The sequence below is a fragment of the Spea bombifrons genome, chromosome 2 (genome assembly GCF_027358695.1).
Source record: "Spea bombifrons isolate aSpeBom1 chromosome 2, aSpeBom1.2.pri, whole genome shotgun sequence".
NCBI classification, from domain to species: Eukaryota; Metazoa; Chordata; class Amphibia; order Anura; family Pelobatidae; genus Spea; species Spea bombifrons.
The window spans coordinates 90,818,454-90,890,542 of NC_071088.1; the positions used below are offsets into that span (position 1 = coordinate 90,818,454).

The 72,089-nt window shown below is 39.6% G+C and overlaps 1 protein-coding gene across 2 annotated transcripts; it reads left to right on the top strand.

Moving 5' to 3' along the window:
• Nucleotides 1-8,234: 8,234 nt before the first annotated feature.
• On the top strand, nucleotides 8,235-53,823 carry LONRF2 (LON peptidase N-terminal domain and ring finger 2). 2 transcript variants are annotated; one of them, XM_053455148.1, is made up of 13 exons: nucleotides 8,235-9,655; nucleotides 25,105-25,223; nucleotides 27,590-27,712; nucleotides 29,198-29,359; nucleotides 29,902-30,097; nucleotides 30,433-30,538; nucleotides 31,727-31,841; nucleotides 33,362-33,483; nucleotides 34,490-34,648; nucleotides 34,824-34,986; nucleotides 35,628-35,777; nucleotides 36,371-36,512; nucleotides 53,623-53,823. In XM_053455148.1, the coding sequence occupies exons 1-13, from the start codon at nucleotides 8,890-8,892 to the stop codon at nucleotides 53,697-53,699; spliced, it is 2,400 nt and encodes a 799-aa protein (XP_053311123.1). In that variant the 5' UTR covers nucleotides 8,235-8,889; the 3' UTR covers nucleotides 53,700-53,823. The 2 variants fall into 2 exon arrangements, with proteins under 2 accessions (XP_053311123.1, XP_053311124.1); XM_053455149.1 differs by having other exon boundaries at nucleotides 30,436-30,538.
• Nucleotides 53,824-72,089: the final 18,266 nt, after the last annotated feature.

The window sequence follows — 72,089 nt, forward strand, 5'->3', positions numbered from 1 at the left end:
TTTGGAACATCTGAAGGTGCAATTATTGTTGTGATAAGCCCTTTGGGAAAAAAATAACTATTTAAAAATCACAAAAAGTAATAAAATGTCTATAAATTGCCACGCACAATCTCTCTTTATATGTGTTATTATGGTCTTGTTAATATGGGTGCTCAAAAACACCTACAGGGAAATATAGCAAGCAAATACCTCATGTTCTAAATGTACAACTACATGACTGTCCTTTTAACTTAGATAATGTGAACTATTATATTTATTTTTAATTATTTTTTTCTGAAATAAAGTATCTGATTTTAATTATCATATTCATGTTCAATTGCTATTATTTTTTCATAGTATGGTTCTTAAAATGCTTACATTTTGTTTCTTTGGTGCTGTAAGCCATTATAGTCAGTATTATTTGTCTCATATTTTTTGTTATTGATGTAGAAGGCCCTGGGAAGTTCCCAGGTATGATGCACTTTCCAGAGGATGCACACAGAGAAACCGTCTACTATACAAATCATAAAAGCTGAAATAACCATTTTTCCCATATCAATATAAAAACATGATTTTAAAGATGTGATTTTTTGATGAACTTATATGAAGTTAATATTAAAGCATTTCTTTAAATGTAGATTTGGTACCCTCTTTTTCTGATGAAGGTCTGCTCAAAATTAAGTACATTTTATTTTTTCTATGTTTTCTAAGTCTCTCAACTTCCCCTATACTAAAGCACTATATTTCAAATAAAAAAGTAAGTTTTCCTTTTCCAGCTAAAAGGTTATTTTTTGTTTCACCCTACATATTTTTTTTTTTACCATAGCAAAGCTGATATGGCATACTGCATTATAAAATTGGCATATATGAATATCCAATTAAAAATAAATATTTTTACTGAGGCCTGCTTCTTTTGTATTGGGTCACAAAGTTAACTCAAATTGGGAAAACTAGGTGCTTAGTTATAAGTTAAGCATATATTTCACTTGCATTTATAGTATAAACATGTTTTACATATCACAGGGGATTTAACAACAAATGTCTCCCCATATTATAATTAATCCCCAGAGATAAGCTATAAACCTCGCTACGATGTAGCAACAGCAGAGTACATCATATTATTGTCAATCTTTTTGGAAACCTTAATGCCAGTTGCATAGTTGTATATTTTCTAAAGGACATACTGAAATTTTACATTAATAAAATCATTTTAGTTATTATTTGCATCAAGTGTATCTAACAACAGGGATTGTATTTTGTATTCAAATTCTAAAACGGCTTAGCGGATTTAATAAATGCCACAGGAGTATTGAAAAATGATTATAGACGTATGGGACAACAGAAACAATATAATTCTGTTTCAAAAATGAATACCAGTGGCCTCAAGACAGAAAATCTTGTTTTAATATATCTGATGCCAACCCACACATCCACGATACTGTCATTTTGGCATTTTTGCAGTAAGGGATAGGCATTTGGGTATTCCTGAAGTTTGAAATGGGTAGACTTTCTCAATGATGAATGCTGGAGGGTGAAAACTGTCAGAAACCTGGTCAAGTAACGGTAAGAGATACCGCAGTTATTTTCTGCTGCTGTGTTGTATGTGGGAGATCACACATGTACTCATATGAATAGCTTTACATCTATGAGACTGGAAATAATCACTGACTCTGAATCACACAATTTCTGGTATGGTTTAACTTTTCATATGATATATTCTTTAATGATTTAACCTCAGGTGCAAAGAGCTCCTCCTAATAACAAAACCTACAATATAAGATGAGTATGTCTTGTGAAATCACCAAATACAAAGTTTTTTTCCTCATACTTGACAAATAAACATTAAAATATAATTATTTATAAAGCGCCAATATATATATATAAGAAAAACATTATTTTGGTAAATAAAATGAATGTTGTGTTACTTCTGTACATTTCGAATGTAGGCAGTGTAATGATTCTGACAAGCTGATGCATTAGGGTTCCTGAAGGTGTCTTGAACCTTGGAAATTGGTTCAGTAATAGGTTCCCTCCCAAAAAGTTTTAAAGGAATAAAACCATGAAGGTTATATGTTTACATTCCCTATTTGTGTATGTCAATTATTCTTGCATTCAATGTGAGGCTCCAGGGACACTAGGCCTTAATGTAAATATGTTTTTTCTTATGGCAGATCCTATTGCCAGTCATTTGAAAATCATTTATAATTATTTAAAGCAAGAGGGATAATAAAATCCATGTAAAACAGGTAAGATACTAGACTATGCCTGGCAAATTTAGAGTGCAAGCAATGTCTATTTTTTGACAAATGTTATATGTCAGGTTTATGGCAATTAGGACTGCTTCAACAAACCACCTTAAACATAAACGGGGAATGCACAGGCAGACCACTAATACCAACAATCTTGCAGATGACCAAAGTACACCTGTGCAGTTATTAGAGAGATGGTAATCCCTTGGCAGGGAATGCGGTGGCAGATTGATTTTCAGTGTTCCTCGAATCTTTGGCAGAGGAACATCAAGTTTTCTCCGATCCTCCCCAAAACCATACAACGTGGAGAACTATGTCAATACTTTGAGTTATATAAATGAAAAAATGAAACAAACATGTAGTGGACATGGGCTATTAAGAAATGTAATGAATAGTAGAACTAGGCATTAAGAGACTATTCGGTGTCCTACAAGTTAACATTGATGCTGTTGCATGGATCACAAATAAACCCAGGTTTGATTAAAATTATGAAATAATCTGGTTAAGATTAACTATCATCTAAAATCCCTGTCATATTAGATCAACTGAACTATACTCCACATTGAAATTCCTGAGATACACATTATTACGGGTAGACATTGTAAACTAGGTTACAATGAATTTCCCCCTTCAATTACTGTATCTTTTCCAAACCATCCCCTTACATACATCAGCTATACTAAATGTATTTGGCATAAGGGGAATTGTTTTTTGTTTAAATGGGGCTGACTGTTCCTTTAAATATCAGTTAGCACAGCCATATGAAATAATAATTTGCACAGATTATATGCAAGCTGTATTAAAGGCCAACTTTAGAGTTTTTGAAATATATTGCAAGGGCTATGTAAGGTTTGTATGTTTGGCTTAGCCCTGTGTCTGCCTTTTTCTAGTCATTAGGAAAGATTTGACATATAACAATCTTCTGAATGACAGATTCGTTTCAGCTTTCATTTCTTTATCTGCCACCATCTCTTACAGTCTGGCTTCAAACAACAATTAAAGTCAGATGAGTCTCAGTGTGGCATTCTGTATAAAAGCAGTTATACTAAACTTTAATATAAGTCAACCATCTCAAAATAGCATAGCATATACACAATTACAGTAGCTCAGAAAGCAAACTGACAATATATGCATGTATGCATGTTTCTTAAGTGTCCTTGAATATGTTTTTGATAGTACAAAGGGTAACAAAAGACACATTATAGAAAGGTCAAACTTTCATAAAGACATAGCTAGAAACTTCCTAGAGTAGGCTTCCCAGAGATCTCTCTTCTGACTGAGTAGCTTTGGAAGCGGGCAGAGCTTACTATGCACAAGGATGGTGCTAGCTGCCAGAGGGGCACGGTTAGTCATGCAAACAGATACCAAAAACGGATACCATTTAGTCACATAAGCTTTTGGGACCTCAGCTGTCTCTTCCTAAGAAGAAAAGAAGTCTCTGAGGTCTCGAAAGCGTACCTTTTGATACAATGGTCCAGTAAAAGTTATCTGTGTTAAATCTCCTCTTGAGACAATGGCTGACAACATCTTCTGCCACATGGGTATTATGGCCATACAACCCCTCATTTAGCCTTCACTGTAACAATGAAAGGGCCAAGCAAATGCCCACAAAAATGGCCCTTTGCTCCTCAGTAGTCTGTAGTGATGTTCTTTTCTGACAATTGCCTCATTACTGTGTTAATTACAAGCTATGCTAAATTAATTTCATGGCTCCCAGTACTTAGACTTGTGATCAGGAGTATTTTAAACCCCATGATTGACAGTAACAGGGGTGCTACTATTTTCTACCTCTTTCTAGAACCAAATGTTCTCACTTCATTGGACAGTATTTATCTGACATGCTTTCAGGATAGCTGACCTCTGTCAATAAAGATTTGCTGGTATACTCTATTATAATCCATGTATATAATGCATGGAATTCTAATAACATGGATTACAGAAGCTCTCCTCATCCACACAATTGACCATAAATATCCTTCCACCCATAAATTACTCGTTAACAGTGGTTTGTGGAAAGCTACGAAGAAGGATGGATTACCATAAGGGAATAAAAATCAAATGTATAAATACTAATATCTCCAGCCATTTATAAAATATTAATGTTGCTGTTCAACTTCTTTTGTTTTTTGGGGTTGTTTTTCTTTATATAAAACACGGGGGGGGGGGGGGGGCAGAAATAACCATGTTTGTTTCTAATTAAGTCTTCCTGGCTCGTAAATTCTATAAATCTTTGCCAACTCCTGAATTAGATAACGCTTGATAACAGGCCAAATGGTTAGATAATCAATTGTATAAACAACAGTGGAAAGTTACCAGTGCTCAATACCAAAACCACAGATATATATATATATACAGTATCTCACAAAAGTGAGTACACCCCTCACATTTTTGTAAATATTTTATTATATCTTTTCATGTGACAACACTGAAGAAATGACACTCTGCATGTCTCCAAACCTAAACCATATTAAGCATCTGTGGGGCATCCTAAAACGGAAGGTGGGGGAGCGCAAGGTCTCTAAGATCCACCAGCTCAGTGATGTTGTCATGGAGGAGTGGAAGAGGACTCCAGTGGCAACCTGTGAAGCTCTGGTGAACTCCATGCCCAAGAGGGTTAAGGCAGTGCCTGAAAATAATGGTGGCCACACACAATATTGACAATTTGGGCTCAATTTGGACATTTCCACTTAGAGGTGTACTCAGTTTTGTTGCAAAGGTTTAGTTATTGAGTTGAGTTATTTTTAAGGGAACACCACATTTACACTGTTATACAGGCTGTACACTCACTACTTTACATTGTAGCAGAGTGTCATTTCTTCACTGTTGTCACATGAAAAGATATAATAGAATATTAAATAAAAATGTGAGGGTATACTCACTTTTGTGAGATACTGTATATATATATATATATATATATATATATATATATATATATACATTAAATCACTATTAGGCTTTAATCTGTAATCTATGGATCTGGAACATATGAACGAGTGCTGCTAGATGCTGCCCTGGAGACCTTTCCGTAGTTTACCACCGATAAAGCTAGCCTTGACTCTTCACAAAGTCATTCTCCAAGAAGAGTGGGAGCTACTGATAACCTACCATGGGAAGTTGCCAGGTATTCTTACCTGTAAGAGACAAGTAACCAGACACAGGCTCAGTCAACAGGAGCTACAAAGAGAAAGGACCAACAGGAAGTAGTGAACATCTACAGCAACCTGAAGAGAAACACAAGGATTAACACTGGAACTAGACAAACACAGGAAAAGAGAACCATTGTTTCCCAGCCCTCACCAGCTACTTCCTGAATCAGAGCCAGTTGTCAATGTCTATACTTACCATTGGTGAGCGATCTGGCACTTAGATGGTCACCTTTATACACGTATTATACACTTACTATATCACTATATTGTTGGTACTGGTACCCTTGTCACTTTCCTTTCACACTTAGATCCACCTGTGATTATTGCAAATGCTGGAGATCATTTATTTATGAGATTCTACGGACTGAAAAACTGTTTTACTTTATTTTCATAAGATATTTATATGTATAGAGCATTTTCACTTATGTTATAAGTCAAGTTTAATGTCTCAAAAAGGATTTCTCAGTCAACATATGCACTTTAATTAATTAAACTACAAATTTTCCCCGTGTAAATGCATAGAAGGATTCATCTATTCACTTGCATTGTCTTCTCAACCTCCTTGTATCTTAAGTTGCAGTCGAACTCCTGCTTACCAATATGCATATGCAGTATACTCATCACTTCCAGGCACTGAAAACAGGAAGAGTAAAGTTATGTGGTGCCAAATAAACAAACCCATAATGAAAATAAATTTGGATAGTAAACTTGTACCTTAAACCTAGGTTTGTTTTTGAACGTGCTCTGCCATTGCCACATTTATATAAAGTATGTAGTGTCTAAATTCAATCCTGAGGGCCAGAAACACAAAATGCTTTTAGGATAACACCCCATTGCTCTGTGATGCACAATGACAACTGGCTGATTTTTTTTTTTTTAAATAGGGATCCTAAAGTCTCTAACGGGATGGTGGGTACAGTAGTTGGAGTTGTCCATTAATAATATACATACCTTCCAATATTTTAAATAGCCAAGGAGGGACATCTTTGGCTTAGAGGGTGTGGTGAAAAATGTGGCTTAGGATGACACTTTATGAGTACTTTTCATGTAATATGGGGGTGCAGTTACAGGTGTGGTTAGGGCTTTACCAAGACTCTACTCACTAAAACGGCTTGACAGCTGTCTACTCACTAATTCAGCCCTTTTTGCTGGAGGAACCTGCTAGTGTTTTCTTTTATTAACGCCACAAAGTCAGTGGCTCAGCTGTGAAAAAAAGAAGAAAATTGAGAAAAAGTACCAAAACGTGACGAGAGCCAGGGTGGTCACCAGATCCTCTTCTTTGGGGGTCGCACTCCCTAAAGGGATATGCGGCCCCTTACTTTCCTCTCCAGCCAAAAGATCCACAGGAGGGACGGATCTCCTTGGTCCACTGAAATATATTTGGAGGGGGTGTCTGCCCTTAGGGGCTACCTAGCGCCCTCCTAACCAGAAAAAAACAAGGAAGGGACCCAGATCCACCATGGCATTCCAGTATATTACCACGTGCAATTTGCTTGTGTGTCACAGTATCTAGTGAAAAAAGTATTACAAATAAGAGCATAATGAAGTGAGAGTGAAAAGCCCTTTAGTGTATAAGCCTGTCTGTGTTGCAGTATAAGTAGTGTTAGCTATTTTCATTAAAAAATAATTTAAAACACAAGTTTTCTGGATTTACACATATTATTGCAACTGTTTTAGGGCTGTAGAGCACTCATACTCCGCACACATGCTGAGCTTCTGCAAAAGAAGCATTAGAGGAGGAAACACAAAGATTTGCGCCTCAGAGAAGGACGGTCCCTCGCAAACATGGATGCTCCTGGGGTAAGACTATGGTGTGAGCCTGCAGGCAGGTGACTGTGTGTTAAACCGCATGTGGAGGAGACATAGTCAGTCAGCATATGCTGGGAGAGCTCTGGGCGCATACAATTTTTGTCATTCAAAAGAAAGGGACGGTTATTTCAACGTGACACACGAGTTTAAAGTGCAGGTGACCACCGCGAAGAGCTTAGCATAGCCTATTACAATTCTGAGATAACGGGATGAACCGGAGCTCACGCGTTGCGTAACATCCCAGAGCCGGTTACATAAAATGCCCCTGCTTAGGCCGGGGGAATCCCTGCGCTGCATCACGTGACGTTCTCAAAGTCACCCGAGAGCCTAAGTAACAATATTACCACACGGGGGCGGCAGAGCGACAGCTGCGAGATTTCTCTATGAATGTACATGGGTATGTGTGAATAACGTGACTAAGTTTGCGTTCCCAAAGAGTTAACTGTACCCCCCCCACACACACACATACACACAACACAACACACATATACACACAACACACACTGCCCTATGAATTAGGAATGTTGTCCTTTTTTACATGTATAGGTGTATGACACACAGCTCAGTCAATCTATAATATGGTTACAGCCGGATGCTGAACCTACGCACAGACCTATTTATAAAATATGGTAACTTCGGATAGTTTCATGACTTCACTGAAGTCGAGTCATGTGTATGGGAAGTATATTTCATGGACATATGGCAGGCTAGATAATAATAGATGATACATGACTCTTAATACGTTAGAGCAATGCATTAGAAAGCATAGCATGCTCACGATCGTATGTACATGTCATGCTTACAATGTGCATATATGACATTTAATGGAGTTTGTATGATATCATACACGTTAATGGTTTGATGCTACTGTAAATGCCTTCGGTGTACTCTCCCCTCTTCGTGTCCCGTCACTCCCGTGTGCTTCTTCCCAGAGTGTGGGAGCCGGTGTGTGTTACTGTCTCTTTAAGAGGCCGGGCAGAGCCCAGGAAGTCCGCCTGCCTCCAGAGCTGAGCTCACGGCACTGTCTGCTGACCGGGATGGGAGGAGAAGACGCGCTTAGTGGAACCTGCGAGGACTGTCGCGCGTGGGGGCTGTAGCGCCCGTGTAATTTATCCACACGCAGCTCCCCGGTATTTCGGGCATCCCGCTACTTGCTGGCACTAGAGGAGCAACAGATACCCCGTTGTGAAGCCGGTGTGCGGGTTGCTTTGTTTACTCCAGCACATGTATGTTTGGGTGTAGCATCCATACATAGTGACGGGACACTCCGGGGAGGAAGCCACACCAGGGGAACTTCACTTCAAAAGCCACCACCTGTCGTGGGTGTCAGGGAAGGCTTGGCTGTTCTTCTGATAACCATGTGCCAACTTTGGTATAGAGAGTACCTGGTACGTGGGTGGCACGGGCAGCGGCTGGCACCGGATCTGGGGAGCGTGGCGTGGGCTGGCTCTCTGACACTTTAAGCATGCACTTCTCAGGGAACAAAGCAGCGTGCCGGTAGCACCTCTCACTAACAATAGACTAACCGACAGCAGCACCATTCTGTCACTGTAACACGAATGTAGCATGAAGCCTGTGTGACAGCGGTCATGGCTTCGTGTGATGTGTGGCTGTAAGACAGTTCTCCCCGAGCTCTTTGTTCTCCCATCAAGCTCCTGACTGTCTTGATATCATGTAGGGGAAAGGCCTGGACCCAGTCTCCCACAATGGAGGTGAGATCCATGCAGTGTTCAGACCCTTTGCCCCTTGACCTCCCAGGCCTGTGTTCTGAGATGCTAGGGGTGGCAGAGGAGGCTTTCAGAGCAGGAAATTTTGATCTGGCGGCAGAGATATATGGCTCTCAACTGGATGAACTCCCCCAGCCCGAGAGGTCTCTTTATCTTCGTAAAGGGGATGCCTTGGCTCTGGCTGGCCGAATTGCAGATGCCTTGGACTCTTACACAAAAGCGGCGATGTTGGGCCAGCTTCACCCAGGAGATCTTGAAGTGTTGGTAGGTAGCATTGCTCTAAATATCAGAGAGAAAGAGCTTAAATTACCAGGCTTTAAAGTGAAGGGGGACCATGATAACCCTAACGAACATTACCGGGAAGCACTATGCCCCTACAACTCCAATACCCAAGAAGTTCCATGTGGATTATCCCTAGGCACGGACTTATTCTCATGCCCTATGTGCAATTTGCTGCTCCTGGACCCTGTTACCTTAAACTGTGGACATACTTTCTGTAAGAGATGCTTGTGTGAAAAAGAGCCACTGGACTGCAGCTGCTGCCGTAGCAGATGTAACAATATGGTTCAGGGGCTTACAACATCGTGCGAAGGATTGAAGGTGAATGTGGTGTTGTGTAACCTGCTGGAGAAATGGCTTGGTGCTGGGACCAGGATAAGAAGGTTGTCTTTGGAAGGGGATAACTTGAGACAGGAGAAGAATTTTGTTGGGGCATTGGAGAAATTCAACACAGCCTTGGAATTGGGTATGTTCTGTCATGTTATACTAGCGCCTACAGGTGTTAATCTCCATTCATTCATTCATTCATTTGATGGTACTAGAAACAGTGCTTTGGAATCTTACCGTGTGTGTAGCGGCGAGTAGCTCAGGCTCATTGTATATGTGTGTTAAATAACATTGTTTTAAACAATGTATTCTATTTGTTTGGCAAGAGCATCTTTATATAGCACTGTTACAACAGAGTAAGTAAAATTAAAATGACAAACATTGGTACAAAAGGAGAAGAGGGCTCCGCTTTTGCAAGCTTACAATCTAATCGGGGATGGTGAAACAGCAGAAGACTGCTTGGATGGGGATGAGTTGGTTGAGTCAAGATCATCTGTAAAGGTTGTTGGTCATTCAGGTGGCTCGGTTAGGATGTTGGCTGAGAGTGTTAAGAAGAAAGGTTGTAAGCTTCTCAAAAATGTGAGTCTGAAAGGGCACTGAAGGGAGTTAATTCTAGAGAATGGGTGCAGCATGGGTGAAATCCTGAATGTGGGAATGAGAAGAGTTAACAACGGTAGACGAGAGACACAGGTCATGAGAGGAACAAAGAGGGTGGATAGGCATGTACTTGGAAAGGAGGGTAGAAATATAGGGGGGTGCATAGTTGTTAGGGGCTCTTTAGGTCAGGAGTTAGAATTTTGATTCTGAAGGGTATGCGGAGCCAATGGAGTGATTGGCACAGTGTTTCAGCAGATGAGAAACGGAGAAAATTAATTTAGCTGCAGTGTTGAGGACAGATTGAAGCAGTGAAAAGTGGGAGAAGGGGAGAACATTTAGTAAGGAGTTGCAATAATCCAGACGGGATATCACAAGGGAAGGTATTAATATGCTTGTTGTTGTTTCTTGTGTGAGTAATGGGGAATACAGGATTTTGTGAGGGATGAAGGAGAGGGCAGAGTTAAATGCGACACCAAGGCATTGAACATGGTCGGTTGGTTGGATGGTGGCTTTGTCAAAAGTGATGGAGATGCGACCCCATCCATGATGCAATTCTAGAAAGACAGGGAGTTGGCTTAGAAAAAGATGGTGAAAGATCGGGAGAGGAGAAATAGATTAGAGTGTCATCTGCATATAGGTGGTATTGGAAGCCAAAGAAGATATGAATTGTCCAAGGGATGCAGTATAGATGGAGAATAGTAGCGGTCCAAGAACTGATTGCTGAGGAACACCAACAGATAGCTGTAGGGGAGAGTTCTAGTGGGAACTCTATAGTCCAAGAGGTAGGATTTGAACCAGCAAAGAGCTGTGTCATGGGCATGGGCATGAAGGATTTGTAGAAGGAGCGGGTGATCAACTCTGTCAAAGGCTGCAGAGAGGTCCAAGAGAAGTGAGAAGTGGTGTTTGGTGTTAGCAGTTAGGAGGTTGTTAGTAATTTTAATGAGCGTGGTCTTTGTGGAATGCTGTGGATAGAAACCAGATTGGAGAGGGTCAAGCAGAGTGTGTAGAGAGAAACTTTGATTGTAAGTTTATAGTTCCAGCGATTTGGATGCCAAGAGGAGATGGGGAAACTGGACGGTAGTTTGACGGAGACATGGAATCAAGGGTTTTATTTATTTATTTATTTTTTTGTGTTTGCTTGCAACCATTTATAAGGCGCCTTGCAATACTTTGTTACATATTATGTATAATAAATTAGGTTTTGTGCCAAATAACTAACCAAATTCACATCCTAAACAGCAGTGTTACATCTACTACATCCATCCTAAGATGCTGCGTCACATAGATATGTGTAGATGCTGGTAGTTCTATACCATTATGTAGCAATTAAGTGGAATATGCTTAAAGGGACAATCCATCCATTATATGCACTTTACCCTTTGTTACTGCATGAAGGTATTAATCAGAATTCCCTCTGATTTCGTTGACAATTTTTTTACACCCCAGCTTTTTGGCTTCCAGGAAATGCATTAGGCCAAAGATATCTCCTGCTTGCATACTATACTACACACCAGCCAGCTAGCCCCAACACTGAATTGGTTGAGAGTTCCAAAGGATCTAACAAGATCCCTGCACACAATAGCTCTCATTGATTTCATCAAGGCCACATTCCTGCCAGTGATTGGCTGCCAAACAGGTGTGGAAATTCTTCAACAGAGTGGGCCTGGAGGTTTTTCCTTTCAGTATACAAATGCATATTAACCTATAAAGCATTCATAATTTATTTGCAGGTGTACACTGGAGGGCCCATTTTTATTTTTGTGCCTCAAAACAAAACTATATTCTTTAGTACCATCTAGAGTGGGTTGAGCCACAACTCTGGCTTGCTAAAATAGTCTCTCCCTTTGTACACATTATCCATAATCCAATACAAAAGTACTTCTGGTCGCAAAAGGAAGTGGAGGGAGATTCTTGCTGGCTTGGCCCCTCCCCTCTTAAGAAGTAGGGATGTACATTCATGCATGCATGCACATACTGTGTTCAGGGCTTGACAAATCCCAGTCGCCATGGCGACTGAGAATTTTGGCCTGGCGCCTAGGTCAGGGGCGTCCAACGTGCGGCCCGCCTAATAAAATTATAGTAGTCGGCATGCGCACACAGCGGTCTTCTCACCTCGCAGCCCCACCACGTGAATGTTGGTCTGACAGACCATGGACTGGCCCACCTGGTGGGCTGGCAGACCAACGTTCATGTATTGCGGCCACGAGGTGAGGTGGTAAGACCGCCGTGTGTGCACGTCGGCCACTTTAATTTTAAAATAAAAAATAGGGGTTTGAGGAAAGTGGACCTATATTTGGGGGGGGGAATTCCCTTGGAGCATCATTAAAACCTAAATAATACAAAAGGGGGATGGCCGGGTTTTGAAATTACAAAATCAATATAATCAGGGGTGTGTGTGTGGCTGGAGCTAATACACATGGCAGTGGGGGCATCAATAGACAAAAGGGTTGGGCATCACATAAATTAATACTAAAGGGAAGGCATCACATTAACCGCTATAAAAGGGGTGGGGTCATTGTTAGAAAAATGCTTATGTTATCATAAATATTAATGCTGACAAAGACAGTAGAAAATGTCTAGTCTATGATATATCACGAGTTGCGCCAACATATCTACTAAGAGGCGTAACCTGCTTAAAAAGTAACCAATCAGAATGATGCATGCTATTAGAAGCAGATAAGAAGTTATATAAACCATGTAATCCAAATACGTAATTAGACAACGCTTCGACTTTTGTGTGTTGTGTGCCTTGTCTCGATTATGCGCATAATCTATTAAAGGAAATAACTTTTTCTGAGGAGAATTCGACCATTAATTCAACCAACAGTCATCAATAAACAAAGGAGGGGATTGGCTGGGGCATCACATAAATCAATACACAAGGGTGTGGGGGCATAAATGCACAAAGGGGGGCAATACACAAGGTTGTGGGGCGGAACACATTAATCAATACTAAAAAATAAATCATGGCTCCTAACTTTTTTAGCTGGCTCCTAGATTCAAAACAAATTTGTATATATACATACAGTCATTCATGTAGAGTGGTCCATGCATATTTGAAATTGGTTGGGGCTGAGTTTAATTTGCTTGGCTGAGAGTTTTTAAGTATAAATCTGTGTCAGTTTGCCTCAGTGTATGTCAGTTGTTCAGTCCCCTATGGGAACCCCTTTTGTAAACCCAAAGGAAGCTGTTCTCCCATATAAAATGTGAGTTTCTGCCCCTGCAAAATATTTCTTTTAGAAAAAGCTTGATTAGTTTTCTGTGTTAGGTGTGTCTTGTTGAACAGTACTATTTAAACTGTCTGGCAGACTGCACGTATACAGGAAGAGAGACGCTTTGACCTACAAACCGATAATACACCCATGCCTCCTCCTCACTTTTACTCAATCATATGGCTCTTACTCACAATGCAGCACAAACAAAACCCTGAGTGTGTGTGCCTATACTCTGCTTATCTTAATTGTTAAGCACCATTACATAGGTTTATTTAGTGAACTGAACTGCAGATGTAAGGTTGGGGGGAAACAACAGATTATATCTCAGATTTGACATTACTCACCAGTTACAGTAGGAAACGGTAAGGGGATATCAGAAAGTTTAGTTTTTGTCTGCATCATGTTTTGTGTTATCTGTGTCCTTGTAGAAAAATAAGCAACAAGCTACCTCTGTTGTATAACTCAGCCAGTGTTTGTGGAGTAAGTGAACTACTGACTGCGTGGGTTGTTTGTATACTTTTAATTTGTAAGCACCATCACATACGTTTATTTCCTGAACTGCAAATGTACGGTTGGGGAAAATTACAGATTATATTTCAGATTTGACATTGACCACTAGTTACAGTAGCAGCAGTATTAATATTACTAAAGGTCTCCAAATTATGTCTTTTTGCCAGTGATAGTTTGCACCATGCAAGAAATGTTAACATTTTCTTGGCTGATGTAAATATAGTTTTATTTTTTATTCTTCTGAACAGTTTTCTTTCTTTTTTTGTTAGTATTCATCTCCAAACCAAACTATTTCCCTGTGGGTAGCTGGGCCATCATACCCCAAACAATTTGTGTTGGGCTTGGCGCCATGAGAACCATAATTCTACTTTCCAGCTACCCTTGTCGTACATCTTGTGCTGAGCTGTCCCACTCGCATCGCTAGCCAGTTTAGTACCCTTGACCATGTTTTGACATTGATGCTATTTTTCCATCCTGAAATAGATTTTACGTACACAATTAAATCTGTTAGATTTCAGCTTTATCTGCATCTTGTTTTTGTTTTGTCGCTGTCCTTGTAGGAATGAAAGTAATAAGTCACCTCTTAGCCAGTGTTTGTGGAGTTATGAGTTTCTGGAGCAATGACACTTTTTAACCTTTAGCCTAGTTTAAAGCAATATGTGGAGTTAATGTCAATAGTGTTATCAATTGTTTACTCTAATTGTTTATAGTCTGTGTTCTCTACATGGTAAGATTCTCAGTATCTATGTGTACAGCTGGGGCTGATAAAGTGCAAATATATCACAAACATGTTATTTATATACTTTTCAAAAATAAGTACAGACCCTGGAAACAAACTTTCTTCACCTCTGTAATCAGAGCTCATAATTAAAAGGACACTCCAGCTTCATATTCACTTTGCATATGATAGCTGAGCATCGCCTTATATCAATTATTTTCTGTGTCCAAATGCATGGGGTTCACAAGAATGCGCTTCTCGCTTGCGGTGTGCATCCGATACCAGGTGCTAGCCAGCTCTGGCTTAAGCAAAAGTGTTCCAGGGGGTCTGTTGCGACCCACCACATATGCCCAGAAAGCTCTGATTTCACGGGGAGAGCTTTCCTGACAGTGATTGGCTGCTTCAAGCAGGCAACACTGGAAAACAGGTGGGAGAGCTGCAGCATTAATGGCTTTTCATACTGGTAACAAATTCATATTGTTTGAATATCATTTCTTTGTTTATGGGGAATTAGATTATCCCTTTAATTTGAAGTAACCCCCCTTACCCCTTTTCACTTTCCATGGCAACAGACATTCACTAAATGTTCCAGGCAAAATCTTACACATTATAAGTTTTCTGTGCGTTGTACATCAATAATGCTACATTTAGTTACACAAGTGTCGGCGTATTAGGTGGAAAAGCACTGCCAGTATTTGTATAAGGGTGTGGGGGATGTTAAGCAACATACATGTTTAGGCATTTTGTCCATTTGTCATAATTGTGACAGACAAGCACCTGCTCTTCTACATTGTAACTAGTCTAATTCCCGGCCACAGCCAGCTTCATACAGCAGTGGAGAATAGAAGGCCAGGCCTGTATTTGGCACACTTTAGGCATACCTTTAAAGCGCTGCGTTATGAAACTCGTCCAGTAGGAGTAAACCAAATAAGTTCGAGCAGGTAATGGATTTGGGGAGCTTTGGCAGGTGTGACAGGCAGGTGTAAATCTGTATCCTCGCTAGATACTGGTCTCCAGTACACCAGCAGCTGCTTTTTGTTCTCACTGTGATGGTTAGAACTGGTTTTAAGGTATTAAGATCAGCGAAAACTGTTGCTTTCTGCATGCCTTGGAAGCCACATATTTCTGTTCTGGATTTACATGGAAAACACACTTAAATTGAGCATGTTCTTTTTTTTTTTTCTTTTTTTGGCCTATCTTTTGTGAATCCCAGCTCTGTGGAATGTACATCTAAAGTGTAGGGCTGCAACTAACGATTATTTTAATAATCGATTAGTTGGCCGATTATTTTTTCGATTAATCGATTAATCGGATAAAAAAAAAACAATATTTAATAATTTAATGAAATGCCCTGCACCCACCCACACTCTGCCCCATCAGTTTCCCACCCGGCAATCATATTCATTCTCTCTCTCTCTCTCTCTCTCTCTCTCTCTCTCTCTCTCTCTCTCTCTCTCTCTCTCTCTCTCTCTCTCTCTCTCTCCATACGTACCTCCGCTACCGAATCGTTCCACTTACAACGTTCAACCGCAAAACTTTATTCAAATCTTCATCGTTCACGCGCGTCACATCCGTCATTACGTAACTTCAAGCAGACGGACACTACAGAGCTCTGCAGCAGAAACGGGGGAACGCTGGCGGAGGTAAGTGAAAGGAGCCGAGCGCTCCAACGACGAATCGATCACTCGATTAATCGATAACGGAAATCGTCGACAACGATTCCCGTTATCGATTATTATCGATTTTATCGATTCGTTGTTTCAGGTCTACTAAAGTGATCCTATCGACAGATACTCCAATCTCTGCTGTGGAGCTTTGCAGCTCCTTCAGCGTTATCTTTGGTCTCTGTTACCTCTCAGATTAATGCCCTGTTTGCCTGGTCCATGAGTTTTGGTGGGTGGCCGTTTCTTGGAAGAAATGTATATTTTATAATTCAACCCTGATCTGTACTTCTCCACAACTTTGCCCCTGACCTGTTTGGAGAGCTCCTTGGTTGTAGAGCTTCGTGGTATCGTGGTGCCTCTTTCTCAGTGGTGGTAGTTGGTTGCACCGGATATTATTTAGGGGCTCCATAGCAAAGGAGGTGAATACATATCCACACACACACCTTTTCTGTTTGTTTTTTGTTATTTTTTTTCTAACTTTTAAAAATATTTTCTTCCGTTCACTTCACCAGTTTGGACTTGTGTATGTCTGTTACAGGAAATCCAAATAACAATCCATTTTAATTCCTGGTTGTAATGAATGCAACAAAATTGGAAAAAAGCTGGGGGGGGGTGAATACAAATTTGTGCAAATCCATATGCACAAGTCTGATATTAACAAAAAATTATTTTTAGTATGCCTGGACAAGAGGTGACAGTGAATCTTACATTTTTATTGGTTGGGTAGAATTATTATAGTGCAGGTCTCTTCTGGCATCTTTTTGCGAGTTGCCTTCTTTTAGACAGTATTATGGATGCAAACTATTACATTATTAATGTCATTAATGGAAAAAAATGAAACATTAAAGATTTATATCTAGCATTTAGACTTTTAATGAATAAAAGCATTAATTACAGGGGAGGGATTATAGGTTTCTAGAGAAAACACACTACAGTTGTCACTGTCTTGTTTTTTATTGCTGCTGAATGTAGCGTTCCTTGGTGTTTATATAAAGCAGACTGATAATGTGTTTTATAATTAAGTGTGAGTCATGCAGTTATAATTATAGCCATTTAGCATCCCGAGACTGAACCCGCTGAAAGGTGAGATGCATTACACAACACTGTACATGCTGTGATTTAGCAAAGATTACATTTTCTCAATGAGAATTTTTTTTTTTTTGTACTAAAGGTGTAATCTAGACTAATTCTGCCTAAAACACTTTATCTCCCAGTCTGTCCTGAGGCTTGTAAAAGGATCTGTCAGTGCTATTAGAAGAACTAAATTAGCTTATAAAAAACATAGCCGTAGCTTCTGCTTATTTGATTCATAGTTAAATTATATATCACGGCATGTGGTACATTAATAAAAAGTACCACTATAGAGTTCTGCTGCAAAGTTAATTCCGCAAGACCAGTCTGTGTTTCTAAGAAATATCGACTGGAAATCTTCCCTCAATTCAGCTGTCATTGACTAGGAATTCTAATGGGTGCACAAGACGCGTACAACAGTATGCTTCCTCCTTTCAGTAGAGACAGCCCGGGGGAGGAGTTGAACGCCAATAACTAAAGAATGTTTGCATGCAGTAAAACGAACTGGAGTTCATGCAACATAGACTCAATATTAAAGTGCTGGTGATGACTAAAACAACAAGCAGTTCCTTTAGAAATTCTTTTTTTCTGCATAAATATGTAATATTACATATATCCAGGGGGTATGACAATTGGCAAACGGATACACATTTATTTTTATATATTTAACACATGGGTCTTGGACAAGAAAAGGGATTGTTCATGAAATATGTGGATACGATAGTACAAGGGAATATCTTAAGATTCCAGGAACAAAGGACATATCAGTGTTCTACAGCACAAGGAGGCACACAAATATATTTATTGGGGATCTACAAGTCTATATCTTGGCAGGGCCATCTTTAAGCATTTAAGGAACCTGGTTGACTTCCCAAGCGCAATAGCACCTGAGTGAAGGTAGAGTTTTGTGCAGCTACGGGGACAAGCCAACGCCTTGGCATGCCGCCTGCTGCTTGCCACCTGAGGCCTGCAGGTCTCTAGGGAGGAAGCATTGGGACTATGGTGGTTTTTGAGTGGATCTAAGGGACAGCTTCTGTGGCACTAAGGTCAACTAGAATAAAAGCACTTCTGCTACATAATGTTGTAATGTTGTCTAGAAGCAAAACTTTTAATGTTATCTTTTTATAAAGAAATGTTACATCTGTTATGCCATGTCCATGGGCTATTCGCATCCAAATCATACATTCAGATTTGATACAAATGTTTTATTTATATTTGAACAAGTAGTGCAGTCTGATAGACTTATCAATAAATCCTACTTGCTGTAGTATTTCTCACTCATTGCTATTACACCCACCACAGTCCCTTTGTCTGCCCCAGATACAGCTCTTTTACAAACATCGGCTCTGTCTTTCTTTCCTGCCTTTTGTATACCGGTGAGAGCAGATGGAGGTTTTTATTTTTAAATCACGATTCCGTGTTTTAATCGCCCTTTGCTTCTATTAAAAAACATCGCTTTTCTGAGACAGATTTGTCCTACATACTTTGTTATTCCTGGTTTATTTATAATTTGTCTTTATTTCTGCCTGCATGTGGTTTAGTGACCTACTTCTGATTATTCCTGACAATACAATTACAATCAGCCCGTAATATGTTATTCAGTAAAGAAGAAATAATAGTGTTAACCCATTTACTGAAGTAAGCAGTAAATGGGTTAACAGTACAGTGATTAGTAGAGCTTTGCTGCTCTTTAGAAGGGGTTAATTCTACGTCTTACCATGTACGTTGTAACAGTAATCGCTAAATCAGAGAAATGTTTTGCAGAAAACATAAGCTGGCACAACGCTTGCAGTGAAATTTGGCAATCCTCCATGTAAGTTTCTGAAATGGCCTCCCGTGCCTCACTCCTCGCTGTACAAAGTACCGTTTCTAAAATAAGTGAGGGTGATTGATTTGTGATACTGTTGCCTAAAACTGTTTTGCGAGACAGGAACAGTCATGTCAAGTTCCGCTTCAATGTTACTTTTATACTGTATCTTTAAATTAACCCCAGCGGTGCTGCCTGGTTAAACTCCTTTTATACCTGAGAGCACGAACATGCCAAAGTCTGGATTTCTCTTGCATGATCATGGATCTACTAACTACAAATGCAATCTCAGAGCTCCTGAATATCACAGAGAAAGTCAAACTCATTTGGATGAGCTTGCCACCAGGGGCTGAATGTAGCCACCTTAAAGAAGGCCACAATAGTGTGGGGGGGGGGGCAGTGTTTGGACATTTAAGTAAAGACTTGCTGTATCCTTGAAAATTTCAAAAGACACACCAAGATTGTGGATGTTGGAGAAACAGTTGGAAAACCCTAACCATATTGTTTGTTTTTTTGCTTTTAGCTGATGTGTTAAGATATCATGCGTGTGCGTTTGTTAAGTATTCATATGGACCTGGCTGGCACAGCATGATTTTTCAGAACTTTTTTTAATCCTAAACTTGCATAATTTGAAAGTGCCCCTGTCAGATGACAAGGTATAACACAGCATAGGAGACTAGGGCAATAGGCATAAAGCTCTGGAGCTGCAGCTTCTGCCAACGGCTCTTTTTGTTGGTGGTGTTGCATAGGGCACTGTAGCATTATTAATAAACATAGCAGCACACACCATCTACCTTCAGGATTAAACGTGTGATTAGGCCACAGAACATTGATGGAGTATACACATAGTTGTTCTAGGTTGGTGGATTACTGGAATAGTCCTAATGACTGACACAAAGGAAATAATTCTGGAGTACAGCCTTAAAGCATGCTGCAAAACAGGCTTGTCAGAGAAGAAAGCAGGCACAATTTACAGAGAAAACCCATTATGGTTATCTGGGTCCTCTGCTTTATTTTCCAAATGTGCTTGGATGAGTTAACTGAATCTAAAATGTACTTTTTTGCCCTGCAAAAAATAACCCAAAAACAGATGATGTTCAAGGGGATCCTCCCTGCTGAACCGTTCAGGTCAACCGGTCACTCGGCATCTATGACTGTACCAAGTTAAATAGGTTGTTCACCATTCTTGCTCAGAATCAGAACAATGGGTCACTTGACATCTCTTATCGAGCAGAATGTGAGATGGACATTGTAAAACAATATTATCTATATAATGTTTTGTTCATGCTTTTAAAAAAAAAAAATTTTTAAATAAAAATCTAGATGATGTGCTCCATTAAAATGTATAATGCACCTGTTATAGTTGTTTGGATCCTAGATGTCTATATGTCACTATGAGATGAGAAGAAGGGGACATCTTGAAAGCACTGGCAGCACTGCAAAGAGCTTCTTCTAGAATCAAACTTATGATTGACCTAAGACATTGTTGACATTAAGCTGGAAGTAAATTGTCATTAAATATATTCTTTAACCCCTTGATGACAATTGCCGGTCCGGGCACGTCACCGAAAATCAAGTCGATAACGACAATTGACGTGCCAGGACCGGCACGTCTTTAAACGGGTGCAGAAAGTGAACTATTTTCGCTTTCTGCACCGAAACGGCGTTGCTGTAATGCCTCGACCTCGAGGCATTCAGCAACGCCATGATCGGCACAAAGGGGCCATCTCTGGCCCCTCCCCGGGGCGTCAACATCCGCCATACATTGTATGGCGGCGGACGCCCGTTTTAAAGGCGTTTAGGAGGCAATCAACGATCGCCTCCTAAACTTAAATGGTGTCGCTGCAATGCCTCGATCAGGAGGCATCCAGCGACACCAAACACTTACCTTTTAGATGGGCTGTGACCACTCCGGAGAGCGGTCACAGCCGCCGCTGCAGGTAATCTTCGCCATCAAGCAAGATAGCGGCGGCCCGGGGAAAAACAATAAAGACTAAAAAGTTCGCTAGACGGCCTCAGACCCTCTAGAGAACTCTGGCTCCACTAGCAGGTTGAATACAGGTACTGCATTCAACCATGCAAGTCAATGGAGCTCAGCTTTCTAATCACAGTGTGATTAGTAAAAATGAATTAAAAATAAAATAAAATTAATAATAATTAGAAAAAAATAGTAAAAAACCAGTAAAATGTAAAAATAATTTCCCACTGATGTCACTATCAGGGGAACCTTCAAGTTGAAAAAAAAATGTAAAAAAAAATGTAAAAAAAGGCAAAAAAAAATAAATATATATTTTTGTGAGCAAGTCCTAAAATTAGAATATTAGCTTAAAACAATTCTCGCATGGAAAGAGTTAAAATACTGGCATATTAAATGCCCATGGGGTGTCTACTTTTAAAAAATGTATGATTTGATGGGGTAAATTGAATTGGCCAGGTTCAACAAGGTCCCAATTAACACGGGGGGAAGGATGGCCACACACCTAATTTCCAATTAGAAAAATGCACACGTACCAAATGTGGCCTTTTAGTTCCCCCAAAAAATGACAAACCCATGCATGTGGGATATCACTGTACTCAGGAGATGTTGCTGAACACATATTGGGGTGTGACAGCGGCATATACCAGGAGCTGTAAATTCATACAAAAAGTAGGTGTGTGTGGGAAAAATACACACACAAAAATACTACTGCAAACTTTGAAACAATGCTGGTGGTAAAATGCGTGCATGCAAAGAGTTAAAATACCAGCATTTAAAATACCCTGTGGTGTGTAGTTTTCAAAAATATATGGTTTTGTTGGGCACACTGAAATGGCCCGGCTCAAAGATGTACCAAATAGGGCATGGGCAGTGGATCCCCAAATGCCAAAGTTCAACATTGAAAAATGTGCATGCCCCAAATGTGGCCCTTTTGCCCCCAAACAGCCAGGCAAAATCATTCATGTGAGGTATCACTGCGCTCAGGAGATGTTGCTGAACACATATTGAGGTGTTTTATGAAAGTGACATATACCAGAACCTGTTTATTCATACCTGAAGTAAAATGTGTGTGAAAAAACAAATGCAAAAAAATTACTACCATAAAGTTTGACAAAGGCTGATGGTAGAATTAGTGCTTGGAAAGGGTTAAAATACTAGCATTTGGAATACCCTGGGCTGTCTAGTTTTCAAAAATATATGACTTGATGGGGTAAATTGCATTGGCCGGCTTCAAAGATACCCAAAATGGCACATGGGGGGAAGAATTACCAGATTCGGAAAAAATGGCTTTGAAATAGCAAAACGCTACCTGTACTTATTGCCCCATAATGGGTAGAAAAAAGCAAAAAAACATAGATGAGTAAAAGATTTTTCAACTAAAAGTTAGAAACAGTCATTTTTTTCTACATTTTTCACCATATTTTATACTTTTTTTAATAGTAAATAATATGATACAATCAAAACAATGTCATCTAAAAAAAGCCCTTCTTGTCCTGAAAAAAACAATATCTAATGTGTGTGGGTTCAGTAAACGGGAAAGAAGAAAATTACAGCTAAACACGAGCAGCGCAGAAATGTTAAAAAGGCCATTGTCACGAAGGGTACAAAAAGTAAAAAAAAATGTTTAAAAAAAATCTAGATGATGTGCTCCATTAAAATGTATAATGCACCTGTTATAGTTGTTTGGATCCTAGATGTCTATATGTCACTATGAGATGAGAAGAAGGGGACATCTTGAAAGCACTGGCAGCACTGCAAAGAGCTTCTTCTAGAATCAAACTTATGATTGACCTAAGACATTGTTGACATTAAGCTGGAAGTAAATTGTCATTAAGTATATTCTTTAATAAACGTAGGCTCTCTGTTATGTTAAGCAAATGAACTGCTATTTTGTATACCTTGAATTTATCAAATTAAAATAAAACACAGAAAGGAAACCCTTTTTCAGTGCCTGCTTTTGCATCACATGACAATTAAGTATTTCCAGAAGAAAATATTACATTATCAAAATATAATTATTTCTGGAAAGGATTATAGCTTTGTATGTCATTCCATAAGAAATCACATGCAACATACCTATTCACCATATAGTAACAAAACCATAACTACTTAATTGTTCTGAATGTATAATTCAAAAAAGAGTATAACATCACTTTTTCATGAGACAAGTCCTTTAAGTGCATTAATTTACCAAGGAACATATAGATTTGTATGTAATATTTGTATGTAAAAGAGCCTGTTAAGCAATAGATTGTATTGATTTAGCAGGTTTAGCAGTTATTTCATGTTCTACTGCATAAAAGGTATGGAGGCTACTCTTTCCCTAATTGACATCTGAAAAGGGCATTTTATATAAAGAACATTTTTTTTCCTTTCCACTCCAGTACGGTTCTGCGTTCACGTTTTCCCTGGAAACGTGATTGTTATCCTGCCGTTCCATCTGCCACACGTGTCCTTAGAAAGAGTGAACGCCGGCACAGGCTGGAGGAGGTTACATGGAGACAGCCTTATGAAGAGGCATAGTGATTGGTAAAGGCTTTTCTGTAATCTGCTGCTTTGCTCCTGTGCTCGGAACCTCTCTCTTCAGGATTAAACAGACAGGCATTTCTGGCAGTTCTGTATCTTGCCTTTGTTCAACATAGCCTCCTCATGTTATACATACGGCACATTTTGGGGCATGATTTGCAATATTATTTTACAGAGTAGTGATATTACATGGATTCCATTAACCAATTTATAGTTTAATTGTTTAAAGTGTTCTACTGTAAGACTATTATAGGTCTATTCCCATTTAGCTAGTGTGTGTGTGTGTGTGTGTGTGTGTGTGTGTGTGTGTGTGTAACGGATCTCGGTACCCTGAATGGGTATATCTGCTAAAGTCGGCTTCCTCCGTTGCTCCGACTGCTAAACCTCTCAATTATTATTGGCCATGCTGCTGCTGCCTTCCCCTCAAGAAACATCAGCCCAGACTAGATCTTGGTGCAAATACTGCCCATAGAGGTCTCTGTCCTGTAGTTCCCGACCTGATGGAGAGTGACACACCACACATAAACCCCCTTCCAAAATGCTCTACTGGATGAATGGGCAAAAAGTCTCACAGAAACACTCCAAAATCTTGTAGAAAGCCTTCCCAGAAGAATGGAAGCTGTTACAGCTGCAAAGGGGGGGATCAACTACATATTAACATCCTATGTGTTTAGAATGTGATGTCATCAAAGTCCCTGCTGGTATAATGGTCAGGTGTCCAAATACTTTTGCCCATATAGTGTATATGTATATATGCGTGTGTGCCCCTGTTTCATTAAGGGCTTGGCTAGTCAAGGATAATGTATAGTAAATTAGTAAATTCTTTCTGAAAACCTCATCGCCCGTTGGCTTATGTATTTTGCAGGGCCAGTTCAGGTCTTCATGCTGCAGAAACATTCTAGTGTTGAATTACTTTTGATTTACTTTATCTATGGATCCCTTCCCTGTATTGCCATGAGTTTTATTTATTTTCATCTTGCACTGTGCCCCATTCATGCTAATATTGTTTAAGTATAAAGCCCGCCATAAGCAGAAATGGGCACACTGTGGTGTACAGTAACACTGCTCTGTGTACCCAGTATGCCGCAGGCTTTTCTAAATATAAGGCAGTCTGCTCTGTACAAAGTCTATTGATTGAAAGGATCAGCATGTTGTCTTTCCTTCATAATAGGGAAGTATGTGCCTATTTCTGGCCAGTCTGAAACTGTGAATTTGTGACTTTCTTTTCAGGCTCCCCAATCATTTTTTGTATATCTTCATTCTTGGTGATCCAAGGAACTTAAAAGGTCAAATCAGTTTTCTGTAACACTTTCAAAACGTGCCATTGGTTGATAGTTGGCATTTAAAGTAGACCAGTCATCCTCTGAAAACATTATAAATCTCATCGCCATCATGATCCACAAAGTGGTTTGCAATCTAGAGATGCCCTATGGGTCTTCTTAGGCTTGCCTTTGTATTGATCATCAAAGTTTAATGTTAACATTCGTTTTTTTTCCCATCAGCACCTTGTGACTCCCTACTTATCGTACAACGAGCAGAACTTCACTCCGCTATGAAAAACTTCAAACAAGCCTTGTATGATGCAGACACTGTGTGCAAAAAACATCCACTCTGGCCTAAGGTAAGTCAAAGTTTTAGGAAAATTCAGGTGGTGCAATGCTTAATGCATTTGCTTACAGATTCAGCATTTCTTTTGAATGGTCAAATATTATCTTTTATTAAAAAATCTATTAAGATGCAATGTGCCGTTGCATCTTTTTAGTGAGCAGATAAGATCTTTTTGATTGTTACTTATTTGTGATATAATTTTATACATGGCATTATACATTTGGTTTAGTAACTTTTACATCTATTTATTATGATGCCTTTCAGTGATATATTAATTTTTCCTACCAAAATACAAAGACGACAAAATATTGCTGGCAAATATGCTAATCTTCCACTCCTTTTTTTCCAATTATACCTCTCGTATTGGAGTTAGGCCTAATATAGGTAGATCTGGTATGAATGGTAAGAGGTTTGAAATAGAGTGAATATGAGGCATTGGGCTGCAGTTCTTTTATTACTACCTTCAGCTCCTCTGATGATACTGGATCGCTTGGGCATTCAGGTTGCGCCGTTCTTAGCCTTGGTACATGCAAATCGTTGAGCACCTTCTGTACAATAGTACTAAAGTTAGTGGGGTATCACATCGTTGAGCCATCATATAGACTGAGCCATCCCCTCGGATTTCTACTTTAGGTTTGTCAAAGGGTTTGTAGTCTTCTGGCCATCAGTGCATCTGCATTAATGGCTTTTTTTGCCCAGTCCACTTCAAGGATTTAAGGGCCTCGGAAGACTGGAGTGTGTTAAACTTTCCTCTGGCAATAATTATCTTGCAAAGGAGGTCATTAAAGGAGGATTATTTATGGGCCTCTTGGAACAAATGTAATTTAGAGGTCAGCTCTGAGATACAATTCTCCTCTCCACACTGTGCGCCTATACTAGTAATTACTGTGAATTACAGCTTTTTATGGGCAATCCAGGCCATTGGAAGAGTAACGCCATCCCGGGCATATTATGTTTGAGATAGTGTGTTAAAAAAAGCTTGCTAAGGAATCACTTAATTTTCACATAGGGTGTCTAAAGTTGTGGTTTTAAAAGCTGCATGAGCTTGACTGTATTAATTTACCTTGAGAGTATCCTGATGATGAAAGTGCGGCCTTCGGCTGGATACGTACCGCCGAAGTGTGCGACTGGCCGTAACCAGCTGGAGCAGCAGCTCAGGTGTTTGTGTTGCTGTGCAGGCATTTATGCTCGTTGATTAATATATAACTGAAGCATAAGAGTCATGGGAGTTAGATGATTGGGGTACTCCATCTTGACTTGCCAGGAATCGATGAGATGAAGAGACGGTTGGAAACTTGGAAAAGAAATTAAAATAAACACACCACGGGATTTGGTGTGTCCTGATCCATGGAGAAAAACCTTAATTCCTTGAATTGTAGGGTACAGTGTCAACAATAGCAGAGGGCTCTCAACCACTAGTGCCGCTCTGCAGGGTAGAACTAATCCAACTCATACTCCTGCAACTTCAACAGACCGGGTCACCCACCAAACGAGGCTAGCTCAATGTGAAAGCTCTACTGTTAATGCGAGCACTACTGATATTGCACCCAGATATAGCTTTGGGTTTACAAAACTATTTGTATATACTGAAATGGAATGCAAGACTTGTTACCCAGAGGTGTATCAGATAAGCCACTAAAGGAACAGTCATGCCAATTTTTTGGGGGAGGGATCGATCTAAGCATTAGCACAGAATCCTTATATTCTGTGTGAAATATGCATACAGATCCACTTGGTTCTGCCTCTTTTGGCCTTAGAGTCCATTGACCCACCTAGGATGTGCAAAAGTGTTTGAGTGAACAGCTTGGTTAACCAAAAAGACCAGAACAGATGAGGCCTCAGGAGAGCCAGAAAAAATAGAGCATTAATGTATTTTCTCTCTATTGGTGGCAGAAATATTCGCAGTACTCTAATTTGCTTTCTGTTGTGACACTTGTTGGTGCCCAAATGGTTAAAGTGGGCTAATGCAGACCGATGGCACGATTCCCACACACTAATGGTGGAGTGCCAAACAAATGCCTTCTTAATGAATGTAATCCCTGAATTGCATTGTTTTTACCAAGTTTAATAATAATAATGCCCCTTGCCTCCTAGCATTCTGAAGTTGCATTTGCCCTCAAGATAAATACACCAGTTGGCAGACATTCTGCCTTCTAAATATACCCAGCCTGTATTGTCATGTCCTTTATCAACGCAGCAAGACGTTGTTCATACTTTTTCATCTTAATTCTCATTTCTTTTGTCTCCTAAGAACATCATGTCCTTTGCAGTTAATGTAATCCTGTGTGCTAGTTTAATAGAGAGGATTATTTTTAGAAAGTGTGGTACATGATGTTTAGTTAATCGCTTTTAAAGCATGTCACGTTGCTGTGTATGCAGGGACATTACGTGAAAGCACAAGCTCTTTCTGGACTCGGAAGAACGGATGATGCGTTGAAGGAGTTTCTGTATTGTGTTGCCTTAAACCCCGAATGGAGTTCAATGAAGATTGAAGCACAAAAGGTAACATAATATAGATTTATAGACATATACACATATGTATAAGTATATAAATATATCATACGCTACACATATATTACCTATTTTAATCAATGTATTCTCTGTAATATTGATGTTTAAAACAGCTGAGGTCTCATTAACCCTTAACTTGAGATTCCAGATTTTGGGGGGCACACGATTTTATCACAGCTGATATATACCGTTCATGCCATTCATTAGTGGTTCATAAAACGTTGGCTTTATTCCAAGTTTATTCCAAGTCCAGGCCTCTCCAGTCAGTTTAAAACAAGGTAAGAACCCCGGTAGATCCTGTGGAATCATCCTGACAGTTCTGGGTTAATCTACCTACTGGAGAATTCTAGGAAAATACCTTCCTGCAAGAGAATAGATCTAGCATTGGGATAAACCATGTGCGATCCCCCCTGCTGTGCGGGAGCTAAAATCCTGTTTTATATTCAATCTTGCTCTTAACTGAAAAGCTCTTTCAGGCAGGACCTTGCACACCGCCTCTGCTATACGTCACAATGTATAGCAATCACAATGTATAGCAATCATAACTTACTCTATTGCAGATATGACCCTCTGATTATAGCCATTGAGCCCGTGGAAGGGTGACACATAAGGATCTTGTCTGCTGCAAAGTAGTAAAGAATGGACCATTCTATTTGTTACCATGGTGATTGTGCCATTTTTACCATTTGCAGCATATCTATAATGTATGTTTTACCCCATTTGCAAGTAGAAGAGTATGGGATTCTAAATGAAATGGTAAAGCTTCTTGTACCCGGGGAGCTTGCATATGTAAATTTTACCCTTTCCATGGGCCTTTACTGTGACAGGTTTTAATTCAAAGTCTCACATTTCCTTTGGCATTGAGGTTGCTTTCAGATTTCATTCATACCATCACATTTAAGGATGTGCCCTCTATTTTCTAGCAGTGAGCTAAAGACTTTCTTATTCCTCTTAGCTTGTTAGAACAGTACAGAACCCAGCAGAAAAATAATATTTATTTATATGGAGATAAAATGTAGATGGCTGGGGACCGTTGCCACACAGAGATATTTATTGGAAGAATATTCCTGCTTAAACATAGACAGGACATTAAATCAAACATTAAACCTTAATAAAAAAAACAGTTTGCAGACAGTTGTGATTTCAACCCATTGTATTCATTATGCATAGTGAAAGGCCTCCAAAGTAAAGATGGCAGTCCCTGTGTAATGGATAATTAAATCGATGAGGAGGCCTTCAAGAATTTAACTATATAACAATGCACAATACAGGGGTAGCCAGGAACGTCCCGCAGACTGACTGTTGGACCTTCACCTGACTGTTGGTAGCATGTCCATTTGGTACCCTCAGAAAGTGATTTTCCTTTCATTTTGAAGCATTTAAAAGCATCTGGAAGTTTTGTTCTTTTGTGTTTAGACTTCAAATAAAGTATATCAGAACCTCTAAACCATGTATATATGTATTTCTTTCTCTTAGATTATGTGTGACATGCTGTGCCCTGCATTTGAAAATGTCCAGGCTAGTCTAGGAACTCCATTCTGTTTTCCAGCATCTTATACAAGGCTGAAATCAACCTTCCTAAACAGCACCAGCAGTTCACCATCTGTGGAAGATGTCCCTCCGGCAGGATGTTCAAAGGTACAAAATCAAAATTGTGAACAAAGCCTTTTTATGTCACTCCTTACACAGTATGATTGAAGAATTTACAGCAGAAATAGTGTAGCTAGGTTGTTTAATCATGTTGACACTGATAACACAGATTTGCATTGTGTTTGTATTAATAGTTTGTAAATGAGTTATAGGTTTGAAATGTGAGAGAAGGTAATCCTATAATATCTCATTCAGCCGGAAAGCTCCTAGTTGTTCTACAAAGGGAGGGCCTTTGCAGTGATGTTACACAGAAACGTGTGTGCAGTGCTGTACTGGAGAAAGTATACACTGGTTCACTTCTGTGCCAGGGTCATAAATGACAAAAAAAAAACTGGTTTCCTTCTGGTTGCCTTCTATTCATATGTTTAACTAGCTGCCAGTATATTTTACTGGCAAGTAAATAACGTGTATTTAAAACAATATATTTTTCCACATAACCGCCTGCACTGAAATGGACCCAATTCTGAAATGCCACATTGGGAAATAGGAATCTGGTGCCATTGACTGTCACCGTTTTGTCTGCTCTTCAGGACTCCCTTTTCAGATTAACCAAAGCATCTCTCCTGGAATCTGATGTGCTTCAATCTAAAGATTTCCTGGACCTGCCAGCTAAAAAGTCACAGAAGTTTCTCTCCTGTCTTCCTGGTGCTGGACACAAGAGAAAACATACCAACTCATCAGAGGAACTTCAAAGTCTAGAAAACCCTGCCAAGATTATAAAGAAAGGTATACGCTTGCCATTCAACCTAGTTTAGCACTGGAAATGGATGAGCATTATTGTCCATACATTATGCATGCTATGAATTGCAATCTGCAATTTAAGTGTGTTTAGTGTTGGTTGTTGACTTATAAGATAAAGAAAGTGGAGATAGAAGGAGACAACCAAGACTAAAGACACAGGAGTGAAAATCTGTGGATCACACAGAGCATTGATTAATACCCTTGGCTTATCACAGATTTTTAAGTCATTTTTGAGGTAGTATGCACTGGTGCTCCAAACAAGTGTCTGTGTACTATAATGTCCTCTTGCTGTTCTATTCTTAATCATTTTTTTCTGTTAGCAGATGCTGAGTCTGCTTGTGAACCTTCTGCCACGATGCCTAGAATCAGTGAGGTTCCTGTAGCTCTTGTGGATGCATCAGACTTTGAGTGTTCCCTCTGCATGAGGTGTGATTATATATTTAAAAACTTGTTCCATTTCATGAAAATTATTTAATTTTAATTGGTCCAATAGTGCCTTCTTATTTTATACATTGTGAATCTTGTCCGCCATCTTGTTTTTGTAGCTGGCTAGTACAGTGCTTTTCACCCATGTGTAGGCTGCAGAGCCACAACTGGTAAAAAGGGATAATGTTGGCACATATTTTGTATTGTACTAAATGGTAGGCAATTTTAATCCTGGGATTTTGGACTGTCTGGCTTCTAAACTCAAAAGCTTCTTAAACCCTGCACTAGGATATAGTTTAACATTTCTGAAGTAAAAAAAAAATATATATGCCAATTTACTTTTCTGTACATTGATCATTCTTTGTGTCCTGAAGGAAATAATGGTAATTATTTCCTATTGTTTTCATGTTGAAAAAGGCAAATTGTAATAGGTAAAAAAAACTGATATTAATAAAGCTACAGTATTGCCCAATATTATGGGCTTCATAATTATAACCCAGATGCATTACGGGCTTTATTGAAATGCTGCATCCAGTTTTCCAGATGTTTTACCGGTGCATGTAATGGTATAATGCAGAATAAGAATGAAGAAGATGAGCCAAAATGCAAAGCTAAGCTTAGGGAGGAATTGTTAAATGCACACAGAGAAGAAAATTACCTAATTAGAAAAAAAAATGTGATAAAACCTTTTAGATATATAATTGAAAGGAGAAAAAATAAAGGAATAATTTGACAGAAGTTAAAAAAGGGAGTCCTGTAAATGAGAATAAAGGTCTGTCTTCCTCAGTAAGTACTTCTGTTTTTATAGAGCAAGTTCAAAAGAAAGGGATCTCTGTTAAAAACAAAGAAATTGCAACACATGTATGTTTACAGAGGAAGAAATAGTGCTTCAGCTCTCTAAATTAAAAACCGGTAAATCAGTTTGGTCATCTGAGCTTGTCTCTACTACCCTAGAGTGCCATCTCCTGGTCATGTAGGCATGTGTAAACCTGCATTGTTCCAGAAGTCTGTTTTAAAGCATAAATTAAATTTGCTCCATTCTTGAAATAATCTATACACTCAGAAAGAGCTACTACTGTCTGTGTATATAGTTCGTCTCAAGCACAGATTATGATCATGTTAATTTTGCACAATTTTCAAAATGCTGCTGAAATGATTCTCACCGTCCTTTATTCCTAATTTCTCTAGGCTGTTTTATGAGCCTGTAACCACTCCTTGTGGACACACATTCTGCCTCAAATGCCTTGAAAGATGCTTGGACCACAACCCACATTGTCCACTCTGTAAAGAAAATCTATCACCCGTAAGTATATGTTATATTCATAAAATAATATATTCATAATATTTAGAGATTACTTACCAACATTTAAGGGTAGACTTGCTAAGAGGTGGCAGTATTCTGTGAAACATACAGTAGAAAGGGGCATATAAAGAAAATGTTACTTTTAGTTATTTTAGTTATCATAAAACAGCACTAATAGTAAAAATAAAAGCACTTAAAAATTATCTTCAATGTGTTTAAATTAAATGTGGGAATGTTTACTGGATATTAATATTTAACAAGGGAATACAATTATTACTAAGTTACGTTTTTTGATATTTTCTTCAACCCTTTTACAGTTTCTTACATTTCATTGGGCTTATTTTGTACTATAGAAAAATTATTTTCGAATTTTTTTCCCTGTTCTGTCGTGGATGAGGTCATGGACCTCAGTAAACAAATATATTCTCCTTGGACACGGCTGTTCAACTTAAAACCTACTTGTTAGAAACACTGTTTTATGGTCTTTTTAGAGTGATCACCCATAGCTTCTACAGTATTACACGTGTATTCATCAATTTTAAACTTCCTTGAATGCAAGGAACTTGTCAGCAGTATGGTGTTATTAATAAATGGGTATTGCACTGGGCAACCATAACTGCAGGTCAGGATTCATTATAATGATAATGTTGACTAGAGCTAGCAGACGATCAGCTGCTTTATCCTAGCAGTTCTTATGGCAGGTTTGCTGTGTAGCTACAACTTAGGACCTTGCTGTTTATTATTCTCGGACGGAATTTTACTTGGAGGTCAGTGAGCCTCTAGACAGACATGGAGCCTGATGTCTAGTGCCACCTGTACTTATATGGAATGGTCTAATTCTGGCCTGCTTGGTAGAACATGGAGTGCTGACCCCAGCAAGGGCCGTGCATCGACATAACATAGAATATCCCCATGCCAAAACTAACAGCGAAGGCCCACGGTAGTAGCATAGTAGTTGGCTTTGACACTCCTCCCTGTCTGGTTCGAAAGCTGTTAGAATAACTTTGCAGTTTAAATATTAACTTAACCAGTAGAGCTAGTTTGTGTAATTCACACGTTCTATTGCACTAATTCAAACATGTCTTTGTTTTTGTTTATAAACTTTTTATGTACGCAACAGTGTAATTTACATCATTTTGCAAAAGGGTTCATCCCTGTCCAGTGATCACACATTATGGGGAAATACAATTGCCATTGTTAAATTGTACCGTGCCAGTCAAATCATAATGCAGCTCTATGTTCTCATAATTAAAGTGTGCGCTTTTACTGCCAAAAGTCTGAGGCCATTCATAGTTTTTAGGAACGGCATTGTTGTGTTTTTAATTTTTTTAAGTGTTACAATTTTAAAGATTTTGTGTTCCTGAAATAAATGTATCTGCACCTACAACTTCACACAATCCTTGTTTTGCTGCTGCACACTATTTATCAGTCTCGCTACAAAGAATTCAGTGACTGGTACATTAAGCAAAGTTTATTTTGCATTAATTTTGATGGAAGGATTGTTCCTGTATTTGATTTAGTACCTGGCCAACAGAGCTTACAAAAAGACGCAGCTAACGGAGGAGTTGATAACACGGTACCTGCAGGAGGAGCACAGTGATCGAAAGAGAATATACGATGAGGAAATGAAGGAGTTATCAAAGTAAGTTGTTGTGATGTATGCTTTTCTTTGACATTTGTAAGTCTCACAGCTGTTATTATATGCTTAATGGCTGTCTAAATCATTTTCCCTTCTCCGTTTACTGGTGAGACTCATCATGTTACACAAACAAGCAAAGGTAAAGGCCCAATGCACTGGTTCTTAACATGGGATCATTCTCACAACGATACTCCTAGCAGTATCATGTCAGCCTTTTTGCCCATCCCCTCTTATGTTACTTGACCTCGACTCCCCTTCTAACCCTTTAGACACATAGGGTTTATTCATGAGTGAGTTGTGGGTGTATTTTAGGGAGATTTGTTTTTTTTTAAGAGGTCACGGGGGTATACACGTTATTTCAATACGAAATCAGTGGAACTCTAACAACCGGCCTTCACACCGTAAATAAAACCTTCCTCATGTGGTTCTAGAATTTAGAATTGTAATTAGCTGTTGTGCACTGCTTTGTCCTGTATCTTTAGAGTGTCAGAGGCTTAAATGTAAAGTAAGGATTTCTTTCACTTATTTATCACCCTCTCATTAAAGTAACTGCCCCCAGCAAAAGCGGTAGAGGGTAATACAGTGAGGGAATAAAAACATGAATAGGAAGTTCTATGAAAAAAACACATGGATGAATCACATGATAAGCAAACTCAGATGGAGGAAAAACTTTAAAGGAGCCAGGATATCAACTCCAAATTGCTAAGGCGTGAAATGCGTCAAGTGTATATCTCCCGATCTGCTTCATTGAGGCTATGGCACTTCAGTAAATCCACTGCTCAGCTTGATTGCTGTGGTTCATTGATTTAGTTTGAGACCAAGGACTGATCAAGGTTTTAGTCTTTACATCAAGAACAGGCAGACTAGATGGACCGAATGGTGTTTAAAACCATCAAATTCTATGTTTCCATCTTCCACCTCTAAAGTTTACTTTGAGATCAGACAATATTTAATGAAAATTTATGTGAGTTGCTGCTTAATTAAAAGTATTTTCTAACCCAAAACACAGCTTGAATAAGGATGTTCCCATATTTGTGTGCACAATGGCCTTTCCTACCATTCCATGTCCACTTCATGTATTCGAGCCCCGCTATCGCCTGATGATCAGGAGGAGCATGGAAACTGGCACCAAACAATTTGGCATGTGCATTGCTGATGAGTTAAAAGGGTATGTACCTTGATTTATAGTTTAATTTCTGTGGATTTATACAAATAATAGAAAATCAATTTGGTTGATGTAGTTAGAGACTGGCCATACAAATGGCACTGTTATCAATCCCACTTCCTACATACTGTAGTGACCCGCTGTTATGATATCAACATTTTTGTCGTTCTTATTTCAGGTTTGCAGATTATGGGTGTATGTTGCATGTCAGAGATGTAAAGTTTTTCCCTGATGGTCGTTCAGTGGTTGACACTGTTGGCTTGAGTCGATTTAAGGTTCTTAGCCATGGACAGAGAGATGGTTACCATACTGCAAATATAGAATATCTAGAAGACAAGAAGGTAATAAACTACAGTATGGAAGTTCAGTTAAATATACATTATTAAACTAAAAATGTACATTACTATTGGTTTGCTTAATTAAGCAAGGGAGTTTTGAGGTTGCAAGACAATGAATCTTGTCTAATGCTGCCATCTACAATGATGATAAGCTGTCATGGAAAGTAGATTCTTGTTGTAACAAGTCACACACTTTTCTCTGTGCGTCTCCCTGAACATGCCTTGTCTCCCTCATTGTGTGTACTTGCTTCCCTCACACGATATTTTTGTGCTGCTTTGTATTTCAGTAGACAGAAAATTGTGTTTTCCTGTGAGTTTACAGCAATTTTAATGATCCAACATTGTAGTTACAAGTGCTGTGATACCATCAAGGTCCATTTACTGAATCTTCCCCTTTAAATGATTCCAATATACACACAAGTTAAACTGTCAAGTGAATACAAAGTCATATAGATATTACAGATGGAATATGAACACTGATTCCTGTCATGTAATATGCATAACAAGGGCCACAGGGTCCCTTGGCTTTTATTGCCTACAGGCCAAAAAGTGGCAACCTTCCCCTGCCCATGGGATTCTGCCATAGCTAGTTACAAAATGTGCAAGTGTATACTAAGCCACAATGTCCTACTGTTCATACATAGGTGGAGGGCCAGGAATACGAAGAGCTACTTGTGCTTCACAACTCTGTGTATGATCAAGCTCTCCTGTGGTTTACCTCCCTTAAGGACAATCTGAAAGCACAAATTCTTAACCATTTTGGTCCAATGCCAAGCAAGGAATCTGAGCTGCAGGTTAGTACTACATTTCTGTCTACCTATGTTTTAGTAACTCTGATGCACAGGTTTCTCGGTGACTGTATTGTTACTTAGAAAATGATTAAAATTGCTTAACCTGTTCAGCAAAGAGTAGAGTTTGAAACACTCTACCACACCACTAAATGCACTTTCACTGTGAGCAATCTTTAGGAACCAAGGTTGTCCCCAGGGTTCTGGTGCTGTTCAGAACTCTATACGCATAATCGTGTTATGCTGGAAAGGTAGACAAATGTGCACGCATGTGAAATCCTCATGCTAAAGACTTTAGTTGTAGGAAACTTTGCATACAGCCTCATGTTATTTTGTACATGTGTTAAGTGTGAAATCACTGTCTAAGTCCCCTCAAACTGTGAGATATTTCAGTATATATTGATACTGTCTCATTATTATATTAGCTTTAATGTTATACTGCCTAAAGCATGTATCTCGTGTGACCCACTGCTAGCTTGTATGTCATGTCAGCTGTTTTATGCATGAATGCTGTGGTCTTGCACTGGCACATTAAGACATAACTTAGGTGGTGCCTACCAACAATAATTTGTCTCATATGCCAATATTCTCTTTTCCAGAGCAATCCAAGTGGTCCAGCCTGGTGCTGGTGGATGCTTGCAGTCTTGCCGCTCGAAAACAAGGCACAGTTGACAATCCTGGCCATGACGTCCTTGAAAGATCGCCTACTAGCAATTAGACGTGTCTTAATATTTGTCACCCGTAAGAGACCCAGATGACAGAGGTTTAAACTTGGAGTTTGGACGCCATAAATAGATGGGGTTTCTTCTGCTTCATTTTTTTCATTGATAAGAAGAATTTTTTTTTTCTCTGGAGTGAGAGACACTTTAAAAACATTATTATTTTTGTTAATTATTGTTTTCTTTCTTTGAAGATACCACGCAGTGTCAATGAATGAGCAACATTTCTACCTGGTTTATAATCTCGCCTCTTGGCGCTAAACAGGCGCTTGGTTACCATCAGAGTATCTCTCCATTAACAGATCAACTGCTGGTAACCAAGAACCTGAAGTGCCTTATTACAGCAGCTGTCATACATCTCAGATGTGTACGTACTGATATATGCATGTAAGCAAAGACGCAAAACACATGGGAGAGAACAAACTGTTCAACAACCCTTTGCCCTGCTATGGCACATCATTGTGCTTAAATAGACATGATAGACATAGTTGGCAAGTACAATATTGACTTCAGTGGAACTGTCCCTGCTGTTATGATCCTGTTAGTGAGGCTGTAGTTTCAATAACTGATTAAATAATTTAATGTTGGCAGCTGGTCTCGACCACTGCCAGGGCAATTTTACGTTGTCAGATTTGCACTACAAATATGTGAACAACAGCTGGAATCTGCTTCGTAATCTCTAAAATGACATCAAAGCAAAAACTGCGATGTGAAACAGACATGCTGTACAGTGCACTGTGACTGCACTGCACTTTATTTACTATCACACCGTCAATAATAAATGTCTGCAGATAGAACAAGACCTACACAGTAGGATGAAAAGAAACTAAGAATGGAACAGGTGGAGGAAGGATAGAGAGACATAGAGAAAGACAAAAGGATAGAGAAAGCTGAAACATTATACTTCGAGAAACAAAGGAAAATGTGATATCAAAAAATACTTTTAGAGATTGCCTTGCTACCTCCAAAAAAAAAAGTTGACTTTTCACTCATCCGAATGACAGACCTACAATATTGAAGAGAACCACGTTATTAAATGAGCAATTATCTTATTGATATCAAGGTGTCTGGGTTCTATACAGGTTTAAGAAGAATGTTGACACTCTGAAACATCTGATGCTGGATGCTGCATTGCTTTCAGACTAGTGAGACACCCAGTTTGCGCTCACATTAACAGAAAATCTCATTGAGAAACTCTCCACTTACGTTTACCTCTAAGTTTAATAGAGCTTCCATTGGTTAACAGTTACTTGTTGCATGTATCTCTCTCTCTCGTTGTGTGTAACATGATAACATGTTTTTGTACATTAGTCTTTCAGACTTTCATGTATTGGAGTTACTAAAAATCTAGTGCTCTGTCAAAAACCAGCAATTTACCAAACTCTGTGCCTGCTCTAATTCTTAAGCCTCTGTCCAAGTCTGAAATTAATATTTTGTATGTAATATGTAAATTATACATGTGTATTGATATAGGATATATACACAAAGCCATACATTCAGAATGCTGACTATGGACACACAAACCACTGCTTGCAATGTAATGGTTTTACTTCCATCCTTTTCCTGCTGATAAATTTGAGTACTCTGACCAGCCTTTATCATTCAGTAGAAAATGTGGACGTTTATTTTGTAAATGTTGACTATAATCATTTTTGTGTTCGAAATGAATTGTAGAATATTGCCCTCTGGAAATCTCAGAGGGTCCTCAGTTTGTCTTCCTGACTACTAGCTGGAAGACTAAGGAGGAGAGTCCACCATGTGCTTGCCATCGCAAAGTAATGTTCTATGAAAGCACGTTTTCATCACCAAAACAGCATCAGTGGACTAAGAATTACTATCGCCATAAACCCTGCAAATGGAAACTGCTTACAGTTTGTACTTATCTATAATTTTTATAGCAATGATGAATGACTATTGAAGAAGAGTGGACACGTCATGCTAGGTGGACTCTAGTTGGTTTTAGAAACCGTACACCTACTGGCTGTGTCGGAGAGCAAGCGCTTATTACCTGAATTGGGTTTTTTGATACAAAAAAGTTTTTGCAGCAGTTTTATGTTTGCTACAAAATGGGTATACAAAAGCTCAAGGTAAAGTAAGCATATCAGAAGGAAAGGGTCATGTCCTTGGGGTGCCACAACTAATAACATTGCTTATCTTTTTTTTGGGGACAAGATGAGCATCTTTTTTGTGAATATATCAGTCTGCCTAGCTCACAGATCCAGGGATAACCTCTGCATATAAAGTGACACATAGTTTTGACGACATAAAAAAAGTCTACCGCTTTGAGTACCCTATATCAATATTGGTTATACAAAGTGATATATTGATACTGGTCTAAATATAAACCCTAAATCAAAGCATATTTAAAAGCAGCACCTACTGATGGATTGCATTAAACCAAATAGGTAGTTACTATCCACTCTTTCAATCCAAAGAGCAGCCCAATTATTTGCAAACATATTCCTCACTTGATAAAGAATAGCATACTTCCATGTATATAGGATTAAAGGGGATCTGTGATTTTTACATCCACACCTTTATTCCAGGTGAAGCACTGTGTCTGAAAGAGGCACATTTTTGTCGTCTGTGTGTGTTTCAGAAACCTGGAAGGTAGGTGTTTATGTTTTAATGTAAATCATTACAGTTACCTTTTATCAGTAAAGTAGAATTTTAGCCAGTGATCATTTAGGACATATGTTAAAGTGGCATACCCAGGAAGTTTACATTCTATTAATTCTGGTTGAGCCTATATAATTGACGCATTCCCAGCACTAAAAATGTGATCTATTCTAATTTATACAGTACTTCTTCTGCATCATGTTTGTCTTGTCAATCTTTTTCCCTTTCTATCCTCATCCCATTCTGTCTTCACCTTCACTATTTTAAACCCCAAGTCTTGCTTCCTATCGTGTAATAAATCCTGGCCTTTCTTGTCCGTGGGTTTTTCACCATAATAATGTTTTTTTTCAGGGAAACATAAATGTCGGTCAGTCTTTGCCGCAGTGAGACAATAAATTGGTTGTCATTCTAAGTATGGTGTCATCATTGCCTTTTTTTGTTTGTTTTACACCCTTGTATCAGGCAACGGTAAGAGACCTATAGAGAATTGCTGGGCATCAACTGGTTTCCAAAGATTAACATATTTAATCTTTGTACTGCTTCTCCAAGAGGTGGTAGCGCCAAGCCATAAAATATTTTGATTTTCCATATTTTAACTCTACTTTAACATTTTATTGAAATTAAGTCAATAGTTGTTCACCTGTTCATAATGCTGGTCCTTGTGCCCATCTGTTAGGAAGTAGGGAATACAGACAGAAGGGCTATTAGTACATGCACCCGGGTTGTATTGAGGGTAAGGGATTTATTTGAGTTTACTCATTTTTTTTAAAAAGAGATCTTGATCTCTAGAGTATGTATAAAGAACAACAGTTTTAGCATTTTGCATCAGAATTGCCTTGTATACATAACTTTTGTTAGATTCAAGGAAGGCTTTTTTATTTTTAAGAAGGCCTATTCAAGAGTTGTTTTCACATGTGTGTCCTACTGCATGACCCTCATTCCTAACATAGGAGTATCCAGGTGGTGCCCCATTTGCCAGGTCAGTGTCCAAGGCATCCTAGGCTGCTTTTATGGTAGGACCAGCCCTGCCTATACATAATGCTTTGATGAATTAGCTTTCTCAAAGGCCTTAAATATGTTCCAGGAAACAGAGCCTACTGGATCCATGCCATGGAAAGATTACACCTCCACGTCCACATTTAAAATAAGTAAAACATAATTTAAATAATTAAACTAATAAAAAAGAAACTACAGTTCACAGGGTTCCCTATTAACCAATGGGGATTGATATTTGCCCATGCTCTTCCCTCGCCCTGTGCATACTAAGGTGGGAGTTACCGTATTTGCTCGATTATAAGACGACCCCCCAAAATCTGAATATTAATTTAGGAAAAAAAGAAAAAGCCTGAATATAAGACGACCCTATAGGAAAAAAGTTTTACCAGTAAATGTTAATACATGTAAACTATTACATTTTTTAATAAAAGCTATGATTGAGAAAAATATTTTTTTTGTTTTATTTCCTTGTATTTTCCAACCTGCCCCCCAGTTACGCACATCTGCCCCCAGGCTTGCCACTCCAATATGGCACTGTGGCCCATGATATGCCTTTTAACCCTCTATATGCCACTGTGCCCCATGATATGCCTTTTAACCCCCTATGTGCCACTCTGCCTCCAGAAATGCCTTATACCCCTATATGCCACTCTGGCATTTAGGGGGTTAAAAGGCATATTATGGGGCAGAGTGGCATATAGGGAGGTATAAGGCATTTCAGGAGGCAGAGTGGCGTTCAGGGGGTTAAAAGGCATTTCATAGAGCACTCTGCCTCCAGAAATGCCCTATGCCCCCATTTAACACTCCCCCCACCCCACACACACTTACCGGTGCTTCCAATTTCCTGCTGTATACCGGTGCAGCAGTCTTCCTTCTGTCCCCCCCCCCCATTTAACACTCCACCCCACCCCACACACTTACCGGTGCTTCCAATTTCCTGCTGTATACCGGGGCAGCGGGTTGACGTCCACGTGATCCGCGTAGACAACTTACGCTGCAGTCGGAAGGAGGTGTGGCTAGCAGCGGAGGTTGTCTGCGTCCATCGTGCAGACCTTTCCCGACTGTCAGAGATCAGAGTTCCCCGCGCCGGTGCCGGTGCCTATGGGTATTTCCAAGCACTCACAGTATAGATAATATGTGGACTGTAATGTTGGACTACTCATCCAAACGCAAATGAACATACAAATGGGAAAAAAATAGGATACATAAAAAATATAAGAACATCGTTGAACTTAGTAATAAAACAAAAAAAGTAGGCTTTAGGGTACAATGTTCCTTTAGCCATTAAGCCATTATTGTGATAGTCTATTACAATGTTAATTATGATTGATTATAATATCATGCCCCCCCAACTGTCCCGATTTAGGCGGGACAGTCCATATTTTGGGTCTCTGCCCCGCCGTCCCGCTTATCCCATCCTCTGTCCCGCTTTGCAGGGGCAGAGGAAGGGTGAAGCCAGGGCCGGGTTGGTCCACCGGGATACCGGCAGCCGGAGGAGGCTTTCAATCCCCTTCGCAGCCGCTCAGCGGCTGTTTTGAATGTTGGCCAGCAGACCGACATTCGTCCCACACCTTTTAAGACGTGGGACGAAGTGCTGAGGCACGGCCATTGGGCGGCGTGGTGCGTGCACCCCGGCCCATTTACTTTCATGAACGGCCTCCACCCGCTGCCCCCGCCAGACATCAGGAAGCAGTGATAAGTTGGGGGCGGGTTAGTGTTATATGGGGGGCATAAGGCTTTTCTGAAGGCAGAGTGCCCCATGATATGCCTTTCAACCCCCTTTATGCCACTCTGCCTGCAGAAATGCCTTTTAACCCCCTATATGCCACTCTGCCTCCAGAAATGCCTTATACCCCCCTATATGCCACTCTGTCCCATTATATGCCTTTTAACCCCCTAAAAAAGGATTTCATTTAATGGACATACATAAAATAGTCCGAATTGGTGAAGTGAAAGGAGAAAATAAAAAATTTAAATAAAAAATGGAAAAGTGGTGTGTGCATATGCAATCACCCCCTTTGCTTATAAGCCCCTAAATAAGATCTGGTGCAACAAATTACCTTCAGAAGTCACATAATTAGTTAAAAAAAAGTCCACCTGTAAGTAATGGAAGTGTCAGATGATCTCAGTATATATACATGTTCTCAAAGGCCCCTGAGTCTGCAACACCACGTAGCAAGGGGCACCACCAAGCAAGTAGCATCGTGAAGACTGAGGTGTTCTCCAAACAGGTCAGGGACAAAGTTGTGGAGATCAGTACAGATCAGGGTTGGGTTATAAAAAAATATCTGAAACTTTGAACATCTCACAAAGCACCATAAATCAGTTATTAAGAAATGGAAAGAATATGGCACCACAACAAACCTGCCAAGAGATGGCTGCCCACCAAAACCCACAGACAAGGCAAGGTGGGCATTATTCAGAGAGGCAACAAAAAGACCAAAGATAACGCTGAAGGAGCTGCAAAGTTCCACAGCTGAGATTGAGGTATCTGTCCATAGGATCACCTTAAGATGTACATTCCACAGAGCTGGGCTTTACAAGAGAGGCCAGAAAAAGAAAAAAATAAGCAAACACATTTCCTTATCCATTATAGTAAATTTGGGTTTGGAAAGTTATGGTACCATGGTGCTGAATACAGAGACCAGAGACTACAATTTTGTTAATCATGATCAAACCATGTGGAACCAAATTGTAACTTCTACATCAGTGGCATAACTACAGGGGTCGCAGGGGCCCAGGGCGACCCCTTGCTCCTGTCTCCTCATACTGATTCAAAATAGTTTAGAAAAGGCCCTTCGACCTGGACCGCATTGGAACATCTCCGGGTCACGTTACCCCGTTGAGAAACTAAGGTGCGCTGAGAGCAGCTGGACAGCAAGCTGCAGGAGCGGTAAGCGTTAAGCGGGGGCGGGCAGGAGGGGGAGTATGTATGTATGTTTATATTTATGTATGTATATGAGCATGGATATGTAATTGTATGTGAGCATGGATGTGTAGGTGGGGTGAGATGGAGTGTGTGTTAGTGAGCATAAGTAAGTGTGTAATTTGTGTATGTGGGGTTACATATGTGTGCCAGAGTGTATGTTGGAAGGGGGGGGAAAGGGGCAAATAGAGCACAGACAAGTTTTTGGGCGGCAATGGTGGCACAGACCAGCTGTTTGGGGCAACGATGGCACATACGAGCTGCTTGGGGCACTGACAAGCTGTTTGGGGGTAAGGTGGAGTTCACAAACTGTTTAGGGAAAAGTGGCACTGTAGGACATGTTGTTTAGTGAAGTTGTGTGGGGGGGGGCAATTGTTGCACCAGTGCCCTGTGGATTCTAGTTACTCCCCTGTAACATTACATTATCAGGCAAGGTACAGACCATGGAAGCTGTAATGAAGAGGCCTATGCGAGTATTTCGAACTGGGAATTCCTTTTCTATGCTTGGAACATAGAAAAACTGCTTTACATGCGCCTCTTTGGGACAAAAACTATGTCCTGTATTAAAAAAGGTATGATTGCTTCTTATTCAGTGCTGTAAAACTATTTGTATTGTAAAACTATTAATAAAATAAAGTGTAACTTGTGAGGTCACTCATTATATTTACCTTTCACACTCTTAGCTGTCAGGAATATGATTTTGAAATTTTCTTACATACCGTATTACCAGTTGTAATTAAAAATTTATTTAAAATGGATGCGCTGCGGATTCACGTTAAGCTGCATAGACATCAGTGCGGCCCAAGTGCTGCTCGACGGGCTCCCAGACCAGAGAATTCTGCATGTGAGTTAAGTTGCTGCGGAAGGGTGAATGGATTAATGAGTGAGTGAATTAATGAACATATAAGTGTTTAGGGGCAGGCTGGTAAGGGGGCAGAGGTGGCATAGGCAGGCTGCTTAAGGGGAACAGGTGGCACAGGCAGGCTGTTTTAGGGGCAGAGGTGAGACAGGCAGGTTGCTTGGGGGGCACCGACAAGCTGCTTGGGGGCACTGACAAGCTGCTTGGGGGCAAACATGGGGCTATGGGACATGTTGCTTGTGAAGTTGGGGTGCCGTGGGGCCCTGTGGTTTCTAGATATGCCCCCGGTGTGGCGTGTGGACACATGAGCTTGACCACACAATAAAATATATAGGTCTACTTTATTCTCAGTCCGGCCCTGGAGACTAGGTCTCTTCTTCAAGTATATCATACTTTATATTTTATGTGCCTAAATATATATATATATATATATATATATATATATATATTTGTAATGTCCCTAATGTGTTTATTGTGTCTCTGCATTATTAATTACGACAGAATAGTTAAAAAAAAATTGTTAAAAAGACATATGGTCCCTATAATACAGCTGTATGAATCCATAGAAACACTATGAAACAGATTGCAGTGCAGCCTCAGCCTAACCAACTCACAGAATTCTGTGACATTACTGTCACCTGATGCTGAAGGACTTCAGCCATTTTCTTTACTAAATCCATGTGCTAAGGAAGTGACAAAGATGGAGAGATAAGGAATAGCCCTAAAAATCAAAAAGGTGAATGCAAAGGATCACGAAAGGAACAGGATGAGAATATCTATTTCGTTGGAGAGGCTTTCCTTCCATACTGTACTTGGAGAGGGCTCCTATGGAAAGGTATGTAAGGATTACTCACTTCTAAAATGAAATATCTTCATGTGATTTATACATGTGATATCTGTCCTCATATTGTTAATGTTCTGGTGATGAGGCTCACACTGTCTACTTACACTGTGAAGGTGTTTGAAGTCAGGACATTACATACATGGCCTACTGAGGATGTTTATAGACTTCATTAGTCACATAAGATATATATTAAATACATTTATATTCATTAAAAGTATTCATTTATTTACTGTTGAATTTTCTCCGTTACTACTAAGTCTGCTCCATGACCTAACAATCTTATGCAGATGAACATTCTGAAAAATACAGCGGAAACTATACTTATAATGTACATGGAGTCTGTATAATAAGTGACAGTGGTCATTAGACCAATATTAAATAATTGTCCCATGATCACTTTCATACATAATCCCATGTTTTTCTTTCCAGTTTTACTATCACAAGAATTCTCCCTGTTCTACTTGACAATATTTCTTCTTGGTGTGTTTTTTAGAATTAATTTGCTCAGCTGCAATATTAATATTAATAATAATGGGGGGGGACTTTTTTTGTATGTATTTATTTGTAATGTTAATGTCTGTCCTTTATTTTTTTTTGTATTTGCATCATCTTTTTTTTGGTTTATTTAATTAAAAAAAGTTTCTGTATAGAATAAAGCCGTGCGGTCCATCCAGTCTGCCTGTTTTTTGGCTTTATGCCTGCTCCATGCATCTTTAAATCCTCTAAGCGTCTTCTGGGAGGCTATTCCGCCTATATACCACTCTCTCAGTAAAGTAAAGTCTTTATGTTACATGTAAGTCTCTGACTCTCTAGTTTTAGATTATGACCTCTTCTGATAACATTTTTCCACTGAACATTTCCCTCCTGTAATTTGCTAAATCTCTTTGCATATTTAAATATTTTGATCACATCTCCTCTCTGTCCTTTCGATTCAGAATAGCCATATTCCTATTGCCTATCCCATTTGTCTTAATTCCCTCCGTATTACTCCTTACTGTAGGAAACCACACTGTATAACAAATTACTACAATATCAAATTAACTTGCAAGCACAACACGTGACGTAAAACGCTTTTTAGTAGTAACTAATTATATAGAGGATTGTGATCTACAAATCATATGGAATAATGGTGTGGAGTTGCACGGTGGTAACTGTAGAAAGAGAAAATGAGCGAATTTTGTAGAATGATACCATCTTTTCTTCAGGCAGATTACACCTAGATAGTCTCAAAAGCACATTACAAACTTTGCTCTTTCATATGGAACAATCTCAGCTTCTAATACATCTAAAAGTATAGCAGGTATCATCTTGAATTTTATATACTGCAAAAGTAATAAAAGTTAATTTGGATTTGTCTATTTGTCGCCACGTGTAGCCACCATTACAAGGCATTTTGGCACTTGTTGGTGAGATAAAGTGGGAGGGACTGTGTGTAGGGGGGGTAAATGTCAATCACTGATAGGTAGAAGTAGCCAAAAAACAGAGGGTGGTCTCCTTGATGGTTATGGCTGTGATTGATGGGTCCAACAAGCTGTGGGAGTTTTTGCTTATGGTTTTCACTCTGGCCAATCAGTATGTACAGGGGGAGGGACAAGAATTAGATATATAAGTGTGCTGCCATTTTAGTCACTTGTCAGTAGTGATGGGAAGTTCGGATCATTAAAGTGAATCGGATCATTTCGATTCGTTCACTGAAATGATCCGATTCATGATCCGGATCTTCGGATCACTCAGTGTGTCTGCACGGAGTTACTGTTTTCCAGTAACTCCGTGCAGGCACACTAACGATTGGCCCCGCCCCTTTCATTATGAATCCTCCCCCCTGCCTCCAGTGATGTCAATGAAGGCAGAGAGTCGTTCAAAGATTCGGATCTTACAGGGATCCGAATCTTACAGTGATCCGGATCACTGTAAGATCCGGATCATTGTAAGATCCGGATCATTGTAAGATCCGGATCATTGTAAGATCCGGATCATTGTAAGATCCGGATCTTTGAACGACTCTCTGCCTTCATTGGCATTGTAATCATTCAGAGAATGTCACCATACTGTTATAAATAAATACATTAATAATCACTGCCCCCAGGATTTACATTCCCCTTTACCTGCAACTGCACCTTAAACTAACTTTATTAAATTAATTAAATTAACCCTCACCATTAAATTAACCCTAAACACCCCATCAACCATGACTGCCCTAAAATTAACCCTTAACACCCCATCAACCATGACTGCCCCTAAAATTAACCCTTAACACCCTATTAACCATAACTGCCCCCAAATTAACCCTAAACACCCCATTAAGCATAACTGCCCCTAAATTAACCCTAAACACCCCGTTAAGCATAACTGCCCCCAAATTAACCCTAAACACCCCATTAAGCATAACTGCCCCTAAATTAACTCTAAACACCCCATTAACCATTACGACCCCTGAAATTAACCCTAAACACCCCATCAACCCTAAATTTACCCCTGCCTCCAATATGCGGACACATATTAGATTACTTTACAACACATTGTGTGTAATGCAGATAAACAAATAATCCTGATAGTGAAATGGCTAACTGCCCTACCCCACCCCAGATTTTCCCATACAGTGTTGTAAATAATGACACATTTACGAACCGGGTTTGGTTTTTAAAAAACAATGTTTTAATAAAACAGGATCAAACGTATTTTAAAGAACTGCAAACATTAAATATAAAAAGGAAAAAAATGCACGTATTTTTTTTTACAAACAAGGGAGGTCAATAAAACATAAACAGAAAAAAGTGCTATATAAATGAAACAAATTGATCATTTATTCCTTTCTATGATGATTTGTCTGCAGGAGAGGTGATGTTTGCATTGAGAAATACTAGCTGTCTAACTTTGTTTGGACTCAGCCTGTTTCTCCTTTCTGAAATGATCTGGCCAGCTTTTGAAAACATTCTCTCTGCAGGCACAGACGTAGCCACTATGCAAAGTCTCTTTTTCATGACAACTGTTAGTCCTTCATAGATCGTCTGCCTTGATTTCCACCAGGCCAGTGGGTCTTCAGTCCTTGGAATCAGGGACTCTGCAAGATACCCTCTCATTTCTGACATTGCAGAAGATGTGGGGTTGCAGGAGGTTACTGTCTCTGCCACTCTCTCATCAAAGTCCTCCCAGAAAGAAGCAGTTTGTGTAGATCGAGGATTGTCTGGGGGGTCCACAAGGCCAGCTTGAGGTTGCGTGCTGGACCCAACTCTTGCTGCAGCTGTAGTTATGTTTTTGGCTGCTTCATCTGCGGCTGCTGCTTCATAGAATGCCCTTTGCTTAAACCTAGGGTCCAGCACAGTTGCCTCCGCAAACAGACGAAAGTGTTCAATTTGATGAAAGCGGTTTTGCATTTCTTCTTTCAGCGCGTTAAACATTTCAATAACAGGGCCATGTTTGGACACAGCACTCTGTAAACGCTGAATTACTTTTTGCAGTCCCCTTGCCATCAAAATGATCTTTGATGCAGTCACATATCTGTTATAATGAGAAAGAGAGGATATAACTTACTAAATGCATACAATCAGACCTATAAGGATAAATGAAAAATTAGGGTTTATGGTTTAAACTATGACAAAATAATCATTGTTGCAACAGGTTAAATAGTTATATAGTATATTACATTCATACATACCTGTCTGCGCTGACTTCTACAGTAACCTCTTCAAAGGGCTTCAGCATTTCACAGGCATCCTTTATTATGTCCCACTCATTAAGAGTCAGGGTTGGAAGGCTAGGGTTGACCAAAGCAAGAGTGGCAATGATTGCTTCTTTCTGCTCCCCAAATCTTTGAAGCATATAATAAGTGGAATTCCACCTTGTCACCACATCTTGTTTGAGTCGCAGCTCTCCAAGGCCCATCTGTTTTTGAGTTGCTTTAAGTCTTTCAGTTGCAACTGTGCTTCTGTTAACATATTCAACAATATTCTTCACCTTAGAAATTGTCTCTTGAATTGTTTTTAAGCTTCCCCTAACAATGAGGTTCAGTGTATGGGCAAAGCAAGCCACGTTCTTCCATCCAGCCTTCCGTATACTTGCTTTTATGTTGCTGGCATTATCAGACACACAAGCGACAACTTTGTTTAAGATACCCCACTCTTCCGCAATCCTTTTAAGTTCAGCTGCCAGGTTGTCAGCCGTGTGCCTGTCTGTAAAAGAAAAGCAGTCCAGAAGGGATGATGAAAGTTTAAAATCATCGTCAATATAATGGCACGTCACTGCCATAAAACTGGTTGTGGTACGTGATGTCCAGCAGTCAGTTGTCAGACACACAGCAGAGGCATTGCTTATTTTTACCATAAGCTCTGCCTTGATTTTGTCGTACAGCTGTGGCAGCAAAGTTCCAGATAGTGTCTTTCTGTTTGGCAAAGTGTATGTAGGATCAAGAACCCTCAAGAAACTCCTAAATCCTTTGTCATCTACTATTGAAAAAGGTTGCAGATCCAATGCAATCATCTTAGCCAACTCTTCATCAACTTTGCTCTGTCTCATTGGGCCAATTGGTGGTCTCACGTAACTGGTAATCTGGCTTTGCCTAGACCTTTGGGGAATGGTGCCACTTCCAGATGGGATGGATGCTTCAGCTGCATGGGTGCTGCTGAGAGTGCCGCCTGAGGTTGAGGTTGATGGTGATGATGTGGATCCTGATGGTTCCTCTTGTCTTACGTGGACAAGCATTGTAGTTGGATGCTTCGTTTCAAGATGTCGTTTATAATTAGAAGTTGATCCTCCTTGGCTTGAATAAATATTTTTACAGATTTTGCATTTAGCTTTTTGTGGACCAACCTCATCAAAATGAATCCATATATTGCTTCTTTTGCGTGAATCCATCCTTGCTAGTAAAGGTCACTTTCTTCTTTTGTCTAGGTCTATATTTGTTTGCCTTTGTGGTATTATGAGAAATGACAAAAGGGCAGGGCAGAGCTAGTGCAAACAAAAGTTAAAAAGATTTTCCTAAAAACAGCAATAATTAAATAATCTCTCCTTAGGGCGGGGCCTTCTTACCATTCAGTCACTATCTCTGACCTGTCCATGACCTGTCTTAATTTAGTGTTATCCCTTTACTGCACAATGGAAATTAAAATATGTTGGGGCACTACAAATAATCGAATAATATATATGTGCCTACGAATATTAACTGAGCTTTAGAATAGGGCATTTTTGTATATGCTTAATGCGGATACATTGAAAAATAAAATCATATACCACACAAGCATATAACTTTATATACTGCAGGTAAATGACCTAATAAAATGAATACTAAGCTGAATTACCCATTTATCTGGAGTACAAGCAATTAAATAATGCTTGTGTGGTATATCATTTTTTTAATGATAAGAAAATTTAAGTTTTACATTTTGGATCTGCAATAATCAATTACAAAAATGTCCCCTTCTTAAGCTCCTAGCTGCCACTTAACATTGAACTTCATTGGGGTTAACCCTTTATTGTAGCTGCATTAGGATAGGAATGTCACAATATGATTAGATTCATTTACTAAGTAAAAAAATACATTTATTGTATATGTATATTTAGTGTGTATATTTATATGTTTATGTTTAATTTATGGACTAGGCTGCCGGCAGGGGTGTCCAACCTGCGGCCCTCCAGCTGCTGCAGGACTACATCTCCCATACCCCTCAGCCAGCTCCTTAGCTGAAAGAGCATTATGGGAGATGTAGTCCTGCAGCAGCTGGAGGGCCGCAAGTTGGACACCTCTCACAGAGGAACTATGACTCAGATTCAGAGAGTCGTTCAGAGAATAATTCAAAGAATCTCACTGACACAATAGTTTTATAAATAAATACAGGGTTAATCTTCACTGCCCCCAGGATTTAGATTCCCTTAGTTTGCCCCCTTTACTTCTAACTGCACCTTCAGTTAACTTTATTAAATTAATCCTCACTCTAAAGACCCCATTAAGCATAACTGCCCCCAAATTAACCCTAAACACCCCATTAAGCATAACTGCCCCCAAATTAACCCTAAACACCCCATTAAGCATAACTGCCCCCAAATAAACACTAAAGACCCCATTAAGCATAACTGCCCCCAAATTAACACTAAAGACCCCTTTAAGCATAACTGCCCCCAAATTAACACTAAAGACCCCATTAAGCATAACTGCCCCCAAATTAACCCTAAACACCCCATTAAGCATAACTGCCCCCAAATTAACCCTAAACACCTCATTAAGCATAAATGCCCCTAAATTAACACTAAAAACCCCATTAAGCATAACTGCCCCCAAATTAACCCTAAACACCTCATTAAGCATAACTGCCCCTAAATTAACACTAAAGACCCATTAAGCATAACTGCCCCCAAATTAACCCTAAACACCTCATTAAGCATAACTGCCCCTAAATTAACACTAAAGACCCCATTAAGCATAACTGCCCCTAAATTATCCTTAAACACCCCATTAAGCATAACTGCCCCCAAATTAACACTAAAGACCCCATCAACCATACCAATTTATTAGGTAATTTATCTGGAGTACATGCAATTAATTTAGGGGCAGTTATGGTTAATGGAGTATTTAGGGTTAATTTCAGGGGCCGTTGTGGTTAATGGGGTCTTTAGGGTTAATTTCAGGGGCCGTTATGGTTAATGGGATCTTTACGGTTAATTTCAGGGGCAGTTATGGTTGATGGGGTATAAGGGTTAATTTTATGCTGATGATTGAGGGTTAATTTAATTAATTTAATAAAGTTAACTGTAGGTGCAGTTATAGGTAAAGGGGGGCAAACTCAGGGGAATCTAAATCCTGGGGGCAGTGTGAACATTATTAATGTATTTATTTATAAAAGTATGGTATCAGTGATTTTCTCTGAATGATTCGAATCTCTGTAAGATTCGGATCCTTGTAAGATCCGGATCCCTGTAAGATTCGAATCATTCGACTCTTCGGTTCATTCGACTCTTCGGTTCATTCGACTCTTCGGTTCATTCGACTCTTCGGTTCATTCGACTCTTCGGTTCATTCGACTCTTCGGTTCATTCGACTCTTCGGATCATTCGACTCTTTGAACGAATCTCTGACTCTATGAGTCATCGTTCCCGTGAGAATTAATGAGCTGTAACCTGACCCCAGAGTGCTCTGCAGATGACTCACAGCTCTAGGATCAGGTTACAGCTGCATGATGATTCACAGACTGAACCGCTACAAACGAATCGTTCAGTCTAGTGAACCGACTCATCCGGATCACTAAAAAGAACCGGATCAAATGAACGATTCGTTCATGATCCGGACATCACTACTTGTCAGTAGCAGCAGTTGCAGCCATGCCAGAGGTGGAGAGTGGGACTTGACTTGGCACTGCATCCACTTCTGACTGAAATATTTCTCAATATGGATGGACGCAGCAGGCTGTATGGTGAGTGTTGAAGCTGGGAAGAAAGGGTATTTCTTTATTTTCCCCCATTACAGTTGTCCTTTAATATGTAGTTCCCCCTTTGTAGCTATAACTGTTTCCATTCTTCTGGGAAGGCTTTCCACAGAAGAGAGTTTCTGTGGGAATTGTTGCCCATTCCTCCTCTAGAGCGTTTGTGAGAACAGGCACTGATGTTAGACTAGAAGGCCTGGCTCACAATCTCTGTCTTTATGGGCCTTGCTTTGTGCAGTGGGGCACAGTCATGCTGGAATAGAAAAGGGCCTTCCCCAAACTGTTCCCACAAAGTTGGAAGCATAGCATTGTACAAAATGTCTTGGTATATTCCCTGTTGGTGTAATGTTCAGATATTCCAATACTTTTGTCCATATAATATACTGTGTATATATATATGTGTGTGTGTGTGTGCAACTCTGGAGTTTGATTGTTAAAACCAAAAGCTGTGGTTAGATGAAGCAATACATCACTGATTTCACTATGAAATAAAGGGCTGACTGTGACCAATTGCTCTTAGAAGACGGGTTGAGTTGGACCAACATCAGAGGTTAGCTCATGGGCATACCTGCCAACTTTATAAAAGAACTGACCATGACTTTTGGAATATTAATCCTTTTAATAGACTGGTATGAAGGTTCTATGTACTGACTCATTAAGTGTGCTACCCAAATTACTCTATACTGGGCCATTATTTAAAGATGCATAGTCACCTGTGTTCAAGCAGGCATATCAAGCATAACATACTGTCAACCATTAAATTACTGTAAAATAAGCAGTCAAATGGGTTTATTAACTAAAGAGAGAGCTGACAGGCGAGCTTGCAGATATTTTTGGTTTTACACACGGATCTTTATGCGCTCTTGAGGTTTCATTCCTTACACTATGCAAACATTTCCAAGGTTAATATTATTTCTACTTTATAATGATTCATTTTCTACAAGGGAAAATTACCAAACCTAATGTATATAGTTCAATGTTATGACACTAGGGTAAGGGGAGCGTCCAGCTTTTGGTTAACAACATCCCCTATGATTTTCCGCAAAGCCAAAATCCATACACGAACCACAAGCCAAGGGAGTTATGACCTAACAGCCATAGATGTGACTTTTTTTGTTCCTCTTATTTTAATAAATGGAAATGCAACAACAATTACTTTAACTATTAAATTGTACAAAATATTGTTCCATAGGTCAGTAATTAAATATTATAGTAGTATAACAACTTAATAAATATTACTCTTCAGGGACATGGGTGGATCATTGCTTTGGAGTTTACATCTTATGGTGTTTTTTTAGCTTTACCCTGGGTAAAGGTGTTAGATCACATTGGCAGGCGATAGTGTTGGGTGTAATAACGTGTTTGGGTATGTATTTTTATCATCAAACTTGATGCCTTGCGTATTTTCAGTTTGTTTCTTTGGTCTTACCAACGATTGATTTGTAACATGCAGGTTTCCATTTCTTCTGTCTGTTTCAGGTCCTATTGGCATCAGACCTAAGGAACAACAAATTGTTGGCTGGAAAAGTTGTCAAGAAGAGTTGGGACCATGTTGAGGGCCCAAAGAGAGAGCATTCTTGTGGAGTGGAGGGCCCTTGAGGTTGCAACTGGAAGTGTCGTCTTGACCCATGCATATGGCACCTTCCAAATCAAAGTATTAGACTGACGTAAATAGCCCTTTCTGTTATCAGAACAAGCAAACACTAGCCCATGGGTTTTAGATGCATTGTTACTCCGTTCAAAAACCATATCATGATATCTATAGCCCAGCAATTGCTAGAGTTTGGCAGGACTAGTTTAAGTATTGTATAATTCGTCTAACGTTTACAAAGATGTTAGCAGCAGAAAGTAATGTTAGGGAGATTTGTGTTGATTTTTACCTTTACTAATTATAACTGTCTTTTTAAACAGGACCATCTGTTCTTGTGATGAATATGTGAATGGAAGGGACCTATTTTCTTACCTGAAGCAGACCAGCAAACCTCTGCACTAGAGCCCTGCGCGGGACTACTTTTTTAATCCCGCTCCCGCAATGTGGGTCTTCCGCTCCCGCCACATTTGTGGCCAATCCCGCCCGCTCCCGCCACATTTGTGGCCAATCATGCCCGCCTCCTTACCTGATTTCCCGCGCAGTCCCGCGCGGCTGCCCTCGAGTTGTTCCCTCACGGCATCTCTTCTCTTGCTCCGCCCAGGAACAAGGCGGAGTAACAGGAAGTGACGTCACATCACATGACTCCGTTTTGTTCCTGGGCGGAGCAAGCTAGGAAACACTGAGGGAGCAGCAAGAAGGCAGCCTTGCGGAACTGCGCGGGATTACCGGGACCCGCAGGTACAGTGCCTGACCGCCCGCAGCCCCAGCAAGACCGCCCGCAAGTTTTTTGGCGGGTCCCGCGGGACCCGCCTCCCAGTGCAGTCCTCTACTCTGCACTGTAACATAAGGCTTGTCTGGGTTTTGAAGGGAACAGGTTTTATGTGAGAAGAATATTTTAGAATGTGTTAAAAACAGGGTTAAGAAGAATTAAAATTAGAGGGTTTAACCTAGAGAGTATTTTACTGTTAGTAATTTGTTCATGGTTAAGGAATTGTCTGATAAATGTTCAGATCTTTGGCAGAATCTTTGCTGCGGAGATAGTATGCATGCAGCAATATCAACACGTGAGAGGAATTATTCATAGGTGAGCACATCATAGCTGAAAGTTTCTGCTTTATTCCCCATGTTATTATTAATTAATTTTTTTAGCCTATAATATGTATATATCTAATAATACATGTTCTCTCTGCATAGACCTGAAACCCCAAAACATCTTGCTTGACAGTAGAGGACTTCTGAAGATCGCTGATTTTGGTCTGGCGTTGAAGGGCATTTTCATCCTATAAAGCTATATAGGATATTCTGGCATCTTGGGCTACATTGGACCAGAGGTAATAAATTCCAAATAGTACTAAATCACCATGTGTAACTATTATAAAAATGTAATTAATAATATCAACCTGAATTATGTGTTCATAATGCAATTCATCAAGATCAAATTAAATTTGTTTTATGGTAACAATAGGAAGCTGTATTTGCTTTTATATCAAAACTAAAAGCAGTTTGTGGATATAATTGGTGTTTTCCTGTAGTGATCTTCATGACCTTCTTTTAGCAAACACTGTATTTTTGACCCCCAAAATTTGAATATTAATTTAGAAAAAAAATCCTGAATATAAGACTACCCTATAAGAAAAAAGTTTTAGAATTAATATTTACTAATAACTATCTTTTACTATTTAATAAAAACTATGATTGATAAATATGCATTTGTTTTTTTATTTGCCACTCTGCCCCCCTGATATGCCTTATTCCTCCCTATATGCCCCCTTTACCTACCGATGCATCCCTAGACTTGTCCCCCATGCTGCAGACTCCCTGGTGTCAAATGGGGGAAGCTGGTGGACGTCTGCGCGATGCACGCAGACAACTTCTGCTGCTACCCGGTACTTCCGCTGGGGCTTCTATGACTGAGCACTGGAAGGTCACGTCGCGCTGGTGCTCCGTCATATGCTATAAGGAAAGGGGCGGGGCCAATCGGCAGTGTAACTGCAGGGAGGTACTGGGAAATACCGTAGTAACTGCAATCTACAACCACTGTATAAGACACCCAGTTTTTCGACCCCCACATTTTTGAAAAAGGTGCATCTTATACATGGGGGGAAATACAGTACTTGTATGTATTGATATTCCAGATTTCTCTCCATACATGATTCCTCCCATTTTGTTAAGTTACTGTCCTCGTGCGTGGCTGCTGATTTGTTCAGCTTCCTTTATAAATGGGAGGAAAAGGAAAGAAAACGGTTCCTGTTTTTTTAAAGTTAACATACTGAAGCTTTTGGTTTTTTTTTTTTTAATGTTTTCTGCAGATGCTGAAAGGGAAAAAGATATAACGCTGCGGTGTATTTGTGGACATTTGGTGTCATCTTTTATGAAATAGCCACCGGTGAAGGTGGCCAGGTCAGTGCTTCACTGTGCTATCCAGAGTTTGACACTAGACATCTGCTAGTAAACGTGAGTATAATGGGGCACAGTAGAATAATCTTATGTAATAGTTTTATGAAGTCAAATCAAAGTTGATTCTTTTTATTAGGCCAACAGGAAAATATGGAAAGTTACATACATTGAGGTCTCTAAAGCTTATGTACTTTTACCTCTTTTTGGTTCAATTCAAGGCATCCACTTCAACTAACTATTTTGTTGTCTCTTGGGCTTATACAGCTATATCCATATAACCTATTAATAGTTTAATGAAAAAAAGTTAGTGTTTAGAACTTCTAATTATCAACAAACATGAATCAAGGCAATAGCAGGTTTATTCTAGACGCTCCTTGTTTATGTTTACAGGTGCCATGCAAAAAAAACCATCCAGGCGAATGGAGGCAACATTCAAACACATCCTTTTTTTTCCAGTCTATTGACTAAGAGGAGCTGGAGGCCAGGACGTTAGATCCCCCCCCCCCCCTGTTCTGTTCTCCAGCCAGGGACCAACACTGTCCACCTATCTAAAAACTCAGCTGCACCCACCAAGTCTTCCAGGAGGAGAGGACCTACTGCTGCTCTCACGTCCCTTTCCATGAGCCAAAAACTGAGGATCCTGTTATCAATGGATCATCACCAGGACTTTGTAAATCAATGGGTTGGCTACCTCCATCTCACAGGACAGGGGTGGAGGGAAAGCACAGGATGTGGTCAATGCCCCTCCAAAGGATTTTTTTTCTATTTTTAGCTCCATGCATGTGAGGGAAACAAGGTGCTCTGTCGTAGTGATGGGCTAAAAGTGTTTAATGCCAAGTGTTTAAAACACGCATATGATTTTTTAGTATGTTATGTGGATGTATGATCACTGTTTGTCATTTAAAAGTTGATTTAATAATGTGACAGTTATGTTAGTTCTGCCTTTCTTGTTTATATATGTTATAAGTCCCAATATAGTGTTAAGTATAAACAATGTTTATATAATTAAAATTCAAAAAAATGTTTGTATATAAACATGGCTTATACATGTGTTACGTGGATGTGTGCTAATTCCTATTTCTCATGTAAAATGTAATCTATGTATATGCGTGTGTGAGCATGAATGACTGAGTGCATGTGAGCATGAATGACTGTATACATTAACCTAAATATTGAAGTGCTCTCATTCAACACATCTGTAGCTCATTTTGCCACATGACATTGACTATAGTTTTAGGAAGCTTCATCTGCGTAATCAATATCTGCCCAACCGAGTCTAATATTGTTATATATTACCGTATATTCCGGCGTATAAGACGACTTTTTAACCCCAAAAAATCTTCTTAAAAGTGGGGGGTCGTCTTATACGCCGGGTACTTACCAAGCCGGAGGTTCCCACGAAGCCACCAATCTCTCTAATCACTACACGCCGGCTATTGATGCCGAGCGCAGGGATGCCGTCATGTCCCGGCGCCCGGCATCAATTGCCGGCGCGTAGTGATGAGGGAGCAGGGAAGCCCGAGGTCTGGCACTTGAGACCTCGGCTTCCCTGCTCTCTAATCACTAGGTGCCGGCTATTGATGCCGAGCGCAGGGATGACGTCATGTCCCGGCGCCCGGCATCAATAGCCGGCGCGTAGTGATTAGAGAGCAGGGAAGCCGAGGTCTGAAGTGCCAGACATCGGGCTCCCACAACTGGATGGAAGAAAGAAGACAGAAGATAAGGTAAGAGATTGGGAGAAAGGGACAAAGGGGGGAGAAATATATATATATATATATATATATATATATACTGGTGTGTGTGTGTATATATATATATATATACATACATGTGTATATATGTATGTATATATATATATATATACGTATACATATACATGTGTGTGTAAAGGCAGGGGTGTGTGGTGAGGGCAGTGTATAAATGTGTATGTATGGACAGGCATATGTGTAGATATATATATAGATATATATATTATATATGTGTGTGTGTAAGGGCAGTGCATGTATGTATATGTCAGCAAATCAACCAGCAAATCACCGGTAAGGTACATCGCTTGCCGTGTTTGGCTGGTTGTTGTACGCTGGGTAGAGGGGTAGTCTTATACGGCGAGTATAGTCCAAACTCTATATTTGGACTGTAAAAGTTGGGGGTCGTCTTATACGCCGGAATATACGGTACCTTTTCCATTTAATACTCTTGGATTCTTACCTTTAAATATTAGTATAACTAAAAAAAGTTAAATTCAATTAGCTGGATTGTTTCTCGGTAACACAGTAACCTGTAACTAGATGTTGCTAGTCTAGTAGATATAAGGGATCAGCTATAGTCAAGCCCAGGTTCCAACATAGCTGGAAATGTACATATGTAGGGTTTGTATTGAGCCCTATCCATTAGGTCATGTGTAAAACTTCTTGTATATTGCAATCAGTATATAATACAAATAAAATGGACAGAGTTCAGCATAAATCCAAAATACATGCAAGTATTACAATGCTGACTGACATAAGCAAATACAGTGACAGACGTGGTTTGATCACTAGAGGGTGCTCGGTAACAAAAATTAGTTCTCTTTAAACCCAAAGCAAATCTAAAATAAATCTGGTGCTTTACGCTCTGGGAGTGATAGTGTTATACTGTCGCTTGCGGAATCATTAGTGCATATGCCGCTTAGTAATCTATTCAGAAGTTGCCTCCTGATAGGTGGTATCCTGCTATTTGAGTTTCTCAAAGGGGATTGGATTTTTCAGTGTTCTTTATAAAATCAAATAAAGACATCAAGGAGGTTCACCTAAAGTTGTACTGACAAATATAAAACAATGCCTATAGCCCTATATAGGACTGAAATAAACGAACCTACTCATAAAACATGGCAGAGACTATATACATTTTTATTCTCTCAAAATATGGTACCCCTCTGGATGTATTTTCTCTGATGCTCAATTTGCAGATCTTTTGTCTGTGTTCACTAACTGACGAAGGTGCAGCAATCAGTGGAAGCAGCTGCTTCTGTTCTCCAGAGAACTCATTAGTGTCCATGGATGAGGCAAAGGCCGCATACATTGGAATCTGATTTCCATTCATATCTACAATGCACACCTTGGGCTTGAGGTGCTTGACTATGGCACATAAAATATTTCTATAATCCATTCCCTCAGAAGCTGAGCCCATAATCTGAGCGACTTCTTGACACAATGTGAAACAGTCACTTCAATAAAATATTTCTTTTTCAGTTATTTTTTTTTTTTTAACAAAAGTGATGGAAAAGGTCATTACATCAGTAGTAACATACTGCTACGAATGTGGGGAAGAGGATATTTGCTGTACTTGTTTGTCATCCGTAAAATAAGAAAAAGTCATTGATATTCTTAACTAATACAGTTAGTGTCCCATTGAACAAACATGTTTTATTTTTATTAGTGAAAATTATGCATTTGTGTTTAAGAAAATATTTTCTCAAGCAAATTACAATAAAACAAACGCTGAAATATAAGTAGATTGTGGTAGCTTTTGCCACAAGGTCAAGTTACATCGCGTTATGTGATCCTTACTGTGCTTCCACCTCCACAAATGGATCAGGCGGGGCAATTGGCCTCTGCCGCCCCCCCCCAAGCCATCCAGCCCTGAGAGGTAGCTAATTATCCAGTCATATAACCTTAGCACTGTGGTGCTTGTTCTTCCCGGCACAGACTTGAATTTGTTTTCAACACAGGTGACTCTCGATCCCTTGTCACTGATTAAGAGTTTAAAACTCGGTCACTTAAATAATAAAGACTTTGTATTCTGCTCCTATATCTGAAGCCATAGTTCTATGATCTACAAAGTAACAGAGAAGATCATTCTATAATCTATAAACTAATGGAGGTACCTCAGGGATCCACTTCAATGCTGAACATGCTAATCTAAAACAAATTAAAAAAGGGATTGGATTTTGCAAATTAATCCAACGGGGCCTAAAAGCAGTAAAACACTTACTAGTGATTTGTATATATTGACAAACTCTTCTGTTCGGTCCATTAATCCTGAACCCTGGGCCCTGTTTCATACCCCCCACAATTTTGGATGTCCACATCAGTGTTGGGGGTGTTGCAAGAGCCAGGGGAAGGGGTGGAAGCTGGCCCATAATTCCCATTGCTTACAAAAGCAGGACAGTATCTGAAAATTGGGACTATCTTGTGCAAACTAGGATTGTTGGTAGGTATGCTGTGTATGTTAATGATATCCCATTCCATGTCAAACAGCCTTTTTATTGATGCTAAATTCTGGGTTGATCTAAACACTAAAGCCCAAACATCCCCATCTAAATTCCATGACTTATTTCCCACATAGGTAAACAGACCTGGTAATACATTAAAGGGACATTCCAGCTGTCATAAGTAGTGCAATTGAATGCATATGCTCAGTGGCGACTCTAGAAACAATATATAGGGGGGGGGGACACAAGATATCACAGTCAAACTGGGGGGGCATTCATAATTTCCAAAAGTAATGTGCTATGGAATTATACTTTTGTTATTGGGCTAAAATAATACTTGATCATTCAACATGGGAAGCCTGAAGCCACAATTGAGTGCGACTAATCCTTGAAATAAATATTATAACACAATAAATAACTTTTCCACTAAATGATTTCAAGGCCTTGAACGTTTTGTCCCCTGAAGTCACAACAAGTTCAGGAGGGCATTTTATCTCTGGATAAATATAAATTAAATAATTCCTACTGTAAGTTAAGTGCCAGGAAACAGATGACCAAACACACACACCAACACAGGCTCTGTCACACCAACACCCAGACACACACATCAGGACAGGCTCTGCCACACCGACAACCAAACACACACACACACACACCAGGACAGGCTCTGCCACACAGACACCCACACACATCAGGACAGGCTCTGCCACACCCACATCCAAACACACACACACCAGGACAGGCTCTGACACACTGACACCCAAACACACACCCTAGGACAGGCTCTGCCACACTGACAACTGAACACACACACCAGGACAGGCTCTGCCACACCAACACCCAAACACACACCAGGACAGGCTCTGCCACACCAACACCTATACACACACACCCGAGGACAGGCTCTGCTACACTGATAACCAAAAACACACAAACAGCAGGACACAATCTACGTCACAGACGTCTACATCAGGATGGATTTTTCACACTGCATTGTCGTTTATACCCCCCCTTAGTGTTTTTGCCCCTTGTGTATTGATGCCCCTGCTGCCCATATATATATTAATATTAGCCCCAGTTGCCGATAGCAGGTATAGATCAACACATTAACACACAAACCAAGCTTTACATGTATAGATCAACTGATATTCACTTGTGATCTCAGCACTGAAGGTATATATCAAATAAACAGAATCAGACATACAAATCCTGTATTTGCGGGTATACAATAGTATATGAAACGTAGCATTGCAGGTATAGATCAAATAAATACATGGAAACAGCATTGCATGTATTAATCAACTGAATAAGACATACAAACACTGTATTTGCAGGTATACATAAATAATGTATGGAAATATATAGATATGGCTCTACAGAATAACGCAAAACCCAGCTTTGCAGGTATAGATCAACTGGAATTCACATAAAAACACGTCATTAAAAGGTATATTTAAAACCCCCTAACTTACAGGCATAGATCACAGGTTGCGTCCACATTGCCCACACAGCAATCACACTCCTATCATACCAAGGCAACCAGTAAATGCTGGTACCTAGGCAAGATGGGACTGTGCTTGCTGTGATTGCTGTTAGCAATCACACTCCTATCATACCAAGTCAGCCACTACATGCTGGTACAGGGTGGCTGTAAGTGATGTGCAGACCCCATACTGCTGGCAGCATCAATGCACAAGGGGGGCAGCTAGCCAGGTTTCAGCATGTACTGGCTGACTTGGCATGATAGGAGTGTGATTGCTAACAGCAATCAAAGTCCCATCATGCCTAGGTTCCAGCACTTACACATCCAACCAGTAAATGCTGGAACCTAGGCATGATGGGACTGTGATTGCTGTTAGCAATCACACTCCTATCATGCCAAGTCAGCCAGTACATGCTGGTACAGGGTGGCTGTAAGTGATGTGCAGACCCCATACTGCTGGCAGCAGCAATATACAAGGGGGGCAGCTAGCTAGGTTTCAGCATGTACTGGCTGACTTGGCATGATAGGAGTGTGATTGCTAACAGCAATCACAGTTCCATCATGCCAAGGTTCCAGCACTTACACATCCATGCTATCACACACACACACACATTCATTCATATACTCATTCATTCACAGATTCATTCCCTCAATCACCCATACTAATTCAAACACCCTCCCCACCCCCTTACCTGCACTGCAGCTCCTCGATGCCGCTCTCACAGACTTCAGCAGGGGGCGCGGCCTCCCTCTGCGTTCTCAGGTAAGTAGCAGGGCTCGGGGTGCGGCCCAAGTAAGATCGGTTGCCCTGGCTGCCGATCTTACGCGGGCCGCACTCTCTCTCCTCCACATTAAATAAAAAAAAAAAAAAAAAAGACGGGATTTAAAGTCGCAATTGCCCCCCCTTGCCCCCCTGTAGCGACGCCACTGCATATGCTAGCTTGGTGTCCCCTTTAAACTATTATTTTCTCCCACAATATGCATTTGCCAGGAGTTGTGATCAACACATCGCACATGCATTATGCTCACTACCATCCACCTCTAGAACTGGCTGGTGGGAAGGTTCCAGGGGCTCTAATATGCATTGATATCTGATATGCATTTTGCTAGTGTGGTGGCATGGAAAAGTAATTTGTTCCTGAAAGATACAAAGGCCGCCCTTTGGTATTTGGGGTAATCTTGAATAAGGAGGGCTACAGAGAATGATTTTATTAATCCTCTGCAAATTCTCACTCACAACAATCCCACAAAATCCAGTTGCAGGCAAGAAAGTTTTGAGTAAAATGCCCCGGTAATTCATCTAAAAACAAAATACAGGATTTTTCTCTTAACTTGAGTGCATTAACCTGATCTAATTTACATGATTTACCCAGCATGGCATTTTCCTCATCCTTCATATGTAAGATATATGTATGTAATAAAACAGGAGCAGTATTTTAATGTAGATCTGACACTCCTGCATCTTTTAGAGAGAGAGATATTCATTGTAATTCAAATATGAACTTGTCACCCTGAGCATGTCTACAATGCAACACAGCGGCAGCTTTTCCATCATGTTACGTGGTTGTTTTGTAAGCATCTTATTTTACTGTATATTTTTCATCTTGAAAAATTTATCGACAGGAACATTTGTATTGTAGCAAGTTATAATGTATGCCAGAGCATTAATGTGACGTTTGATGTTATAGTCGAAATTATTTTATACCAACATGATGTCACAATATGAAGACAAAAGGCTTTATTACAACCTTTTTCTGTGAATAGTAATTTTGCAAGGGCAATTTGGAAGTTTGGATGTATCAAGCACTATTTTAGTAGTGTATCCTTTTCTTGATTTTTGATATGCTCAGCTGCACACTACTTTTTTCAACTCACGTAGCACATGGCCGGGCATATTCAGCCACAGGGGAGTGTTGTCAGATGAGGTTCTCAACACAATGAGGCAAAATCATACACACACACATACATTATATATATATATATATATATATATATATATATACGGTCATGTGAAAAAGAAAGTACACCCTCTTTGAATTCTATGGTTTTACATATTGACACATTACACATATTACACAGTGTCATGATTTATTCAACAAAAATAAAGCCAAAATGGAGAAGCCATGTCTGGAAAAATTAAGTACACATGATTCAATAGCCTGTAGAACCACCTTTAGCCACTTTTAAAATTCTAAAATCTACAAAAAAGCATTTAACTGGAAAAATCAATAGATTTAGAACAATTAGGTTGGGCATGTGGTGATGTGTGCCAAATGGCCAGTCCAGGTCTTGGTTGGAACCCCAAAAGTTCAGGGGGAAAAGGGGTTGCACAAATTTCACCTATAATACAGAGTGTATGTAATTCTGGCAAAATTGCAGACCTTTTTATACTCATGGCGTTGAGTTTTCTTTTTTTCTTGTTTTGTGTTTCTGATTGCTGATCATTACATAAGTACTTGGAGAAACTTTATATTCTCTTTTGTAAAACTTGTTCAAGAAGACTGAATAAAATTGCAATTTTTTCCTCTTTTTTGTAAAAAAAAAATCTTCGTATTCTGCGAATATTCGCCCGTTCCTTTCTTCTCTTCGGGCAAATATTCATGGACATTCTTCGTGTTCTTTTTTCGGTTTTGTATAAGGGGTTAATACAGGGTTGATGCAGTACGGACGACGCAGCAGCTCTGGTGCCAGGAGTTTAAATGTCCATATGAGCAACTCTATTGGTCGCCAGCATGGGCTCGTCTGCCATCACCCAATGGTTGATGGCAGACGAGCCCCCTGCTGGCGACCAATATAGTCGCTCGTACAGACTTTTGAAATCCTGGTGCCGTAACTTGACCAGCAGACACCACTGGTCTCCCTGCTCTATCAGTTAAATATCCATACAAGCGACTTTATTGGTCGTTCGTATGAACTTTTAACTATTGCAGCAGGGAGACCAGTGGTCTCTCCCGGCCAAGTTAGGGCATTAGGATTTTAAAAGTCTGTACGAGCGACTCTATTGGTCGCTTGTACAGACTTTTAAAATCCTTGTCCAGAAGAGACCACTGGTCCCTGCAGGCGACCAATAGGCTCACTCGCACTGCCCTTTAACCCCTGACGGCGAAGCTACAGATTTCTGCTTCCGTCAACTCCTGCGATGCCGAGAAGATAAGGTAGGCTAGATGGGGAAGGGACCAAGGGACCAGGGAGATTAGTAGACGAAGACGATCACAAAGATTCTTCGTGTTGTGTGTCTTCGTCTTCGTTTTACAGCCGCTGTCTTCTCTTCTTCATGTCTTTGGAACGAACACGAAAACGCATTCCTTGTGTTTGTTTTCATGTTCGCCCAAAGACAAATGCACAAGTCTAGTACATAAGGTTGAAAAAATACCTAAGTCCATCAAGTTCAACCCTTCTACCTAACCTTCCTAGTCTTGATCCAAAAGAAGGCAAAAAACCCTAATTAAGCTACTTCGATTTCTGCCATCGGGGGGGAAAAAATCCTTCTTTACTCCACAAGGCAATCGGATTTCTCCTTGGATCAAGAAGCGCTAAAATATTAATTATATTTATAGTCCTGTATGTCATGCCCTTCTAAAAAAAAAATTTGAAGGAATCTAATGTATTTTACAACACCACCTCCCTTGGTAGTGAATTCCATACCTTTATTGTCCTTCCTGTAAAGAATCCCTTTGTCGTCTATGAAATCTCCTCTCTTACAGTCTCAGAGGGTGACCTCTTGTTCTTTGTTAGCAATCACACTCCTATCATGCTAAATCAGCTAGCACATGCTAGAATCCTGGTATGTCTGGGCATGATAGGATTGTGATTGCTGTTAAGAATCATATATATATATATATATATATATATAAATATATATATATATATATATATATATTGTTATTTACATTTTTTGTCCAATTTTGGTGTGTTAATAAAAGTGGTTACCGTCTGTATATGTATGACGGCAGTGTGCTGCCGAGTATATTTAGCCAGCATCCGCACTCCGGAACACCTGATCTATTGCTTGTGTGGAGTATGTGGTGTCAGTGGCTCACCAGCAATTTGCCAGTCCAGGCATGGTGCCTGATATCATACCAAGAAAGTACAAAAAAAAAAATCAGGAGAAATTACTATTGTATTTTTGACAAGGCACACAAATCTACCTGCTATGCCATGGCACCCATAGGAAGTAAATCAACAGTATTGCTAAGAGCTCATATTACAGAAATCTTGGGAGGTCTTATAAATCTCACCTGGGGAGGGCCAGTACCTTCTGGAACTGGGGGCAAGTGAAGCTCATCGGCCCCTGGCCTTCCACATATGTACTAGCGCATATTCATATATACACAAATTTACTGAAGCTAACACAAACTTACACTAACATGTACATATTCAACACACACTTACACACTTATGCTAACACACATTCAAGCTCACACACACAAATGCTTACGTATACATTTTCACAAATACATTTACCCATTCATGCCCAAACACACTTACAAACACAGAAACCTACATACTTACACACAAACCCTTACACGTACATGGCCGGGACGGTCGAAAATTGTTTACAAACGGGCTGATCCAACTCGCCTGCCTGTAGATCTCACCCAATTAACCCTTGATTAGGAAGTTTAGAATATCAATATATCCCTTGTGTGCCCTTTGGTAAGAAGACTACTTTGAAAAGAATGTAGGCAACAATCTACCCAAAAGGGCAAAGTGTGGACAGGGCTACAGATCTTTTTTAAATTGGTGCTCCTTAAAGAACCCTTTAAATATGTCTACTGGGAATGTCATCTTTGCCCAACAGGACCTTGTGTAGCTTGCTCTACACAACACTATTTCAATAGAAGACTTCAGCGGGTAAAGAGACTTTTTTCCCATCACAGGGAAGTTGCCCTCACCCCTGTCTTTAAAGGTCACATGTGCTTACAAAGCAATAACAAATCTGACTTATGCTTTGCAAAAATATACAGAACGGTCCTATGTTTGACAAATTGCCTCTACTGTTCTTGTTGGCAGTTTGAGTTGAGCAAAAAAATAAAAATAATAAAACAAGTCATGAGAAACAAAAAGAAAATCTTACCACCTTCCCTGGGTCTAGCTTATAATGGTTATATCTGGCCTTTGGAGAGCGCCTTAGCAGATTACTGCCTCGTACAGGCAGTATGAGTTCTATTTTAAGTTTACCGTGTACAAAAGAACAGATTCTAAAGGCTAAGAAATAATACAGAGAGAATTGAGATGGAAAAGGCCCACGATGTTCCCAGCGTACAAATGAGCATCTGTACACAAAAAGAAAATAACTGCAAAGATTTTTTTCATTTTCCAAGATATGTCATGATGAGAAAAATGATACAGATAAAGCTTCAGCAGAGAAGCTGGTGAAGAATGTCCTGTCTTCACCGTTATAGTGTTAGCCTGAGGACATTTTTAATTAGGATGAGATTGCATTTCTTTTTCAGGCAACAACGGACAACATGCTGACTTTGAAAGCACAAACCGTGCCGAGCAGGTCTTCATAAAGGTTGGGGGAAAATAGCAGTTTATGTGAAAAATTGCAAACATATTCAAAAGCAGAAGCACTATATTATGTTATGGGCATTGTGAATGGGTTTATAAATAACACCTTAAAATGCTTGAAAATGTGTTAAAATAATTTAATTGAGAGCAGGTGTGTGGAAGAGTTGGCTTTAATACAAATAACACATACAACAAAGAAAACACAAATCGCTGATAAATAAAAATAAACAAATGTATTACTAAAAAGTAAAAACATGACGAAACTGGGCACAATTTAGAAAACAATTAGTTTGAATGAATCCCACAACTGAAAGGTTAGATCGTTACTTTACTCAATTATATAAAATCTTTGGAATGTGAAGTCTCAAAGAAATGTCCACAAAAATGACCAGCAGAGCTGGACTGGACTTCCAAACATTTTCTGGTGGGCTGCTTTCTCTAAGCCTAATCCCCAAGCCAGTCAGAGATGTTAATGGGTGGCCATAAAGTGATATAACTTAATGTGACCTCGCATGTTTGGGGCAGAGTAGTGGTACAAAATAGTAAACTGCTTGAAGAGTGCATAACTTAGATGTATGTGTGTGTGTGTGTATTTGTCGGTAATCATTCAACTTCTTTAATGCTGGAGTACAAAATGTCCTTGTGTGTGTGTAATTATTTAACCTCTTTGTGATGGACCGACCAGGGACCTCAGGTTGTCCCTCTCCGCCAAGAGCGTCTTCTCCCTTCAGGACAATAAAATATCTGACAATTCCCCGCAATCCGTAGGCAATATCCCCAAGCAAAGTAAAGGGATATCGCTATCCGGTACCCAAATAACCAGGCAAGACTAGTCTTTAGGTACAACAAGAGGAGAACTGATTTATTTTAGACACAGACGGCTGGATATATCCAGCAAAACACACATTAATATAAAACAAGATACTGGGATACAAACCGCCCCCTTAATCTGCATCCCAGAGACAACAGGGGCAGTAAAGGGATTAACAATATTAAAGGAATAACTGGCACCACTAAATCTTGGGGATAACATTAACTGAGGGGTAGGGTGATTCTAGGAACCGTCCCAGTCCCAAAATGCAGGAAACCCAAATCTGTTTCCGAGCTCCACAGTCTTTAGAGTCTCTTATGATTTGGATAACGTGGCACTCCTTACCAGGGCCCATAATCTGTAGTAAGGAGGCTGGCACTCAGTCCCCTCCAGGAGCCCATGGCACAGAGGCTTCCGTGACACTCTTCAATACAGGAGTACAAATCTTACATTGTCAACAAATTAACTGGTAGTATCTTTAGTACATATAACAGGTGATAATACCGCATTTGCTGTATATAAAAGAATTTAAGAACATATGATAGCGAGCTCATATGTTTTGTGTCTACTTTTACATGTGTCTAGTCTGGAAAGATCTCTCAAAACTCTTATTACTAGAGTTTTAAGCAAATTGAACACACATGTGGTGTTCTCCCCATTTCTCTTAAATTAAAACTAGTTTTGTAAAATGTGTTGGTAAGGGGCACATCCCTTGGATTTTTTTTTCTCTTAAAAAAATACAGTAGTGTATATAGTAATGTAGGTTGCATTGACCAAGGTCTTATTTTGTTCCAATAAACTTCCTTTATCTGTAGACCTGCAACCTCCCATTGTATGTCATTTGTTGAAAAATATTGTTATGCTTGGCACGTGTTGGGTTTAGAGTGATATGAGTGATTGAGTGGTCATCAGTGTGTTTGAGTTTGTGTCAGTGTGGCTAAGATTGGTCATTGTAAGTCAGGGTTTTAGTAAGAGATTGAGGAGTATGGTGAAATTATACAAGTCTATAAAAGGACAACGTATTTTTTCAACAATGAAACAAATCACCTGTTGGCTACAAATGATGGTGAATGTCAAGCTGTACATTTGTGGGATAATCATTTTCACAAGTTATTTAATCTGGAAGGGAGCATCTAGTCGCACATTATTCAGATTCATCAATTTATCACTGAGCATGGAATTTAGCCTGTTCTAACCGCACACTTTTATGTCCAGGAAAGGTTTAAGAGCTTCTTAGCATGCCACTTCATTTAGCATACCTTCCATATCTCTAACATGTCTTACTGCTCCAAGATCAAAAGTTACATTTCACTTCACCTAACCTAAAACCCACGCAGTGGTGTTTCACAGACTAATTTAACAAAAATCCCTGCTGAATATTATAAAAATAGTCTCCTGTGCGATACATATACCACTTAAATGAACCCCTTTATTCTCTAAAAAAAATATTTTTTCTGTTTTTTTCCAGGAAGAGTAATTATGATTACATATGATGTACATATGTGTCAGGAACTGGGTCCATACAGACGACTGTAATGACCCAGAGCGCCCAAAGATGGAGTTCAGGAGTTGTTGCGCAGTACTGGAGTTGGACAGGGCCTGGTGCAGGGCAACTGCACTCACCGGGTGGGCATCTGGGGTTGTGCATCCCAGCGCCCTGACACATAACGGGTGGGGCACACCTTATAAAGGAAACAGAACTAGAATCGAGGAATCAGAGGTTCAGGACAGAACATATGGAAATCCAGAAATGGACCACAGCAAGACAGGGAAACAAAAGACATGCAGCTCCGCAGCCTGGATGGGGCCTGACAATATGTCTTTTTCAGCCTGAATTATTATGTTATTGCGTAATTTAGGAGCCAGTAGAATCAAGCTTGATTTTGAAGTGGGATGGCATATATTCATGTATATACCAATCATGTCACTAGTTGTAAGCTTCTGCCTCTCAGGATACATATAACCAACTCAACTTTCTTTGCACCTGCATACATTTTTTAGGATCTTTTTTGTTAATTACTTTAAACTTACATATGTTTAACATTGCATAAATAAAATGCCATTGTTGTGATGAACATAAAACATATACTTTAATTATTTTAAACAAAGGTTCCTTTTACTCTCAGGCCACTGATTCCTTCCCTTCATCTCAGTATGAATTTCTATGTAACATTTTACTTATTTGCTGGCCTCTCCATCAGGAACATGTTTCATTAACATGCAAAAATATTCTTCAAATACATAAAATGAAAAGCCATATACAGAAATAGCCATTCATCTTATCATACCAGGTGACTTTAAGTAATTATTCCTCCTCCTTCTTGACCTATATCTTGGATGAAGGTGAAGCCCCATTGCAATCAGCATATGCATGAGATAATTATGCTCTGGCAGTACATAATAAAAAGCATACTGTATTTGATAAATAAGGTGAATAGAAACATTTAGTTTTTCACTGAGAGACGGAGTCTGAAAGGTTCCATAAATCCTGTTCAAAGAGGCCTGATCTTCATGTGATTGCCACTGGAAGCTTTTGCTGGAATCTGTTCTCTGTGAGATATATCTATTTTTTATATATTCACTCGTGGACTGGACTTACAAATACTGAGAGAAAAAAAAGCAACAAAAGTTTATTTAAAAAATAAACTCTGGGGTTAAGGTCATGATGGAGTATTAAGACAAGGTCATGATTCAAAAGTTTTGTTTTGAGGTCAAATGAATTGTAATTATCCAGACGTTATTCAAATTATCATTGAATTGCAAGGGGCCTCTGTGTTGTAGAAATGTTTTGTAAGCATCTGGTGTTCTTAAATCCTTAGCGCAATCTCTTCACAATTTTTGAGACAGCTCAATACATTACGCATGCCAAAATAAAATTATAATTGCAGTCACAAAAATGTGAATTACAGTCAAAAACCATTAGGAGGAGAGTTGCAAGTTGTCAAGTCCTAATTTAGGTCAAAGTGGGTAAAGCTGCAACCAGGATCAGATCCTCTAATCTTGTAATACCTTTGCCACCTATGATGTTCCAGGTACATTATGAAAAGATGTCTTGTCATCAGTTAAAACTGGTTCCCATGTCACTACATCTGTTGCTGACTACTCTAACTCTCTCTCACTGCTCACTCTCTCATGCTCCTTCACACTTTCTCACACTCTCACTCACATTCTCTCACACTCTCATACACTCTCTCAATATCTCCCAGCCTCCTCTGCCGACCGCTACTGTGTCCCTGTCTCCTTGCAGCGCAGCTCTGCGTCTTCTATTGTTCTTCCGTCTTCTTTCTTCGCCTACTGCTCCAAAAAGGCTTCCTTCTTTGTCCACTTCTCCATCGACGAATTCTGTGGAACTTCCATAAAATGGCCGAGCTTCTGCCCAGAGGCTCCACCCTTTTGCCAAAGTTCACTATATATTAAATTGATGATCATTAGCACCTATTTGATATAATTGTTAAATCATACACCTAACTATATGCCTACAAAATCCCTGATTTTGTGCAAGTAAACCTAGAAGAATTGATGCTGTTTTGTAGGCAAAGGATTTAGATTTTTCTTCTCTTCACTCGCTTTGCATTTTGTTAAATGATAAAAATAAACTATTAACATGAAAGCATTCTTGCTTTACAGCAATTTGTTCACACCTGCCTAGTATTTGTGGTCTTGTAGTGTAAAATAGTTTTGGTCCTTAAGGGGTTAAGATGTACAGGTAGAAAAGAGGGATAGTGCCTTACCCCTTTCTTACATTTCCATTCTTACAACATTTGCTGTGTTACTTTATGTTTATGTATTGTTACACTTTCTTGTTGTCCCTGTTAATTCCTAGCTGAACCCACCATGGAAATGTGTCATAGTTTGAACTTAATGAATTCATTTCTATTGTTTCTATATGGGTGTCATCCAAATATGAGAAAAGTGACCAGTACATAAATGGAACAGACTTCCAGTGGAAACATTGCAG

What these genes read in the sequence shown, in the direction of transcription:
- LONRF2 (XM_053455148.1), top strand. Translation starts at nt 8,890, where the DNA reads ATGGAGGTGAGATCCATGCAGTGTTCAGACCCTTTGCCCCTTGACCTC. An exon ending in CTCCGGCAGGATGTTCAAAG is followed by an intron (nt 29,360 to 29,901) that starts GTACAAAATCAA and finishes TCTGCTCTTCAG; the next exon opens with GACTCCCTTTTCAGATTAAC. An exon ending in GTAAAGAAAATCTATCACCC is followed by an intron (nt 31,842 to 33,361) that starts GTAAGTATATGT and finishes TATTTGATTTAG; the next exon opens with TACCTGGCCAACAGAGCTTA.